The following is a 72,089-nucleotide window of genomic DNA, read 5'->3' as shown; positions in this document are numbered from 1 at the left end:
TTCTTTCTAGTTTAGTGTTTAAATAGAACAAATTTTGGATTCTAAAACCAATGTTATATTCAAACACAAATAAATTGTTCATTATATTAACAAATGTACCAAGAACAATTTTTGGAACTTATTTATAAGTCAAATATCTAATTGATCCTCAAAATTACATTATTACCATTCTAATCGTCTAACTAAAATACTTTTATTTTATTTTATTTTTATAAAATTCAAATTTCAAAAACAAAATTAATTATAGTATTTTTTTTTTTTAAAAGGCTCAAAAACCGACCTCTCCAATATAATCGGATAAATAATTGGGTGGGATTCAAATTCCAGCTTTATGGCCTTGTTTGATGGGATTAATCAAATTTGGCATATATGCAACGTAAATCTTTTTTAAATCAAATTATCGATAAAATTAAAATAAAAACAAAACATGAAAAAAAAAAGTTCAAAATAAAAAAATTAATAAAACAAAATAAATTTGGATGACTCAAGAGTCCAAAAGTCCTTTAGAAGAACCGATCATCATGTTTTTTGGATCTTAACGGCTTTTTTTATTATCTGCAGTAAATAAAACAGAATGTTTTTGTAAAAATATTTATGATAAAGAATTTGAATTAACATTAATAAACATTACCTATATTCATAACAGATTCTTCATGTTTTTTATATAGAGCTTGTATTTTCTATCTTAAAATTACTCTCCTTATGCTAGCTCCACTTTTCTTGTCTTTTCTCTCCATCCAACTCACAATTAGCTAAAATCTAAGAAAGTAAAGAGGAAGATTAGATTTTTATTAACATAAAAACTTTAAACAATATAATTATAAAAAACAAAGGATTGGATACATACCACAAATGAATTATAAAGTTTGATCGAATCAAGTCAAGTCGGCACCACTATCATCATTATTTCTCTTCCTCCTCCGTTTTGGGAGGTGGTTCATTTAGATCAAACCTAGGAGGATGTATGATCCCGGTCGGATTGGACTGGGTCTGGCTAGTCTCACCACGGGTCAAGTGGACCCTAATGTGACCTTCAAGGGCCTGACCACTTTGGAATGTCTTTTTACATTTTCTGCATTGATGAAGTCGACGAGGAGAAGGAGAAGGAGAAGGGCTAGATTTGTTTGTGAATGTATCTGTAAGCATCAGCAGAGCTTCAACAGCGTCATGTATATCTGGATCATAAACCTCCACCTCCTCCGGCCCAGCCCTCAAATCAGAATGAAGATTATTATTGAAACTGACCTTCTTTTTCTTGTTCATGTCATCTTCTTTGGATGTTGTGTTTTCACAGTTGTGGATTCTTATGTGACTGTAAAGAGCTTTTGGAGAGTGGAATTGTTTCAAGCATAAATGACATATATATTTCTCTTGAAATTTCTCTTGCTCATCATCCATGGTAACTTAGCTCAGATAAATTCTATCTCTCTGGATTTTGAATTTGATAGAGGGAGGGAGAAAGAGAGGGAGAGAAGAAATTTAAAATATGTGAACTATTTATAATTATTTGTAGAGTAATGGTAGGGAGCAACAATTTTTGTAGCTAAAGTGTAATTAGAATAGATAACTAACCTAATCTAAAATATTTATTATTTATTTTATTTTTATTAATAATTTCTCTCTTCTCTTAATTTATATTTTTTTTATTTTTATCTATTTATTTGTAATTATATATTTATATATTTTAATTAATTAATTAATTTACATATTTTTAAGAATAATAATGGGAAAAATTAATAAATCAATAAATATATATTACATTTAATAAATATATATAAGAGAGAATAAGAAATTAAATATAAATTTACTTTTTTTTTAATCTAACTAATTTTTTTTGTGTGTATTTTGAAAATAAGTAATAATAATGTGAATGAATAAAATATATAAATGTTTATTTTTAATATATATATATATTGTTGTTATTAATTTCTCTTTTTTATTTTTCCTTAAAAGTCTACATTTGAACGAATAAAAATATATACAAAATATTATTTATCTATAAATATTTTAAATAAAATTAATATAATTCAAATTTAATTTTATTATTTAAAATTAAGTTTAATATAAACTTAATGTTAACATATATTTTATTTTCTCGCCACTTATTTAACTTTTATCTTGTGACTTACACTTTTTAATATGCTTATTTTATCTCTTAGACAAACCATCAACTAGTTTACCTCAATTGATGACACACATCTTATCACTCATCAAACTCAACCGCTAACTCATAATTGACCATTATCTTGTGACTCATACTTTTTTCATATACCTCTTTATCCTCTTGTCAAACCATTAACTAACCATAATCTTGTGACTCACATTTTTTCATATGACTCTTTATTCCTTGACAAACCACTCACTAATCTTAGTCAACCTCTCTTTTACTCTCACTTCAAAAAATTAACAACCAATCTCAATTGATCACACACCTCTTATCCATCGCCAAAACACAACCACTAACCCCTTAACTAGCCACCATTTTGTGACTCACTTTTTCATGTCTTTTTATCCCTTCATATGTTTTTTATTCATTCGTCAAACCACCCACTAACACTAATCTTGTGACCCACTAACCCTAATCTTGTGACTCACACTTTTTCATATGCATCTTTATTCCTCGACAAACATAAAAAGTTGGGCCACTAAAAATGACTTCTTGAAAATCTAAATTTGCATATTTTAGTGTTCCATAGGTAGTCTTAAACATAAAATGTGAACACTTTAACAGTTTAAACCATTTGAGATTTTAAAATAATTTTATTATTTTGTGTATATATATTTTATATTACTTATTAGTTAATTTTTATGTTAATAAAAAATTATATACGATGAGATATAAAAATGTATAATTAAAGATAAAATATATTTATATTAAATTAATCATTAAAAATAATATAATATATATATATAAAGTAACTACATTTAATATATATATATATATATATATATATTATTAATAAAAAATATATTATATATATATATATATGAGAAAATAATTAGGAAAAAAAATATTTATTATTATTTACTATTTTAAAAAAAAAATTTATATATATAATTAATAAGAGAAAAAAATTAAGAAAAAAAATTAATTGTTATTATTTATCATTTATAATATATATAATATAATATATATATATATATATATATATATATATATATATTATAGTGCTATTATATAATAAGACATTACATATTATATTTTATTTTATATGATTTATAAGAGAAAAAAATATAAGATAAATTTTTTTTATATTTTTATTAATTTCTCTATTATCCTGTATAAATATATATTATATGTATTTTTTATTATAAAATTAATTACAATAAGAGAGTAAATAATTAAAAAAAATTTAATTTCTCTATCAACATATGTAAATATATATTATATATAATTTTTTATTATATAATTAATTAAAATAAGAGAATAAATAATTAAAAAAGGAAATTAGTTATTATTATTTAAAATTTATATATATATATATTATTTAAATATAATTAATTATTAATTAACTATTTTAATATACAACATATATGTCATTTACTTTTGTTTTTTATTTATATTAAGATGCTAGCTTTGACTCCTTCACATTTTAATGTATTAAATATATATATATATATATATATATATATATATATATATAAAAGTACTGTATTTTAATTAAATAGTTTTATTTCAAATTAACTTATTAAAAATATATACAACTTCTTACACATTCATACAAATTTACTAAAAGTATTGTTTTCATAAGCAGTTGAATAATATTCATAGTTAACTCATGATTGTAAAACAAATTGTTTAAACATTACAAATTGACATATTTATTTTCTTACAAATTTACAGTTATTAAACATGTTAATGTTTTTATATATTGTTTACAAAAATAAATATTAAATCAAAAAATCAAGATATACTAGCTATATTTATATTTATGCTTCTTTTCTCCTCTTTTATTTCATCTTTTCTTCATTCTACATCTTTTTTTATAAATAATTAATTCTCATTAAATCAAACTCTATTTAATTCTTAACAAATAATAACTCATCTTCTAAACATGAATTTGAGTCTTCACACTTATACAATTTATTTATTTTAAGTTTTATTTATAATTTTTTTGTTTTATATATATATATATATATATATATATATATATTATTTTTTTTAAAAAAAAAAACATGTCCTTAATTCATTCCTCAGAAGTAACACAATTTCTTAGCCTTTCTTACAATAATTTCAACAGTTTTCTTCTGAGTTAAAATTTCTCTTCAACAAACCCTAGATACGCACAAGGAAAACATATCCACCAAAATGGTTTCTTCTTCTTTATTACACGGGAAAGTTTACTTTGATGAGATGTAATCGTCAAAACTTTTAAAAGTATGCATTCACTCTAAGTTAGACAAAATTCTTTCTATTATATATATATATATATATATATATATATATATATATATATATATATGTATATATATATATATATATATATATATTATGTATATATATATATATCACAAGACTTTTATTTTAAAAATGGTGAGACAATATAACTATGTTTTAACACAAAAGGGAATTTGGCTGTTGAAAATTATTAAAAAAATGTCTGGTCCAATTTGCAATTATATATTTTGTAATGCAAGTTTAATATATTTTTAAAAAAAATAAAATTTTAAAAATATTTATTGTAAACTATATCACTAAAAGTTGAAAATTTTAAAAAATTTAATATTTTTTTAAATTTTTTATAAATATAATTTTGCATCTATTGCGATAATATCACTACGATTTTATAACGCGAATGTTTACAAATTATTTAATAAAAAATATATTTCTATTATATATTGTAACATATAATATATAAATAAAAATGTCAAAGCTGCAAAATTAATTTTGAAGTAATTAGTTTTTGATAATTAATTTTTTAATAACACAAATGAATAATCTCTTCGTAACCATTGCGGTAATAATGTGATAAAATATTGTAACCCTGGAAAAATCTTTTAGTTCCGCGGCAAGCTCGAGATTCGAGAATTTCAACATCGATTTGCGTATTAAGATTTTTTTTTTAAACAATATATTATTTAAAAATATTTTTAAAAAATTCTAACAACTTTTTAAAATTAATTAAAAATAATTAATTTGGGTTCAAGTTTGAATAATCCAAGGATTTGTGGTAATCAAATTATAATTTAATTTTTAGAAATTCTTTGTTTAAATTTATTAAAAACAATAAATTAAAAAATTATTTATTTAAAACAAACTCGCCAATTTATTTTGAAAATCAATAAAAAAAAATGACATACGTGTACAAACGTATTAGCCAGAGTATATTTTTAGTTCGTAGTTTGGTGATACTATGGAAAGGGCTTCGCACTTCATCCTCCATACCTATTTTAAAAACGGTATCAACTTATAAATTTGACTTTTGAAAATTGGTTGTATAACATTTTATTTTAACCGGTAATTTTTCTGGTCTTAGGTATGCATAGGTTTTAACGTTGTTAAAATAATTGTAACAACAATTATTGAAATACTGGTACATGTTGTGAATGGCGTTGACTAAGGGAAAATACCTGAAAAAACAATAGTTTAAAATGCATTAGGTTTAAAAATAAATCATATATAAGCCTTTGTCAAATTATTTTTTGTGAAAATATAACAAAAATATTTTGAAATTATTTTTTAATTTTTCGAGAGTTTTAGAAAATGATTTTGGGTTCCAAAATTACAAAAATAATTTTGGAGTTTTAAAATAGGAACCAAACAGACCTTATGACTAGTGTCCTAGGTCCTAGATCATTTTACTAGTCGAATGCTAAAAGCCTTCGATCCTAGATCAAAGATCTCTCGGTCCGGGTTCGGGATCCTCGGTCGGGGTGCGGGAGTCCCTCGGTCGGGATGTTAAGGCCTCTCGGTCCTCGACTAGAATTCTCGGTCGGGTTCTCAATCAGACGCCTCGGTCTTGGGTGGAATCCATCAGTCTTGGGTTCAAGAGTTCTCGGTCCGGTGCGAGACTCCTCGGTCCTAAGTCTGACTTCTCGGTTGGACCTCTCGGTACTGGGTGGAAGTCATCGGTCATAGGTGTAGGAGTTTTCGATTGGGTGCGAGACTCCTCGGTCCTAGGTTTGACTTCTAGTTCAGACCTTTCGGTCCTCAAGAAAATCAAAATTGCAGGTTTTGCAATTTTGATGGAGGTTTGAATACTTTGATCCAAGAGTCTGTGTAGCTTCACAAAGCTCTCGGGAACATTTAGAACATCATCCCAATGTATCAATCAACTTGGGTGATGATCAACTTACTCAAAACAGTTTGTCGCCAAAAATCGGGTTTTTGATTTTAAATTTGGTTTGAAGTGTAAGGAGCTATCCAATAACTTCCTTATACTTCATATACTTGATTGATATCAAAACATGAACTCATATTTGTTCATTTGAACCAATTCAAGAACCCTAAATTTTCATTTATTTTGAAAATTTTGATTTTGATTAAACATGATCGTTATGGAATAAACATGATTCAAATAGTTGTCCAACATCATTAGAAACATATTGGGAAGCTTTTTGAGTTGTTGTTCTCGAGGAATAACCCAATAACAACAAACCCGATTTTTGAATTTTTAAAATTCAAATTTGAGTTTTTTTATTTAAGGTTGATTCAAGAATCATAAATAGAAAGCTTAGTAATTATCCTATAATTTTTTTCCAATCCTAAAATTCAATAACCAGACAATATACACATGCACTTAGGAAAACTGAAATATAAAAACTTCAATTTCAAGCTATAAGTATGAATTAAAAGATAATTGGAAGCATACCAAGGATTGAAGAACACTCTTTAGACCTTAAGAATGTTTTTTGGATGCCTAGATCAAAGTTTTAGAGCCTTACACAGAAATTTTAAATAATCTAAAACTTTGAGCTTCAATGACGGATCTTTGATTTCTTTCGATTTGAGGGTTAAGATGTTATCTCTTGGCTTCAGAATTATTGAGGGAGGCTATTTATAGCATCTTGAAGTCGGTTAGAGCTTCAAGTGGATCGAATCAGCCAAAAGCCATTAATGACATTTTAGTTGTTTTCATCCAACTTATTGATATAAGTCATGATTATGATCATTTATGTAGGGAAATGATCACCGTGGTATGGTGATCATTTTCACCTTTATAACGGAATCAATCCATTCAGAACGACAAAATTCCATCTTTGAAAATCAAAGATGGATGCGGATGGTTATCCTTTCAGCGTCGCGATGAAGAAGGTGATCGGAGGATGAAATGACGGCGTTTTGAGTGAGAACGCGGATGGTATATCATGTCTAATGATTGCACAAATCATTAAAATCAGTAAATGATTGCACAAATCACAAATAAGTCACGAATCACAAATAAGTCAATAACATAATTAAATTTTTTTAAATAAAATTATGATTTACATACTTCATCCAGACTCTAATACCAGAATACTCAACAAATACAAATGGTAAATCATGTCTAATGATTGCACAAATCAGTAGCTCAAGCGAAACTTTTTGTCTATTTTCTTAGACTTCATCTTTCCATCTTGATTAAAAACCATTTGTCATACGTCGTGAAACTTTAATTTGTTTCAAGTTTTAACATGACCCCACAATGTAAAAGTCTCATAATGTTTACCCTCACATTTATACTGTTTTTTGCATCCATTTTTAACATGACCCCACAATGTAGAAGTCTCATAATGTTACCCTCACATTTATATTGTTTTTTGCATCCATTACATTCAGCTTTTTCTATTATCAGTACCTTTCAATTTCTTAAAATACATCCAAATATCAAAATATTCCCTAGACTTTTTAGATAACCCTTCATCATGCTTAGCACTTTCAAATTCATCAACATCCAAATTAATGCCTTAATTTTGAGAAGAGTCCATTTTGAAAATGAATGTTATTTAACAGAACATTAAGTTTCAGACTTTCAGTGTGAAATTTTTAGAATTGGAACTAAGTTTGAATCCACGAACCTTTGAAGGCGAGAACGAAGAGAAGAAATAAGTAGTCGGCGACTGATGGAATAGACGAAGTATTAAGTATTGACTGTTGCAGTGCTACATGGGAGAGAAAAAAAACTAGGGCCATGTGGCAAAAGCCTATAAGGCTATAAATCAGATTAGATTTTTTTTGTCAACATGTGGCCAACCCAAGCCCAACCGCCTAGGCCCTCGACCCGAGCGGCTGGCCCGTGTAGGCCCACTTCCAAATGAGTTGCTAATATTTTAACTCAACCCGTCTAAATTGTTTGGCGGGGTAGATCAATCTAACGGGCCTAACCCAAATTGACGGCTCTATTTGGCGGGTAGGGTACTGATGATATCCCTAAAAAAGAGTAATTTATTAAAGAATTTAAATCATATACATATTTTAAAATTATTATATATTTTTTTATAATCCTGCTCTTTAATACATTATTGGTACTTTAATTTTGAATATTTATTTGTTTTACTTTTAAATTTATTTTTTATAAAAAAATCTTTTCTCATTTTAGTTTACAATTTTATATAAAATGAGTGTAATCAAACATTTAAACATATTATTTTTCAAAACACCAATAAGAATGACCATAACTTTTCATTTACATTTTTACAAGTACACTAAATTCAGTAAATTTGACATATTAAACAAGAGTAAAATCATTAAAAAAAAATGCTTGAAGAACACATTTAACTAATTTAATTTTATTCATTAGGTGACAATTACATTGATCAATATTACACAATTTCTCGCTAAAATCTTATTTCATCTTAATTTAACCGTACATTATTTGAAAAACAAAAAAAAATTACTGCCTTGAGGTCCATAGGCATGTTATTGTATTCATGGAAATATTGCAGAAGCTCCGGATTTCCCATGCCTATCCACTTCTCATCCCGTCCCATGCATCATCTATTCCTTTGTCTTTCATCCAGACCTTCATCATCATCTATTCCTTTGTCTTTCATCCAGACCTTCATCGTCGTCATCCCCCTCTATGAGCTTGAAATTAGTATCTGTGGAGACGATGCACACTTCATTTGTCCATAGGAACAAGCAAAGGTTGAAGATCTGATGGTAGATTCTCCTGAGTTCTGCTTTCCCTAGCAGCTACTGTTCCATCAAATCAACAATCAGTAAAGAACAAGGAAAAAATAAATTAATCAAGCAGAAAATGATGAAAAAATATGAACATAAAATCTGAAATAGATTTAAGATAGGGCTGCTGAATACCTCATCCACCAAAGTTGGAAGTTCTTATATAAACCATCATAGACGTAAACTTCTTTAGAAGAAGTTACGCTTACATGGTATTTGAATCTTTGCATAACGAAAAGAAGAAGATGGTGAGAGATCAAAATTGGTTCAGTACAAATTATGATGAAACAGAATAAGAATAAATAGGAGAAGAAGGAGGCAGTCGGCGGAAAAAACAAGAAAAACATAACTAGGGTTATTGTGAACCTTCATTTTGGGCCTTCTTTTTTGGCCTATTTGTGTTTTAATAAATAAATAAATCAGTAAGTATAAAATATATTTTATCTAATACCTTTTTTTTAATTTTACAATTTTATCAATAATTTATTAAAGAGTTAATATTAAACTCAATCTTATAAATAAATACAAATTTTATACTTCATAACTTCAAATTAAATTTGTCAACAAAATCCTAAAATAAATATATTTTATTTAAAAAGTAAAATATTTTCTATAACAAACTTTTTATAAGAATTGAGTCAAAATAAATAGTTCAAATAAGATTTATTCAAGTAGCTAAAGGGTTAAGAGTTGTTCATAAGGATTATATTGTACTAGTTCGATTTTCAAAATATATTTAACTAAAAATCATAGTTGAATAATTCATACATTCATATTCTCATATGTGAAAATTGTAGAATATTTAAATATTTTAAAGTTAAAAATAAAAACAGAAAAATTAATTTAATTACTGTTGTATTAACTAGTAAACACACTTAAAATATCATTTTCATAAGTAAGATATCATTTTCATCATTATGAAATTTTGGGAATATCATTAAATATTCTTCTTAATTCCTAGGGAATATTTAGATTGTCACCTTATTGTGAAAAATCCCCTTGACTATGTAGATCCATTAGGAAAGTTGATGCTTTAGGTTTCACTTTTCATGTGGAGGTGTCAAAAGGTTAGCAAAAATACTTAGTTTTTGATTTAGGATGGTAATTGTTGACATGCTACATTTTACATGTAACTAACTGGCTAGAGCTTGTGAAGAATATAAAGTCTAAATGTATGAAGCCTGGTGTGAAATACTGAAATTAAAGCCTGGAACTCCTGTTGAAGAAGTATATCAACTGGTTATATCAAAATTTCAGACAATCTTTTTCAGTTACTAAGGATTGAACAACTTGATGGTGAGAGTCTTGTGGAGATATTGGTTCTTGTACTGATGGGTAAACTTGGATTTGGTGGGCAAACATTAATGGTGGAAACTATGGATAAGGTACGCTTCTTGGTGATATGAAACAAACTGATATTTTAGTAACTAGCTAATATGAGTTAGTATAGGTGAGTACATTGAGGAAGAAGTATCCATCTTTTGACATAGAGGTTAGCATCTTTACTAAGATCATGTTAGAAGTAGGGATTTTTCTAATATTCTTTAATATTTATTGTTGATGATGTGATGATAATGCAATTCTTTCTTACCTGTTTTGCACATGGATGGAAGATTAGGACCTTCAACCATTGGTGTTGCAGCTGGAACTTAACTATATTGTAACTGGAAGATCGCTGATGCGCCTGACCAAGTTATATCTCTTTTGAGAAAGCATGTTCAGGAAATCCAGTGAACTAAAACACAGATAAATTATGGTATTTTACTTCAATTTTGTGATTTTTGAGAGTACTAGCTACCCGTTAAAATAAGGAAAATATAGAAAGATACATGAATCACAGGAAATAGCTGGAGTATATATGAGAATGATGGCCATGTATATGAAGTTTTCCACATGGTACATTTATATTGTGAGTTTTTTTTGTCCTTGAAACTTATTGTGTATTGTTCTTATATAATGGATGTATGTTTTGTGGATTGGAATAAAAATTATTTATGAAGGTACGACACGTTCATTGAAATTTATGGATTGGCTATGTATCGAGTTCTCTATCGTCCCTTTTTTGGAGCCTGGTAAGATTTGATCCAATTTAATTGTGTGTTTTTCACTATGTGAATAATATTGCTTTATTGTTGTTTTAAAAAATGAGCAAGTCAAAGATTTTCATGGTTTTGGTAGTTGATTTTTTATGACATTCATACAAAGGTACAACACATTATTTCTTGAAGTTGTTAGATCTGAAAGATGAGTTGACGATTCATATTATATGAATCTGCTAGGTTCTACAACTAAGGCCTCGGTCCTAGAATAATTCCAGCAGCTTTTCTCGGCACCCGTTCTCGGTCCTAGTGTGCACAAGGGGATTTCTGTTATGTTGTTTTATTATTTTGTTTTGTTTTCCTTTTCTATTTTACAAACCGAATTCTGTTATTTTCTAGTAGTTGTTGTAACCGAATATTCTGGGACAAGACATCACCTATATAAGGATGATCTTTCTTCCCTAAGGACTCATGAATAGAATAATGAAGATATGAACTTTGACCATATTCGTCTATTATTACTTATTATGGACTGTTTGACATAGACAAACAGTATTTCTCTTCGCACCCTTGGTTCTTCTATCCCTTCCCTCCAAATTCTCTATCAAAACCTTCCGTTGCCTTTTGATTATAGAATTTCCACCGGTCCTAAAGATCAATAACTTGATTCTTGAACCCATAAACACATCTTACGAAACAAGTCGTAACAGAATTCTTTCTTCTTTTCAGAATTTAGGAAATGGTAGCTTCTACGTAATTATTTTTTCTGTTTTGGTTTAAGGTTTGGGAGCTACAAACAACACTCAATAGTGAACAGAGGAATAACGAATTTTGCCAGCAAGAGTTTGAAAAACTAGAAAATGTGAGTCCTAGAAATGGGCAATTTTTTAAAACTCGTTATTCTTATGTATATATATCCATGAGAAATCACAATGATTATGTATTTAATTTGTAAAATAAAGGCTACACATTGTTGGATTAAATTAATAATCTTTAAATTCTGATTTATCTTTTAAATTGAGACTTGAGACTAAATATTTTAGAATAGTGATCGATTTAATAAATATAATTTAGTATTTGTATAAATATATTAGATATCACATTTATAATAAGGAAATTCCATTAAATTTGAAATAGATTGAGACAAGGTACTCTTTGGCGACGGTAAGAGTGGTCGGCATAGAGTTCTCTATGACGACAATGAGGGTAGTCAACATAGAGTTCTCTATAACGACGGTGAGGGTGGTCGGCATAGATTTCTCATGACGACGGTGAGGATGGTCGGCATAGACTACTCTATGACGACAGTAAGATTCGTCGGCATATAAACCCTATGGCGACGGTACTAAAGTGGCTGTTGTTTGTGTTTTGAGAAAAAACGATAAGGGCAATACCGACAACCCACGACCGCTCTTCCCATTGTCATTAAGTAACTTATCCCGACGGTTCACAGCCAATAACGACAGAGACTTACCGTCGACATTAGTCATTTTACTAGTGAGTGCAACATATGAATCTATTGAGGGAAAGTTAGAGTTCTGTCGCCTTCAGGTACCAGAGTTTCAAGAAAGGTTTTGAATGAAATATCCACATTGAGATGGGACGACGCAACATTCATTTTGGGATATTGCCTAGATTTCCTAGACCGCCTGGTCCATCTAGTTCCACATTTCTAATTCCCGGTTGCTAGAATATATGCAGTGATTTGATAATTTACTTGAAACAAATTCATTGGTCTGTTTTTGTAGCAATTTTATAAAATAATGTTTCCTTTGTCTTCTTCATAAAAGATAGTTATGATTAGTTGGGTGTTAATTTATAGCATCTTCATTAATGTGAGCCTCTTTTTATTACTTTTAAAATCGATCTATATATTCGGGACGGATTTAAGATTTAGAGTTTGGGTAGACTTCAAAATAATTTGGGTGCGCTTAAAAAAAATAACGATTTTTTATAAAATAAGGGAATAAAATGTAAGTTTTACCATTTTTGTAATAATTAAATAAATAGTAATGAATTATATTAAAAAAATTAACTTAAAATTTTATTTTATTTTACGGGGTGGATTTCAGCCCACGAGCCCCTACATAGATCTGACTCTGATATCTACTAATAGTGTTTTCAAACCATTGATGATATTTTCCCTATTATTTTAAGATATTTATTAAAAAATAATTATATTTTTAATAAAATTTAGTGACTATAATTTTCTTATAAATTGCCGAATGAATTTGTATGGTCAAATTATATAACATTAAAATTATTGGTAAGTAAGTACGAACCCATGTTTATAACTATTATAAAAAATAATAAGAATGGTTGTATTAAGTAAAAAAAAAAATTACATTTTAAAATTGTGTCATACTTGTTGACAAACCAAAGGCAAGAGCAATACCTTTACATTGGTAGGTCATAAACCTAGTTTGGTCCAATATATCTATAGTTATGGCTAAGGAAAGTGGAGCCTACTTTTACTTTTAGTTAGCTCATTGGCTTAAAATGAGTTAATGCATCGGTTTGTGTTGACTTGGAAGGTCTCTTAACCTTCTAAACACACCATGAGACCAATTTTATTCGAAGCGGAATACTTCTTGCTTGATGCACAAGGTCGAAATTCCAATTTGGGGTACTTCGTATGATTTTTTTAGTTGGACTTAGAAGTGATGACCAGACCTTCCATCGATATTTCTGAAAAATCTATGATTGGATTTTGAATTCAGTTTGAACAGAATTTTGATTATTCTCTCATCTTTCCAACCTAACTAGAATATCAATTTTAGTAAAATATTATTCTCTAACCTTTTCAACCCAACTCGAATATCAATTTTAGTAAGACATTAATCTCAAGGCAATTTTTTAAAGAAGTGCATTTGGTTTTTCCATGTGTTAATAAAGGGAGCAGCCAAATGAAGAACACCCTTCAAAGTGTTATTCGGAAGAAGATTCCAGTTGATGTTTCTGACCTTCAGGCGCCTTTTGGTGGTTTGTGGAGAAAATGACGCTTGGGCAGTTCGGGCGTTCTTCGTGTTCTTGAAAGGTGCAGTTGAGAAAGATGAATACTCATCTTCCTCAAATGCTAACAGACCCTAAAGAGTGCTCCTTTTGGTTTTTCTAACTGGCCAGACATTCTCAGCCAACGGATCCTCCTGGAGATGTAGTGACCCTCGGATGGCTCCGTTATAGTGCTTCTTTCCAATTTCTGCCAATGAAACTTTAATTCTTGTTTCCTTTCTTTCAGTTTTTGTGATCTCTTTTAACTCCATATTTTTATTTTCTGAAATGAACACCATATTAAAACTTAATAGAATATAAATTATTATTATTTTACTTGTTACCTTATTTTCATTATCTCCATTTGTTTATTTTTGTTATTTGTTTCTTATTATCTCAAATCTTTCTTATTATCAATTATTTATTTATACCATATTTTATCCACTTCAATAGTTACATATATATCAGGTTTTTACATCTCATGAACAAAGAATATTCATTGATTCCATAAATCTTCTATGAAGATTTTGTGAAATCTTTTATTTATAGATAATTATTTTAAATTCATTAAATTTTATTGGAGGTTTATGTAATTCTTATGACATTTATTTATTTATTTTTGTTTTTTTATAGGAAAGTATTTTTCATTAAATAAATTGGGAGTTACATATTATACAAAATCAATTAGTAATTAATATAAAACAAAATTAACAATCATCCAATTTGTTATGTTTATGTTGTATCCACTTCAATAGTTAAAATTGTGATATATATCAGGTTTTTCATAGTTCCCTAAATCTTCTATGGAAGATTTTGTGAAATCTTTCTTTTATAGAGAATATTTTTAAATTTACTACAATTTTATTGGAGATTTATTTGATTCTTATGGCATTTATTCACTCTTCAAATTCATATATATATATATATATATATAAAGTATCCACTTCAATAGTTAAAATTGTGACATATATCAAGTTCTTTCATCCCATGAACATGAATATTGTCAAATTTGTACTAGTAATTGTGCTCGTTAGTACACTATATGAATCAATTGAGGGTAGAGATTACTACAATGAAGTGAAACAAAGAAAGATTTTATTCGAGATGGAAACCAATATTCATTTTGGGATGTTGCCTAAGGAGATTCATGTACCGCCTTCCGGTCCATCTGATAGAATACATCCGGGTACACCTTATGGAAAGCAACCCATGTTGTCTTACAGTCAAAGTCTTAACCACGATATTCATTTTGGGATGTTGCCTAAGGGGATTCTTACACCGCCTTCCGGTCCATCTGATAGAATACATCCGGGTTCACCTTATGGAAAGCTACCCATGTTTTCTAAAAGTCAAAGTCTTGACCACGATATTCATTTTGGAATGTTGCCTAAGGGGATTCTTACACCGCCTTCCGGTCCATCTGATAGAATACATCCGGGTTCACCTTATGGTAAACTACCCATGTTGTCTAACAGTCAAAGTCTTGACCACGATATTCATTTTGGGATGTTGCCTAAGGGGATTCTTACACCGCCTTCCGGTCCATCTGATAGAGTGCATCCGGGTTCACCTTATGGAAAGCTACCCCATGTTGTCTAACCGTCAAAGTCTTTGACCATGTATCAGATCAGACCCTATCTCTCATTTAACACTACAAGATATGTAATGATTTTATTATGTATTCTTGTTTAAAATACAATCATGATTCTATATAGCATTTTAATAAAATAGTTTTCACTATTGATGATTTGGATGTTTATACTTTTTTTCATGAATGTGACTTTTTTATTCCCATTCCAAGTTTAGAATTCCTCATCTCTAACATTTCTTTTACCACCCAAAATAAAGTTGATCTTAGAATCAAACCACGATAAACGATAATAAATGTGAAAAGGAAAAACGAACACCAAAAATTACGTGGAAAACTCCTACGGGTGAAAAATCACAAACAGAAGAGAAGGTTTCACTATATCGAAGATTGTATAAATTTTGGTGGACAACGTAAAACTAAATAAGAGAAAAGACGGTTGTATTCTCTATATATTGTCTAACCCTAAAATGCAATGTAAATTAAAAGGGGTCAAACCCATTAAGTCTACAGGTCCATAAAGTGCATGCAAAACCCGCTGGCCTAACAAGAATTCGGGCCACAAACTCTAACAATCTCTACTTTGAAACAAATTACAATCTTTGATAGCATAACCACAAAATCAAACCTCTTCCACCAAAGCCCTAAGAGCATAACTCAACAATGAAGTCCAACCAAGTTCAAACAATGCTCAACTTGCTAGTAGGAAGTGACTTGGTCATCATATCTACAGGATTATTGTGTGTACTCACCTTGCTCACAACAATATCACCACGAGCAATCACATCACGCACAAAATGATATTGTACATCAATGTGCTTAGTCTTCTCGTGAAACACTTGATCCTTTGTCAGAAAAATAGCACTCTAGCTATCACAAAAGATTGTAGAAATCTGCAAATCATCACTAAGTTCGCCAAACAAGCCTTTCATCCAAATCGCTTCTTTGCAAACTTTTGTAATCGTCATGTACTCAGTCTATGTAGTAGACAAAGAAACTGTAGTCTGCAACATAGTCTTCCAACTAATAGCGCAACCACCAACACAAAAAATGTAACCAGACAACAATCTTCTTTTATCAAGATCTCTAACGTAATCTGAATCAACGTAACCGACAACTCCATCTCTACTTTCCCCAAATTGTAAAAAAACATCAGTAGAAACACATAAGTATCTGAGAATTCAGTGAACTGTTTTCCAATGTTCCTTACCAGGGTATGCCATATATCTACTAACAACACTAATTGCATATGCTAAGGCAGGTCGTGAATAAACCATAGCACACATAAGGGAGCCAACGACACTAGAGTATGGCACTCGCGACATATAATCATCATCACTATCTGACTCTAGTGACAAAGAAGACGAATATTTAAAATGAGCAGCTAGTGGAGTACTTACCGGCTTGGCACTTTGCATGTTAAACTTACTAAGGACTTTCTCAATGTATCTCTTTTGACTTATGTACAATTTATCAGTCGGTCGATCTCTAAGAATCTCCATTCTAAGCATCTTCTTTGTTGCACCTAAATCTTTCATCTCAAACTCGCTACTCAACTGTGCTTTCACCTTTCTGACCTTTCTCTAATCTTTAGTGACAATAAGCATATCGTCAACATACAACAATAGGTAAACGAACGATCCATCATCACATACTTTAAAATAGACACAACTATCGTAACTGCTCCTCTTGAAATCATGAGTGGTCATAAATGTATCAAACCTCTTATACCACTGTCTCAGTGACTGTTTCAAACCATAAAGAGACTTTTCAACTGACATACGTAGTCCTCCTTTCCTAAGGCTACGAATATCTCTAGTTGCTGCATGTAGATGTCTTTCTCAAGTTCTCCGTATAAAATGCAGTTTTTACATCTAACTGCTCAAGCTCAAAATCGTGGAATGCCACAATACCTAGTAAAGCCCGAATAGAACTGTGTGTTTCACAACTGGAGAAAATATATCAGTAAAATCAATACCTAGAGTTTGACTATATCTTTTTGCAACAAGTCTGGCTTTATAGGCCTTTTTAACTTCCATCGTACCTTCCTTTCTCTTATACACCCATTTGCAGCGAACAACCTTTTTGCTCTTTAGTAGCTTCACTAGATCCCATGTAGCATTCTTGTGAAGCGATTCCATCTCTTTCTGCATAGCGATCATCCACATACCAGAGTTTTCACAAGTAACCTCTTCTGAATACGTTGCAGGTTCTTCTTCTGAATCAATCTTTTTAGCCGCATTTAATGCATACACAACTAAATCAGCCTCTACATATCTCTAAGGGCTTTTAATTTCTCTACGAGGCCTATTTTTAGCAATTGAATGTTGTGGAGGTGCTTCTGAGGAGTTATCACCATCCATAGAAACTAGAATAGGCCCTGGAGTTTGTTCTGATGTAGGTTTCAACCCAATCTCAAGCTTCACCTGAATACTTGACTTCTGTTGATTTCTCTCGGAGGGAGTTGAAGACGGAGACCCCTGAAGCATGTTAGTCTCATTAAAAACAACATCTCTACTAATGACGACTTTACTAGTCTCAAGACACCACAACTTGTATCCCTTCACACCTTGCTTGAATCCTATGAACACACACTTCACTAAACAAGGCTCTAACTTCCCATTATCCACATGAGCATATGTAGGACATTCGAAAAAATTTTAATCAGAATAAATATCAGGAGAACAAGTCCATACCTCTTGTGGAGTTTTCTTATCAATAGAAGTCGAAAGGAGAGCGATTAACGAGATGACATGCATACGCAGCGGTTTCATCCCAAAATGACATCGGTAGCCCAGCATTAAGGCGCATACAACGCACCTTCTCCATCAAAGTCCTATTCATCCTCTCTGCAACTCCATTTTGTTGAGGATTATGTCAAACTATATGATGTCTCACAATACATTCAGTTCTACATAAAGTATTAAACTCATTAGAATAAAACTCCAAACCGTTATCAGTTCGGAGATGCTTCACTTGCCTCCCTGTTTTCTTCTCAATCATTAACTTCCACTCTTTAAAAGTAGAAAATACGTCACTCTTTTGTTTCAAAAAAATGTCCAAACCTTCCTAGAGAAATTATCTATAATAGTCAACATATAGAACGCACCACCTTTAGATGGTACTCTAGAAGGCCTCCACAAATCAGAATGAATGTAGTCTAACGTCCCCTTCGTATTATGAATATCAGCCGAGAACCTAACTCTTTTCTGCTTACCAAAAACGCAATGTTCACAAAACTTCAGCTTCGTAATACCCTGCACATCAAGAAGCCCTCTCTTGTTCAATTCGACCATGTCATTCTCACTCATGTGACCTAGACGCATGTTCCATAATCTTGTAGCTCCGGAATCAAACATAGACGAACTAGAAACAACAACATCACTTGTAATCGTAGATCCTTGCTAAACATATAAACTGACAGTTTTCCTGAGTCCCTTCATCACATAAAGAGACCCATTGATGGCCTTCATAACTCCACCTTTACCAGTGTATTTGTACCCTTTAGAATTAAAAATACTCAATGAGATCAGATTTCTCTTCATGTTAGGAACGTTCCTTATATCACAAAGTGTTCGAATAGTGCCATCAAACATTTTAACTCTAAATGTACCAATACCAGAAATTCTGCAAGATGTATTGGTACCCTTTACAATCAAGAATACTCAATGAGATCAGATTTCTCTTCATGTCAGGAATGTGCCTTACATCACCAAGTGTTCGAATAGTGCCATCAAACATTTTAACTCTAAACGTACCAATACCAGCAATTCTGCAAGATGTATTATTGCCCATCACAACGGTACTTCTAGAAACCACTTCATATGTAGAGAACCAGTCCCGATTAGGACATATATGAAACGTGCATCCAGAATCAAGAATTCATTCATCGCTCTGTTTCGAATCAATATTAGACGTAACGAGAAGTTCTCCATCATTGTACTTTTCAGCAACATCAGCTTCACCATATTTCTCTGGTTGATTGCTCTTATGATACTCACCAGCCCTCTTATTCTTATTCTGTAACTTATAACACTCAACAACAATATGGAATTTCTTCTTGTAGTACCTACACGTCTTATCCTTGTTCTTGGATTTTGACCTACCACGATTATTGCTACTATAATATCTCTCCTGATGTCTGTCTCGTGCAACAAGGCCTTCAGCCATGTTATCTGAATCAATGAGTTTATGCATCATCTCTTTCGAGAAGAGTGCATCATAAACCTCATCCAGAGTCAAAGTCTCACGACTATAGAGAATGGTATCTTTAAAATTAGCATACTAAGGAGGTAGTGAACACAATAATATCAAAATTAAATCTTCTTCATCGTACTTGACCTCCATAGATTCCAAATCAGAGACTATTTCATTAAAAACAATTAAGTGATTTTCTAAAGACGTATCGTCAGACATACGTTGAGAATACAAGCGTTGCTTTAAGTGTAGCTTGTTAGTCATAGTTTTCGTCGTATGCAATTGCTCCAATCTCAGCTAGAGCGCAGCAACAGATTTTTCCTTCAAACAGTCTTGAAGAATCTGATTCGATAGATGTAAATGAATCTACGATAGAGCCTTACGATCCACTTGTTTCTTTTCTTCATCAGTCCACAAAGACGGTATCTTGTCAGTGCCAAATAGCGCATCTTCTAGATCCATCTGTGCCAAAATAGCTCGCATCTTCACTTTCTATAACGAAAATCTGGTGTACGATTCAGCAGCGGAATATCGTATTTCATAGTGGTCATGACCAAAAATAAAACAAACAAATTTAGCTTTGATACCAATTTATTAGAATCAAACCATAATAAACGATAATAAAAGTGAAAAGGAAAAATAAACACCAAGAATTACATGGAAAACCCTTACGGGGTGAAAACCACGGGCAGAAAAGAAAGTTTCACTATATCGAAGATTATACAAATTTTTGTGGACAATGTAAAACTGAATAAGAGAAAAGACGATCGTATTCTCTATATATTATCTAACTCTAAAATGTAATGTAAATTAAAAATGGTCAGACCCATTAAGTCTACAGGTCTATACAGTGCGGGCAAAGGCGCTGGCCCAACAAGGATTCGAGCCACTAACTCTAACATATATCAACAATCTTTTATAGATTGCTTTCAACAAAAAAAAAGAATTGCTGGTATTTTGATCTCTATAAATTTTCCAAGGTATTTACCTGTATATGTTTTTAATAAAATTTAGTGACTATATATATTTTTATTATAAATTAAGTAATGAACTTATGTTAAGAATAACTTAATAAATTTAATATATTTAAGTGATTATAATGGATATAAATATCCATGCATTGACTGGCCCTACTTATCTCATTCTTGAAAAAAGATAGAGGGTTGAAAAGTCACAATCCATGTGTCTTAATTCTATTTTCACCGCTTAAATTTGAGGTTGTACTATGTTTTATTTGGTACGGTTTTCTATTTAGCCGGATCGGATTTGTTGTATCGGATTTGTGTAATCCAAATAATACTCACAATTTTTAGAATGTGAACTCGGGTTCACATTGTATATTTTGGGTTTTATACCCTCCAATAAGGTTTTTATGTATAAATGTCATGTTTAAAATTGGTCAAATTTTTTGTTTCAATATAAGCATCACATATCCTCAGCAAAGTTGTCAATTTCTATACGCCTATTTTTTCGCTCCGTTTAAAGTTTCAAACATTTGACTCTGTCTTTAATGGCGGTTCATACCTCGTAATTGGTTTGAGCTCTATGCCTTACATTCTACTCAAATTTTCCTGTGGTAAGAGACGCGGGTTTTAGTGGTAAGCTCAACCCAAGTACTTTTTAGAAAAATATCTTATCGATTAGACTTTGTTGAGTCCCTTAGCTTACATTTCTTTCAAATCTCGTAAAATGAGGTGAGGAAATGACTTACTTGAGAGCCGCCACCAAAATTGAGATGAGGAGCTTAAATAGAACTTGACAAAGTTGACATTTTTTTTTGCACTGTTTTAAGAGTCACCACTTAGCTTACCTCTCAAGAAACTAAGAAAGAAAGAAAAAATTAAATTTTTTTGGCTTAATACTTGGTTACGTATGGGAAAGGGTATCGACGCTATGGCCCATACGCACGTCCAAAGGACGATCTCTACCCCAAAACAAATTTGACATTTCGAATTTTGACATGATATGCTCCATAATTTTTATAAATTTAAATCCCAAACCTAACATCATTCCTCTCTAAAGGATTTTACTTATGCTCTAGTCCAAGGTCTAAAGAAACATGTTCTTTTCATTCCTAAAATGCATTAGACTCTGACATTCGGTCGATAAAAAAATTATTTTAGTTTAGCCAAATACATGTTGTATAGGTGGCAAATATGGAAAAAAAAACGATAAGCGTATTTAGGTCAAAAATGACTTAAACCTACTTTGTGTCCAAATATTGAGATTAGTATACCAAAACTTTAGAATAATGTAAGAATAATTCTGGTCTATAGCACAAATTATATACATTACAAATTAAATTAAGCTAAACGAGGTAAAAATGTAAAATGACCAAACAACTCATAAATAGAATTTTTGAGTTCCATACAATGAAGAAAATTATGTTAAACAGTTTTCTAATTTTTCAGATTTTTTAATAATGTTTTAAGGCACCTTAGATGTCAAAACTGCCAAGCAAATAGGCCCTTAGCTTGAACCGGACTGGTCTGTTGGCTTATGGATCGCGGCTCGCGATGAACCGGACCGGTCAAACTTGAAAAGTCAACAAAATCAAATTCCAAAACCTGTATTCGTCCTCTTTGACCGATTTACACCATTCATAAAAAAAAATTACATCATCAATTTGTCTCCAATTCGTATTAAATCTGAGGTCAAACAACTCTTTAAATGATACCAAATCAAGAACGACTAAACGGAGTATCAATCGAGGATCATAGATAAATCACGATTTTTGAATTTTAACTAAAAAAAATCTGCCAAATCCCCAAAATCAGTTAGGCTTGATTAAATAAAAATTCAAACTCGCGGATGAACTCATGATTTAGGATTCATCTAAACCAACCACAAGATCCGAGACTCATCCAAAAGTGAATGGACATTCGTTGTTTCAACAAATTAAGAAGACTATTGGAGTTTTCATGATTCTCTCAATCGCGATCACAACAAGTTAAAACAAGTCATAATTGTCATGAAATCATCCTAAAAATCTAATAGTGGCCTTAGATCGACGTGAGATCGATCAGTTAGCTCTGGCCAACAAATAAGAATTTCATAACCGTTTTTTTGGAAAATTTTGTGCAAGTGTTAAAACTTCACCAGACACTTCTAAATCGATCATAAGATTAATTATAGATCATCTCCTTCAAGCTTACGCTTAAATTTTAGAATAATTTCAAAATTAAAAATATTTGTATTAGGTTGATTCGTTCAATTCCAATATAACAAATAGTTTCTAGATTATCTATGCTAGATCAAACAAAATAGAGAAATGAGGTCATTCTGAACTTAAATGCTAACAGACCCTAAAGATGGCTCCGTTATAGGGCTTCTTTCCAATTTCTGCCAATGAAACTTTAATTATTGTTTCCTTTCTTTCAGTTTTTGTGATCTCTTTTAACTCCATATTTTTATTTTCTGAAATGAACACCATATTAAAACTTAATAGAATATAAATTATTATTATTATTTTATTTTATTTGTTACCTTATTATCATTATCTCCATTTGTTTATTTTTGTTATTTGTTCCTTATTATCTCAAATCTCTATTATTATCAATTATTTATTTATACCATATTTTATCCACTTCAATAGTTACATATATATCAGGTTTTTACATCTCATGAACAAAGAATATTCATTGATTCCATAAATCTTCTATAAGGATTTTGTGAAATCTTTTATTTATAGATAATTATTGTAAATTCACTTAATTGTTATTGGAGTTTATGTGATTCTTATACTATTTATTTATGTATTTTTGTTTTCTATAGAAAAATAATTTTCATTAAACAAATTGGGAGTTACATATACAAAATCATTTAGTAATTAATATAAAACAAAATTAACAATCATCCAATTTGTTATGTTTATATTGTATACACTTTGATAGTTAAAATTGTGATATATATCAGGTTTTTCATAGTTACCTAAATCTTCTATGGAAGACTTTGTGAAATCTTTCTTTTATAGAAAATATTTTTAAATTTACTAAATTTTTATTGGAGATTTATTTGATTCTTATGGCATTTATTCACTCTTCAAATTCATATATATATATAAAGTATCCACTTCAATAGTTAAAATTGTGACATATATCAAGTTCTTTCATCCCATGAATATGAATATTGTCAAATTTGTACTAGTAATTGTGCTCGTTAGTACACTATATGAATCAATTGAGGGTAGAGATTACTACAATGAAGTGAAACAAAGAAAGATTTTATTCGAGATGGAAACCAATATTCATTTTGGGATGTTGCCCAAGGAGATTCATGTACCGCCTTCCGGTCCATCTGATAGAATACATCCGGGTTCACCTTATGCAAAGCTACCCATGTTGTCTAACAGTCAAAGTCTTGACCACGATATTCATTTTGGGATGTTGCCTAAGGGGATTCTTACACCGCCTTCCGGTCCATCTGATAGAATACATCCGGGTTCACCTTATGCAAAGCTACCCATGTTGTCTAACAGTCAAAGTCTTCACCACGATATTCATTTTGGGATGTTGCCTAAGGGGATTCTTACACCGCCTTCCGGTCCATCTGATAGAATACATCCGGGTTCACCTTATGCAAAGCTACCCATGTTGTCTAACAGTCAAAGTCTTGACCACGATATTCATTTTGGGATGTTGCCTAAGGGGATTCCTCCACCGCCTTCCGGTCCATCCGGTCCATCCGATAGAATGCATCCGGGTTCACCTTATGGAAAGCTAGCCATGTTGTTTAACAGTCAAAGTCTTTGAACATGTATCAGATCAGACCCTATCTCTCATTTAATACTACAAGATATGTAATGATTTTATTACATATTCTTGTTTAAAATACAATCATGATTCTATATAGCATTTTAATAAAATAGTTTTTACTATGATGATTTGGATGTTTATACTTTTTTTCATGAATGTGACTTTTTTATTCCCATTCCAAGTTTAGAATTCCTCATCTCTAACATTTCTTTTACCAACCAAAATAAAGTTGATCTATAACAACAATCTATTATATATTGCTTTCAACAAAAAAGAATTGCTGGTATTTTGATCTCTATAATTTTTCCAAGGTATTTACCAAAAGACAGTATATGTTTTTAATAAAATTTAGTAACCATATTTTTATTATAAATTAAATAATGAATTTGTGTTAAGAATAACTTAATAAAATTAAATATAAATATATATATATATATAATATAGTGAATTTAATATATTTAAGTGATTATAATGGAAATGGTGATCCATTGACCGGCCCTCTTATCTCACGAAAAAAAGATGGAAGAGTTAGAAATTTCATAATTGATGTGTCTTATTTCTCTTTTCACCACTTAAATTTGAGTTTGTGTCGTGTTTTATATAGTACGGTATTCTATTTAGTCGGATCGGATTTCATGTCTCGAATTTGGGTAATCCGAATAATATTCACAATCTTTGGTGAGTCGTATGCTGCTTAAACCATCCAATTGTGTTGATGATCATTTATCAAATTCGTGTCTTTCTTTTTGATGCAAAATAGATGGTGTTATCGGACTTGAAATTATTTTTTATTCTTTTACTAAAAAAAATTAGAATTTATCTTTATCTAGTGGCTCTTTTACATGTATCATTTAATATATATTTTTTTTATGTTTTTCTCTTTTTTACCATATTTGTATATAGTCATTTATTATTTGACATTACTTTTTTCAGCGTTACTTACCAATCATGGGCAAAGAAAAAATCCATTACCGATAGAATTTTAGATACACATTTCTATCACAAAATTAAATTTGATACAATTATACTATCACAAAATGTTTTTACCAACATAAAACAAAACGTTTCTGCTATATATGATTTTATTTTTAGGACACAACCACTTAATTTTATTATAAAATTCTTACTTTAATTTATCATAAATAAAAGTCATTTAATGGTTTAATTCCAACATAATTTATAAGAAAGTTATAAAATGTATTTCTAATTATAAACATTATTTAGAAATAATTAAGTAGTATATGTTAATTACATCAAACTTTTCACATAACTGTCTTAATATATATAGATCTATTACAACAAATGATTCATACATTCATTCACTAGTTACACATAATTTTTTAGAGATCATATGTTAAAGACTTTGTTTAGACATTATTGATATTATTGTAATCATTTAAATGATTTATTGATTTTAAATTTTGATTAGTGCAGATATATACCTCATAGAAAAAGTACAATATCATATACAAGTTTTCTCTTTCTGGTCATTTTTGTTATTGCTAGCTTTTGATATAATGCAATTTGACGCCTTTAATTATTTGAAATAATCTCCTAATCCTCATTAAAACTACAATAATGAACCATTCTAGTTGACTTCAAATTCCATCTTTGACAATTGATTTTTATTTTGCAAACTCTTGAACATTGTCATATTGAGAATTTAACGGTAATTATTATAGCTAAAAAAATAAGTTTGGGGGAGAAAATTTATATCATTGTTTCTCTTCGGTGCTGACATCCTCGGTCGGACTCCCTCGGTCGAGGTTCGAAGATTCTCGGTCGGATGTTAAAATTTCTCAGTCGGACCTCTCGGTTGAGGTTAAACCTGGACTAGGTTTCTCGGTCCTCAAGAATACCAAACTGCAGGTTTGGTGATTTCGTTTGAGGTTCAGATCCTTTGATCCAGGGTCATGGGAAGCTTCACAAAGTTCTCAAGATCATTTTGAACATCATCCCGATGTGTTATTCAATCGTGGAGAGGTTTCATTTAAACCAAACTGTTTTATGGCCAAAAAATGGGTTTCTGATTTAAAGGCTTTAATGAAGCGTAAAGAGCTTGTCAATAGTTTCTTTATGCTTCATATGGTTGAATGAAACTAAAACATAAACAATGACGGTTCATTTTGACCAATTCAAAAATTGAATTTTTATTTTTTATAAAAAAATTAGTTTTTGGTCAAACATGATCGAGGTGGATTAGAACTAGTCCAAATAGGTTCTTAACATCATTAAAAACATGTTGGGAAACTTTATGGGTTACTTTTTTCTTGAACAATAACTCAAAAACATAAAACCCGGTTTTGAATTTTTTTAATTCAAATTTAGGGGTTTCTGATTTAGGTTGATTGATCGGTTTTACTTCAATAGGATGATTATAAATGATCCTAAGCTCGTTTTTCAATCAAAAAAATCGAAGAACCAGACAATATTCAAAACTGTTAAAATTGAAATGTAAAAAATTTCATTTCGAAATATAGGGTGATTGAAAGTTTACTAAGAGTTGGAGAACACTCATTAGCTCTTAGGGAAGCTTCGTGGATGCCTGGATTGGAGCCTTAAGGTCTTACACGAAAATTCTAAAAATCTAGAAAGTTTGAAACTTTAATGGCAGATTTTTTTCAAAGCTTTGATTGAGGGTTTGATAGTGGATCTATTGCCTTCGGTTTACTCTAAGGGTTATTTAATAACCTCCTGATGTCGGTTTGTGAAGCAAGTGAATCAAATTAAGTCAAAAATCATCAATGGTGTTTTGTCTGTTCTTCATCCTACTTGCCCGATCAATCCATGATGAAGCCTATGATCGTAGGAGAAATGATCACCGTGGTAGGCTTTCGAATCAGCCATTTTGGCGGACTATCGATAGATTTCCATCTTTGACAAATCAAGGATGGGATTTGTTCTTATCATGTTCGTCATCGCGAGGAAGAAGACAAAACAGGCATGAAACGACGTTGTTTTGGGAGCAAATTCGAACGATGGACGCTCTGTCTTGGTCTACTATTGAAGATGAGGACATGATTCATCGACGGTTCTTGCAAGATTCTTAAGGATCTGAAAAGAAAAAACAACGCTTTGGAAGATAGTTGATGCAACAATAAGGACTTTGAATAATGAACACAGTCGTCAAAAAGAATAAGGTTCACTTTCAAAGTACTATAACTTCACATGAATTATGAGATGATATTAAAGCTCGGTACGAAGGCAACAACAACCCAACACAATGTCAATTGAGGAAGAATGCCTACACTATACAACCAATACTTCATTTCTAGATGATAAAGATGCACCAATGGAGATAATCAAAAGATATTATAAAACAATTCAAAAGTTGTTCAAAAGAATGATGGAATAGAGAGACAAAAACTATAAAAAGTTATTTGGAACAAGGAACTTGGAAAGAACATCGACTTCGAATCAGATATTTTTTTAAAATTTGAGATTTTCCAGCATTTGAACATTTTCGATCCAAACTTTTCTTCAAGATGTTCATCTTGAGGAGGATACTGAGACATTATCTATTTAGTTTTATACTTTTACTAATTAAGGTTGTTTCCTAAATTCATGTATATAAATTGATTGGGTCATTAATTCTCAAACACACATATCAATAATAACATAAATCATTATTTCGCTTTTTACTATCTACTATTTTTCTTAAGTCTACTTTATCTTCATTTGTGATCGATCTTCAACTAAGGTACGTTTATTTTTTCACATAAGATCTTAACACTAATAATTAAAATACATTTAATTATTGAAAAGCATATACAATGATATTGTAGCCAACCACATAACCAATTGACAATGTGGTCAAATATCGTCGCTATTGACTTTTAGCTGCCGTCAATTATTCCTTAGCGACAATATTTTCCGTCAACATTCGGTGTTTACTCGATTTCTTTCCCATTTATTGGATTATTTGGAGCTCGATTATGAGATTCTAGTCAAAACCTTGGGATTTCAATCAAATTTTAGATATATTCGAATTTTGATTTAGTACTGCAAAATATTTAATTTTATTACACCACATAATTAAAATTTAATTCTACATATATTTGAAAAATTTTAATCTATTGATGGAAAAATCAACTTTGCATAAGCAATGCTTTCCTATATCCAATTCTCTGAAAAGAAAAGGAATTTGAAACTTTGCATAAGCATGCCTACAAGTTAAATTTGTTTTTAGAATAACTAAATTACAGAATTCTAAACCATGTGACCTTTTCAATTCCTATACATATTTTTAGAATAATTAATATTACATAACTCTATAACCATGTGACATTTTCAATTCTTATATATAGTCTGTTCATTTAAATAAAAATTTGCCCTCTCTAGCTTTTCCTCTTAAAAATGAGTTTTAACTTTGTGCTAACTTTTCTCTTTGTTTTCATTGCAATCTCGGTTGAATGTTCGTTCGAAGGTAGAAAAGTATTATACAAAAACATTCATTTTGGGATGTTAACTAAGGGCATTCATGTGCCACCCTTTGATCCATCTATGAGAATTAATTTTGGGACGTTGTTTAAGGGCATTCACGTGCCGCCCTCTGGTCCATCTAGGCGAATTATTTTTGGGATGTTGTCTAAGGGCATTCATGAGCCGCCCCTGGTCCATCTATGAGAATTAATTTTGGGATATTGTTTAAGGGCATTCATGTGTCGCACTCTAGTCCATCTATTAGACATCATTTTGGGATGTTGCCTAAAGGCATTTCTGTGACGCCCTCTAGTCCATTATTTTGGGATGTTGGCTAGGGGCATGTGCCGCCCTTTGATCCATCTAAGAGACAGACAACGTTTTCGAATGTTGTCTAAAGGCATTCCTCTACTGGCCCGTGGCCGTGGTCCATCTAGGAGACACAATCCTCACTTTAGAATGCCCAATCTCCCCTTAAAATTTATTTGAGGATTTTATCATATATATATATATATATAAAAGCATATGGTTCTATAGTGTAATAAAAATATTTACTGTGGCTGCTCCATAAACTATATAAAGATAGTTAGGGCTTTTTATGGGTCAATTTTGTATATCATCTTCATTCTTGTTTGTGTTGAGTGTTTTTTTTTACTACATTTCCGTCATCCCAAATGCATTTTACCCGTCTTTCAACGAAAAAATGCTAGTATTTTGATATTATTTTTCAACATGTTAAAGAACTTATTTATTTTTAACATTTAAGCTGAGTAATGAATCTATGCTAAATTAATTTATTAGAAATAGATAACATGAAAAAAAATTAAATAATATAATATTATAAAATTATATTATTATTTGACTATTTACCTTATTAATAATATATATATATATATATCAAATATCTAAGGGCTAACGTTAAAATATTATATATCAATATATTATTTTTTAAAAGATACAAAAATTATAAAAAAAAAAAGGTATAAACTCAAACTATTTAGGGTTGTTGTTTAGACTTTTATCTCCTTTATTTATTATTTTTTTAATTTAATTGTTTGGTCTAACTGTCATTTAAATTGGGGTAAGGATCTACTGTCCCAAAATATGTTCCACTTGCTGTCTCATTCATCAAAACAACATAATTTTGATAAATTAGACAAATAAAAAATTATATATATATGAAATAAACCCTAAATCCTAAACTCTAAACCCTAAATTCTAAACCCTAAATCTTAAATCCTAAATTCTAAACCCTAAAAAATTATATACATATGACATTTTATTTTAATATTTAATTTTCTTTTTCCTCTTTCCACACTCTTCTCTCTCCTATGAAACAGCAAGTGGAACATTATTTTGGGACAGCAGATCCGAAACCTTTAAATTGTATATATAAAATAAATAAATATTTGGGGTGAAGTTGAAACTAGCTATAAGTTTGAACGTGAAGAGAATGAAATTATATTCTGAGAGTATACTTGAATATTTAGTAATAGTTTGAGGGCAATTATATACATTTTGGCCAAGAGCAAACCCTAAGTTCGGCCTGGTACTGGATTGTCTCTAATGTCACTCTAATCCCTTCTCTTCTGTAATCGACCTAATTTTCTACTGTCATATTACTTCTCTTAGCTTTGTCGTGTTTTTCCGAGCTGTTTCAAAAATGTCGGACGAGGAAAGAGAGGAGAAAGAGCTGGATCTATCTTCTTCGGAAGTTGTCACCAAGTACAAAAGCGCTGCAGAAATCACGAACAGTAAGGCACCGGACACTCACTTTCTATTTAAGCAAAGAAGAGTTGTATCTAGTTATATGCATTATTCTGATTCATTGATGAAAAGCTCTCTTCTTTGTGATCGAAGTTGAATAAGAACAAGACTAACAATATACCCTTTTCACTTCTTTGTCGATATACCTACTTATTTAAACTGTTGCTCCAGTGGGTTGTAAAAAAGGCTTAAACTTTGTTGTCTTATTTAGAATTGATCAAATCTTGCAGAGGCTTTGCAGCTAGTTTTGTCAGAATGTAAACCAAAGGCTAAAATTGTTGAAATTTGTGAGAAAGGTGATGCATTCATCAGAGAGTAAGTGCTATCCTTCTTAAGCATTTGTCTTAGGACTTGTTAGAAAAGATAAAATCACAGCTCTTATGTCATTTTATGTCTATATCGATTTTGGACAGGCAAACAGGAAATATGTACAAAAATGTGAAGAAGAAGATTGAGAGGGGGGTTGCATTTCCAACTTGTATTTCTGTAAACAATACTGTTTGTCATTTTTCGCCACTTGCAAGTGATGAAACAGTGTTGGAAGAAGGCGATATGTTGAAGATGTAAGCTTCCTTGAATATTCAATTTGTATATAGTTCAATTAAATGTATCTTTGTTCTTTTGAGGGAAAGATCATTGCATTGTTATGGATACTAAGCTGCTCTTGTTTCAATCTCAGTGATATGGGTTGTCATATAGATGGTTTTATTGCTGTGGTTGCTCACACTCATATGCTCAGTGATGGGCCAGTGACGGGTAGACAAGCTGATGTTATTGCTGCAGCAAATACTGCAGCTGAGGTTGCTTTGAGGCTTATTAGGCCAGGGAGAAAGGTAAAAATGGAAACAAAAGTGGAAAATTGTCTCCATAAGTATATCTAGCCCAAAAGTTTCACTTATTGTGAACTTGAAATCCGATAATTCGAAAAGATTAATTTCAGTATCAAGTTATCATAGCATTTGATGATTGGTTGTTTGATTTGATATTTGTGGTAATGAAACTGAATAGTGTTGCAAGCTTCAACAAGTACCTGACTTTGACTTATTAAGAGCCTGATCTATGTAGTAGGGTTATTTGAAAAAAAAAATTGTGTTTGTTGAAATTATTTGGGTTAAATGATTAAAGTGTAACCATGTTTAATATTTTTTAAATGTTACAAAAAGTAAAGTTAGGGTATTTCAATATTTTAGTTCATAATTTGAATGTTTTGATTGATGAAGGGATAATGTGTTATTTGGATCCTAATAACCATTCATCAAAAAAGGCCTAAGATTATTTTCAAATTAAATATTATGTAGTCATGTAGAGGAACAAATCACAATAGATTATTTTGACCTGATGTTCTTGTTACTCTGGCAGTCCGGTGAATCCATTATGTGAATGTTGTTTGGAATTCTTTAAATTGATGAATTTTCTATATTTGTTTTTTCAGAACAAAGATGTGACAGAGGCTATTCAGAAGGTTGCAAGTGCTTATGACTGCAAAATTGTTGAGGGGGTCCTCAGTCATCAGCTGAAACAATTTGTCATTGATGGAAACAAAGTTGTACTAAGTATTACAAACCCTGAAACAAAAGTGGACGATGTAGAGTTTGAGGAGAATGAAGTCTACGCCATTGATATTGTCACAAGCACAGGTGAAGGCAAGGTAATAATCTTCTTGTCCATTCAGATAAAAACATATTCTTTTATTCTTCATCCCCTCTCATTCCAGTCCTGTTTGAAACTTGACAGCCAAAATTGTTGGATGAGAAGCAAACTACCATCTATAAAAGGGCTGTTGATAAGAGCTATCACTTGAAGATGAAAGCCTCTAGGTTTATATTCAGCGAAATTAGCCAAAAGTTTCCAATCATGCCTTTTAGTGCAAGGTATTTTTTTATAATTGCATATTACTTTTGTTTATTTCCGAACTTGCTAATGTGCTGAATACACATAATTTAAGGGTCCTGGAGGAAAAACGTGCTCGCCTGGGACTTGTAGAATGCATCAATCATGATCTTTTGCAACCATATCCTGTACTCCATGAGAAACCTGGTAATTATTTCTTTTTTAGGATAATAAAAAGAGGATAATTATGACAAATCACTTTTTTTTACTTAAGAATGTTTGGAAGAATGCAATTTTCAGCCAAATGTAGATTTTTAATTTATTTTTCCACATTGGCAAATTCCCATAACAAAAACAGCCCAATAGTTTAAAATGTTGCCTCTCAATTTTGGTTTGGATGATTTAAAATTACAGGTGATTATGTTGCCCATATTAAATTCACTGTTCTTCTAATGCCTAATGGGTCGGATAGAGTGACATCCCACTCTATACAAGAGCTACAGCCTACTAAGACAATAGACGACCCAGAAATCAAAGCCTGGCTAGCATTGGGAACAAAGTCGAAGAAGAAAGGTGGTGGGAAAAAGAAGAAAGGTAAAAAAGAATGTAGTTTCTTAGTAATGGTTTTCTAGTTGGTTGAAACTTGGATCTCTTGTAGTTACTCTATCTATGCCTACTTTGAACAGGTAAGAAAGGTGACAAAGTTGAGGAATCAACTGAAGCTGTACCAATGGATGCATCCAATGGCATTGAATCTCAAGAATGAGTGTTTCTCAGCCTCTTAACTCAATATTATGTTCAATTTTGTTTTCTTTCTTATCTGTTTAGTTTATGAATCCATTACTTCTCATGGGTCAGTTGAGTGTAAACAGTTAATTTTCTTTCCTTTGATTGTTTTTTTTAAGTTATATGATGAATTGATTTTTAGTGCAAGAATTATTATTTTTATTTGTTTGGTGGAAGATCAATATTAGCCTATCTATCCCCCTATTCCTTCTCCAAAGCATGCAAGAAATGCTTCCTAAAGAACACAGTTTTTGGTTTAGTTGAATGTGTGACTGTCAAAGGTATACCAGAAGTAATGAAATTATTGCATTATCTAACAAAATAAGAAGAATTTTTTTTTGGCTGAGTTGAATGCGTTAATTTTGGAAACTAGGATTTCATTCTAATAGATTTATTTCTTGAATAATAGAAGGGTGACCCTCCCTTGTAATTGGGAGTTTGGGACCTTATTTGAGACAATTTATTCCTTTCTTTTATTGATATTTCCTGTATAGTAAAAGGGTGACCCTCCCTTAGAATTGGGATCTCATTTGAGATAATGAGGTTCTTTGAAAATTTAACTTTTTGGTTGGTGTGTTTTTTAAATGGGAATTTTATGGATGATGTGTGAATAAATAGTTTTGAATATTTTTGCTTTTAGCCCTTTCCCCAACTGATCATTCCCATTTAGGGGCACAAAGATGGGTTTTTTTTTTCTTATAAAGAAAACTGCATACAAGACAATGAATAAACCACGTAACAAACATGCAAACATTAATTAATTTAGTGCGCCTTGATAAATCATTGAAATTTGCGTGACTTCTTCAAAGTTGATAGATCAATTTTGATATCTCTCAATTTTTCGGATTCATGGGTATTATCCTTCACGTGTGAACAAGGGGCATGACTATCAATAACAAATTCACACCACATTTGATCATCATATCTCCTTGTTCTTGAAAATATCCTTGCGTTTCATTCCGTTTACATTTGATACACAATCACACCAAAGCAACATTCATAACATTTGCATAGATCGGTGAGCTTTGGGCCTTTCCAAGCACCACTTCCTTGATACGATTCCAATCCATAGGAAAATTCTGCCGTCTCATGGATTTAGCAAAATTCACCCACAAATAGTAAATCGGCATTTTCCAAGAATATGTGCAATTGTCTCCTCCTCATCCAAACATGTACTTACCTAACTCGTGTTTTTATAGTATTTTGAGATGGTATTTCTGTTAAACAAAAAAAGAGAATGTGTATAAAAATATAATTGCTTTTGTTGAGAGTCGAACTCAAGCACCACTTCCTTGATACGATTCCAATCCATAGGAAAATTCTGCCGTCTCATGGATTTAGCAAAATTCACCCACAAATAGTAAATCGGCATTCTCAAAGAATATGTGCAATTGTCTCCTCCTCATCCGAACATGTACTTACTTATTCTAACTCGTGCTTTTATAGTATTTTGAGATGGTATTTCTGTTAAACAAAAAAAGAATTTGTATGAGATGGTATTTCTGTTAAACAAAAAAAGAATTTGTATGAAAATTTAATTGTGCTCTTGTTGAGAGTCGAACTCAAGACCTCCCCCGCTTACTAAACGGGTGCTCTAACCAACTGAGCTACAAGAGCAATTTAAGAAAAAATTGATGATTTTTATTAATGACTTTTAATTGAGACTTTTAGACAAATAGATTATTTGAAGTTTGTTTTTCAATGATTTGTTTTGAAAAGATTTACGAATGATAAATGTATATTAAAATCTTTTTTAATTGGTTTACATTGAAACGATGATCTTTACTGTTGATAAATATTGTATATCATCTCCCAGTCTAAAAACAACAAGAGGTGGATATCTCAGCCTCCCTAAAGTTCTAGGTTCGAGTCCGTCAGGCAGCAAGTTGTGCACCAAGTTGTGCACCTGGTTAAATAATTAAGTGTGTTTGCGGACAATGTATTTAACCCGCGGGAATTAATCGCACTCCATAAAAAGAGCGAAACCGAGCGTTCTCAAAAAAAAATATTGTAAATTAAAAGGGTTATATAGAATGTCGAGTTGTTGTGGTCTCATAAATAGAAATCAATATCTCACATGTTTCTTCGCTATTGTTGTCTGAAAATGTGGTTATACATTATCATCTGTTGGATTACTTACTTGTTTTATTGATTCAAAATTTTATCCTAATAATTTTAGTCGAAATCTGGATTGGGTCCATGTTTATGGGGGAGAATTAGCAATATCTTTAAAGATTTCATGGCTTGGCTTGTAAGATGATAATCTCACTTGATGGTCTAGTCTTTCCCATTTCGACCGTTATGATGTCATTTGGGATAGTCTTTCCGCTTTGGGATCATTCTTTTTTGTTTTCCATTATTTGGTTATTGCAGTTACATGCTCAATATTTTAATTATATGATCAAAAAGAGAAATTTATTGAATATTTTCGATGCACTTGTGCTAAACCTATTTGGACACATAATCTTAAGCTATCGAATTTTAATATTGATGTTCATATATATATGAACATTATAAATTGGTTTTTCAATATATCATTTGAAAATTGTTTACTCTCAATATTTTATGTTATATTTTTTTGTCCTCTAAAATATATAAATCTAACTAAATAAGTCAATTCACAAATATATAAAAAAGTGTTCGACAATTTGTAATATTCCAAAATCAATGAAGGAATTGGCATGTAGTTAATCCACCAACAAAAATGTCTTTACAGCATACAAGAAATATGTCATTACAATTAAAAACCTCTTGACATCCATGTATTGAGATGTCAAGATTTTACAATAAACTCAGCTAGCAAACAAGTTGTGGACTCTATAATTTCTAGAAATCAGTTTGGACAAATAATTCTTATGAAGTGGACACTTTGTCCATTTGCATAACTTATTATTGGGGAAGCATATGCAATTCATTGGTCTATGTTTGAAGTTATGTTTCTCAGATAAATGTCTTTTTTTAATTGGATTGTGTCAAATGTGGTTGAGTGTTATATTAGAGATAAACAATATTGAGCAATATTAGAATTTTTTAAACTATTTTGTTGCCAAATTACTTGTCATTCTATAACCTGGTTGATATTTGTGATTCAATGAGAACTTAATAAACTATCTTATTGATAAAAAGAAATTGAAAAAAAAAAAATGTCATTTTTTATAATGAAATAAACTTCTTTTAAAAAATTATAAAAATCTAAAAAGACTTTCTTGAATGCAATCATGACAAACCATTTAAGTTTGACACTTATGTATTTAGCACTTAAAACTATTCATTTAGTTTTATGTCAAGTTAACAAGAAGATTTGATCTGTGAGTTATTTTAAATAAAGAAAAATAATGTAAAAGTAGATGATTTAGATTAAATGACAAACATTTTTAATATTTAGTTATGATGTGACATTTATTTAAATTTACATAAGTGTTATAATTTAGAGTTAGAACTCAACAACTCTTATTTCCTACTTAGTGCTGTAATAAGACTAGTTAAATGCCTACCTGTGAACAAACAGTCATTCATTAATCTGGTCTTACCAAACAAGATTTAATTTTCAATAAAAACATCAAAATTTCTAGTTCTGTCTTGAACTAAAACTTAGTTTAGTTTTCAAAATGTATCTATGCTGATTCTGAATATAGAAAGGAATATATATAAGTGTTTATAAATGAGACCATAACCATGTAATTACAAACTTGTCATATTTCAATTATTCTAGAAGTACTATCTTTCTTCAGATTCATAGTTGAAAAACAACCATAAGCCAACATCAAACACAGACAACAAAAAGAAACATCACTTAATGACACTGAAATTTAGTTTAGGAAATCCTTCATCGGGTCATCGTGATGGAGCCTCTTCATCCGATAAGCTTCCATATCCTCGTTCGTAACCTGCACACATCCATTTGGTATTATTATTATTAATCCAAGAAAATGATTGCTTTAGATTCATTCCTTCAAGGCAATTAAAGAAACAAACCTGGTCATTCCATTTGACATTGTATTTCCTCTTCCTCTCATTTTTCTCTTCCGTCTTCCTTTCTTCCTCCTGGCCACGAAGAACATCAAATGATAATCAAATGTCTGGAGGAGATGCAAACTAATCTCCTACTTATACAAACATATATTTTAACCTAGTTTTCTTTTGTACAATATATATATATATATATATATATATATATATATATATATATATATTTTTCAACTCCCACAAACAAAAACAATTAGTATTATACTCGAATATCTGTACTATCTACTAAAATAGAGAAATGGGTCAAGCCAGTCACATCAACACAACCGAACTTAAGAGCTTTTTAATGTGGGTTATTTCGGATTATTTCTAAATAGCCAATTATCCAACAAACAATTTAATCATTTAAATCATCTACCAAAATCTCCTATATTTTGAAAAACAAATATATATTTATAACACTAATGTCTTTTTACTCAAATAACCAATGGGGTTACTTTAATAACCCCGGATCAAACAAGGCCTTGTAGAATGAAATTTCTTCAATAGAAAACTTCAAAACAATATTTGGGCCATCCTTGTCATCATCATAAGCCTAATAGATGTTATTGTCCAAAATGGTTCAATCTGAAACATCAATTCAGCAACCTTCCAAAGCAAAGTAATATTTCAGACACCACTTACTACAAGTTCAAGGCAGTTTATGTTTTAGTCAAAATAGACAGTTTGGCAGTCTTAACATGGAATACAGGTTGAGCTTTATTGGTGACCAAGCTTTTAGAAAGCAAATAATAGCATAAACAAAATGGAATCTCCACACATTGGATTCCCTATAGTGAGCAACTTAGAGATAGTTAAACTAAGTTAATTGTAAACTATTAGCATAATTGACTACCATATTCATCTACAACTAACGAGATTTTTCACCAAATAATTGTTGTTACAGGCTAAACAAAAGGATGTCAAAAGAGAGAGAAATCAACAACTCACCTTAAGTAGTGCTTCCTTTAGTAATTTCTCATCCAGAACCAGATCATCAGGGACATCAGTGCCCCAAGTGACCATCTTCTTATTCTCAGATACTAAAGGAGTTTCTGCCATACAGTTATAAAGTAAATCCAATCAGAAATTAAACAGTAAAATTACAGCAGCAAACAAAGTGAGGTAGAAGGTAGATGACACCAAACCTTCAGCAGCTTCTTTACGGGCAATGTTAGCCTTCATGAGATCAACTGCAGCCTCAGCTGCTTCAATGCCAGCAGCACCAGTGCAATAACTGTTTCTAATTATCTGCTTACAGCATTTATAACCCCAATGGTAGTCCTTCCACCAAGAACCCCAAACACTTGTATGGTTGTTAATATAAATATCTTCGTCGTACTTGCTTCTTGGAATTGCCATCTCCTGCACATGAAAGCAATTAAGGTTACCACCATTTACATAGTCAAACCATGGGAAAATAGAGAAAGAGAAAGAATAAAAGGGAATGTACCTGGCCCTTTACAATCCTTCCAGCACGGTCATATTCAACTTCTCTTTCACTCTGTCCCAATAGAAGTTCTCTTGGGAGGGATTCCTCGGATGCTGCATTCCCATACTTCTCCATGATTGTCTCCTTCACTTGGCTTTTCAGTTTCTCCTTATTGATTTTATAATTTTTGAAAAGCAATTCAGCTTGTGATGGGGCTGCTTGCATGTGGACATCGTGTCCCTTATCAAATGCTTCCCAAGCATGGATGTTCAACTGCTTGAATTCCAAAGCTTGTCCGCTCAATCTGTTCTGGTTATCCCCAACATAGAATTTCTCGTTTGGATCCATATCTGGAAGAGGATCTTCACGCATGGAACGGGTCTTAGGATCGTAATGGGCAGAATTCACATCAAGATTGAGAAGATATTTTGCTGTATCTTCTCGAATACGCAAGTTCCTGACAGTTCCCGTACTACCTCCCCCAGTTGTACGCACACGCTTCTCAACCTTAGCAAAATCCATCTGCTTGCTTTCATCAACCTTGGCTTCATCAACCTTTAGAGAATCTTCATTGTCTTCATCATCACTGCTTGCATCTTCAGCATCACCATCACCACCTTCACCTTCTTGATTATTATTCTTCTCCAATTTCTTCAACTGTTTCTCCTTCAAAAAAGTCTTTCTAGCTTCATCTCTTGCTTCATATCTCTCAATGATATATGCATAACTGGCAGCATCATAACCGTTCCAGCGATCCCTCTTGCCATCATAATCCAACTCAAAACTTTCAACTTTCTCATCAGGTGCTATGTTTTTATCGGTCCATTTTGCACCCATTTTCCGAGGCCTCTCCATACACGCTTTCTTATCATGGGTGATGGCACCACAACTGTAGAGATATGAATGTCTCACTTAGTAACAAGTTCATCAATGACAGTTTCTTAGTAAATACAACTACAGAAATTGAAAGCCATCTAAGACAAAAAAAATTCTTATTCAATCAGATATAATAATAAAAACTAAGAAAAAGGCATCAAAATATGTCTTTTGGCATGCCAGGTTTTGTCAGCGAGCATAAAATAATAGAATAAGAATCATAATTAACCAAAATAGCTATAACAAGATTCCCTTATTGTACCCAATGTTAATCTATAACATTAGATATTATAGAAAAGATAACAGACAGTAAATCATTCAAAATTTTCAGATATAAAAGTTATCACTTACTTTTCACAAGCGCCTTTCCTGAACTTTTCAGCCTGAAATACCTTTGCACCTCTATCATACCACGATTTGGAATAATTCGGATCTGATTTCCACTTCCTTTGATGTTTCAAACTCTGCCAAAGAGGAAAAACACATATTATCTCTGTTACAAAACCCTACAGAATACATCAGTAATCAAAACCCACCAAAATATGGAACTTACAGGTCTCTCAGCATTAAGATACCAAGGTGCAGATGACATATACTGAGGAATATGAGGATTAATTTCCTTTCCATCTTCATCAACCTCTGCCGGAGCAAGCCCAGCCTTACGAGCTTCCTCCAACTCCAATTGCTTCCTATGGTCCTCTCGGGATTTGAATGCCACTGTAAGAGAGAAAATTGATAAATAAAAAGTATGAAATAGAAGGAGAACAAACCAACAACAGAGATGAGAAGAAAGATATAACAAACCTGATGCAGTTGCCATGTCGAATCTTATCTAGATGCAGCTACCTATGGACGAGAGGAAGAAAATATTAGGGATTCAGATTTGAGACGGTGGGTAGACGGGGAAAAGCTAATTTATACATGAAAATCATACATATGAAACAAATTATCACTTTCAGACCAGACTAGAATAGGTTAATATCAGATCTATCTATCCGGAAATTTTCAAATAAGATCAATAAATGACGGCAACGATTACTGCATATCCGATAAAAATAAATCTTTGACACAAACCTCTGTTACGAGGGATTTAGGGTTCGAGAGCTTCCAATAATAAGCTTTGTGATAAAAGAAAACAAGATATTAGGGTTTGACCCAAAAAAATACTCCCCTCCCTTTTGGATCTGATCCTCTACAGATGAAAATAAGGAGAATTCATACCTCGCAATTCTTAGATTCGAAATTTGAAGTATTTTTGCAGGAATTGATTGAACTTGATCTTTGATGAGGCCGTGGAGTTATGGAGATTAAAGAGATATGGATGGAAGGTTAGAGAACGGCTGCAAAATTTGGGTAAATGATAATTTATATTGGATTTTTCATATAACTTTTCGGGTCGGTTTGCATCTGTCGCAGACGACAGTGCATCTGTCGCAGACGACAGTGCATCTGTCGCAGACGACAGTGCATCTGTCGCAGACGACAGTGCATCTGTCGCAGACGACAGATGCATCTGTCGCAGGAAGAATACACTATTCGCCTGCGATAGATGCATCTGTCGTCTGCGACAGATGCACTGTCGTCTGCGACAGATGCACTGTCGTCTGCGAAAAATGTCATATTTCCTTTAAATTAGTGGTATTTACTTTCATTATTCTGACTTATTGATTTTTTGCAGATGGCACCAACCAAATGCAAAAACAAAACTGTAATTGAGAACTTTCCTGGACGTGTTTCATGGAAATCTACTTGCACCTGCTTGTTAAAGACCAAGGACAAGTTTAATCACTTTGGTCTTATGGAAAGGGCTATGAAGAGTCAAGTTTAATTATTCTGACTTGAATGTAAACCTTATGTATTTATTTTTGAATGTAAACCTTATGTATTTATTTTGAATGTAATGTAGTTTGCTATTTTGAATTCAAATATAATATAGTATATATATATATATAATTAAGCACAAAACATAAATGAAATGCATCTGTCGCATGCGACGGTGCATCTGTCGCAGGCGGGAAATGCATCTGGTGCATGCGCCAGATGCATTTCCCGCCTGCGACAGATGCACCGTCGCCTGCGACAGATGCACCGTCGCATGCGATAAATGCATCCCTGCTACTTCTATTTGTCCTGCGACAGATGCATTCCTGCATTCCTGAAATCAATCCTGCTATTTCTCTTTGACAACACAATAGATGACAACACTTAAACAGATGAAATATGAAGATGATCAAAACCCTACCCAAAAAACAGTTTGATCAACACCCTACCCCAAAAACAGATGATCAAAACCCTACCCAAAAAACAGTTTGATCAACACCCTACCCAAAAAACAGTTTGATCAACACCCTACCCAAAAAACAGTTTGATCAACACCCTACCCAAAAAACAGTTTGATGTACATACAAAAACGGTTTGATCAAAACTTTAAAACAGTTTCATGCCAAAGATTGGGCACTTGATTGTGAAGGTTGTGTAGATTGGGCACTTGATTGTGAAGGTCTTGCAGTAGATGGTGCAGGCATCACTGCTGAGCATGTTGCTCTGTTATGACCTAGACCGCCACATGAGCCGCACCGTCTCCGTTCTTTACGAACCTCACCTTGTGATGATCTACGTTTTGTTGTTGGTCGTCCTTTCTTAATCTTCACGGGGGGTTTTAGGCAGACTCGTTTCTTGATATGTTCGGGAATGTCCCAAGCTTCATTATGTTGAAAAACTGGATAACATGTCTCCGCATAAGCCATGCACCACGATTCAGTTGAGTAAAACCTGCAAAATTATACAGTGATAACATAAATTCAACATAACATATATTCAACACAACATAAATTGAACATAACTTATGGAACAAAAATTCTCTAACCTTGCGCACAACTCATATGGAACCGATTTCCGGAAACGGGCAGCAGCTAGGGCATGCGTACAAGGAAGACCGGATACATCAAATACCCTACAAGTACATGTTCGACCCTTGAAGTCAACTTGAAAATCAAATTCACCGTCATGCACATGGAACTGAAATCGATTAAGTGGATAAACACTGTAGAATCTAGCATTTTCACCTTCCTCACGTAATAACTTTTCATAATATGGAGATAAATGTTCGTTGTGGTTGGATGATTTTTCTCTTCTATGATAAAACCAATCTTGTATTGTGAATCTTAAATAGTCAGCTAATGTTGTTATGGGATATTTCCTAGCTTCTCTGCACTGACTATTAAAACTCTCAGCGTAATTACTTGTCATTTGATTGTATCGCGAACCGGGGAAAAAAGCACGACTCCATCTCTCCACTCCAATTTGTTCCAAATATTGAGCAATCCTAGGGTCTTTAGTTCTGATCTTGTCAAAATGCTTCTGAAACGTGGTCTCGGTGTATGCACGAGAAGCCAAATCAAACTCAACATGACAGTTATCAGTTTTAAATTTGGCCATTATATTCATTTTGATGTGGTATGTGCATGCCCCGTGATGTGCTTCTGGAAAAACCGCGGACAAGGCGTTGGCAATACTTGGGTGTCTATCGGATATGAAGACGAGATCCGGGACTGATCCAATTGCCAACCTTAGTTGTTGCATGAAATATGTCCAAGAGTTATTATTCTCTGAATCAACGACACCAAAAGCAACGGGATATAGTTGCTCGTTCGCATCCAATGCTATCGCAACCAGTAGTTGACCTCCAACTTTATGCTTAAGGAAGCTGGCATCGATGCACAATACAGGACGACAACATCCTATGAAACCCCTAATTGAAACCCCTAAAGACATGAACATATACCTGAAGTGTCCTTCCTCATCCGTCTGGATGTCAGTTATGGTACCTGGGTTCTTCTTCTGCAACATGAACAGGTAGGATGGCAATTCACCATAGGAATCCTCCACAGTTCCTCGCACCGCCATTAAGGCCTTTTCCCTTGACCTCCAAGCCTTATTATATGTCAAAGTTAACCCATAACTTGTATGCATGTCTTCCATTATTTTTTTAGGCATGTGGTCATGGTGATGGTCCATGTATTTACGTTTGATACACTCCGCAATTACCCATGATGGTGCTTGCCTCACATTGTCTTGTCTCGTCAAAATTGAGCATGTGTGTTCTTTTACAAATTTTCTGATCTCAAACATCTCCGAGAATTTTCCTTTCATAGCACGCAATTTCCACTTGCAGTTCTCAGCCATGCATTTTACAAACCAAAGATTTTTTGTTGACTTCACCACTTTAAGGACAAAGTGATTAGACATCGCATGTCTATGCAACCTCAATTGTATTTCTTTTTTGTTATCAAAGAACGTACCCACTTCCAATGAATTTTCAATTAATGGAACAGGAGTTTCGATCTCGAGTGGTTCATATGAGAAGTAGTGCTTGGTTCCCTCAGTATGGCTGAATGTATTCCTAACATGGGAAGTGCTTGGTTGACTTGAGAAGACATTTTCCGGCTCAAAAACATTTTGCTCCTCACATACATCTCTCTGCTCAAAAACATCTTGCTGCTCAAATATATCTCGCTGCTCAAACACATCCTGCTGCTCAAACACATGCTCAGATACATCTTGTTGCCTTAGGAATACATCTTGTTGACTTGGGAATACATCTTGCTGCTCAAACACATCCTGCTGCTCAGATACATCTTGTTGTCTTGGGAATACATCTTGTTGACTTGGGAATACATCTTGCTGCTCAAACACATCTCGATGCCTTGGTAAGATATCTTGCTGCTCAAATATGTCATTTTCTGGTCTTTCACTTTGTTGAGTTGAAGGTATTGACTTCTCTACTAAGGAGACACATAGCGGGGCGCGATGATTGGGCAGTGAAGACGAGAGTTCTTGTAAATAGAACGCCACATCGCTATCTCCAATGATTGTTGCAGGAGGAGAATTGATCATTAGCATATTATACTTTACCTTGAACACTAAGTCATATCTTAGTTTGTCCACACCAATAGAATTATAGACAATTGAAGCTAACTCTTCATATGTAGCATTTCGGGGTACATTCACACCACGACACGAACTTGAGACAAAAGAACTAACCCCACAATCATCAGTTTTCCAGTCTCCATCAAAGAGTAGAAAAACACCAACATTCATGTGATCTGCAATTGAAAAAAATTCAAAGAAGTCAGTGACAGTGACCAGGTAAAGGAGGAAAATGCAAGGAGGAAAATGCAAGGAGGAAAATGCAAGGAGAAAAATGCATCTGTCGCATGCGACAGTGCATCTGTCGCAGGCGGGAAATGCATCTGTCGCAGACGACAGTGCATCTGTCGCAGACGACAGTGCATCTGTCGCAGGCGGGAAATGCATCTGTCGCAGGCGGGAAATGCATCTGTCGCAGGCGGGAAATGCATCTTTCGCATGCGACAGATGAACTGTCGCATGCGACAGATGCATTTCCCGCCTGCGACAGATGCATTTCCCGCCTGCGACAGATGCACTGTCGCCTTCGTCACCTTCTTCGGATGTATATTTCACTGTAAAACATATCAGCCAAGCTCTAAAACCATTATTCCATGACCTAACCTACATCCTAGACTCTAAACAACAAAACCCTAAAAGGACGAACGTCTAACCTGAATGTTGAAGACGATCGTCGATGATGAAGGAAGGAGCCGTAGGTGATGAAGGAAGCTTGATGATGAAGGAAGCTTGATGATGAAGAACCTTGATGAAGGAAGCTTGATGATGAAGAACCTTGATGATGGAAGGACGGGGAAAGGACGGTTGGTGGAGAGGAGGGAAATGGAGAAGAAAGTGGCATTTCATAACTGAAATGCGCACTCACTTTACTGATTTTTTTTTTTTTTTTTTTTTTTTTTTAATAAAGGGTAAAACTGAGGCAAAAGGTCAAAAATGAAAAATTTATTAATGACCTGTTAATAGTGGAAATTCCCCTCTTATGAGGGTTATTCCATCAAATTTCCCCTGTATTATAACTTAAAATAAATATAAAGGGAAAATCTACCATAAATTAAATATATAAGCAATAAGCCTTTCCTTTCTAATAAATAAATTTTTATCTTTTTCAAAATTAAATTTATAAAAGCAAGAAGAATCTGTAATACAAAATAGCAAATTAAGACAAAAAAAGGAGATACACCAGTATAATCTCGCATCACTGGCATACATCCAGGTTTTACAAGGAAGAAACCAAACATATGATTAGATGCATTCCATCATTGGCAACTCTTCCATTGTCCATACAGAAATCGAGATCGCTTTCTAATGCCTTATCGATTCAACTCATCTTTTCTTGCAGCAATCTTTAGCCGATTGAGTAGAGCAGGAGGAAATGGCGCTTGACAGTTTGCAATATGGGTTTTCAAACGAGGAATGTTAGGATGCACGCTTCTACATCTGTGGCAACGTAGCTCCATTGATAAGAGCTTCTCGACATCTTTCAATGTGGTCTGCCCATGTTCTTCGATTTCAGCTATTACATCAACAGAGTCCAAGAAGAAATCAGAGTTGAAGGAATTCCAATGCTTCTTATTCTTCAAATGCTTCGAGTCGAAGTCCTGACTGATCACGTGAAGGTGCAGTTGTCGCATTGAAGGAGTCTGCAAAGATAGAATTACTTCGTTTTTTAGATTCAACTCAAATTAAACCAAAAAAAAATCGAGCTTAATTCAGTAGCTTAAGAATGACTTAACCCTGTAATCTAGCAATAGCATACAAAGACAACTTTAACCCTGTACTTAAACACAAGGGAAAAAAATAGTTTTTAAATACTTTTCAACATTTTATCAAATTAACTTGCATACAAAAGGACTGGAATTTAAATATTTTCATTTACTTTTTTAACATTGTGCCTTAACATATTCAATACATAAAATTCGGTATTCAACAGTTAACTTTTAGTTTTATCAAAATCCCCCTAAAACTCTCATAATGATACATCAATATACAAACACAATCATATGACGGGCTACAAACAGCAGGTAGGAGAGGAATAAATAAGGAAGACATACCGAATGGTACCCAAGACGGAAAGTTAAAGAATTGTCTTCATTTAAGTATTTTTCAGCCCACTTTATGCCCATTTCATGCATTGAGTTCAATAACTGAATGTGATCTTTATGTACATCTGCGAGACTATCAAGGCCTTTTACTCTAGCCAAAATCAAAATATGCACCTTTGCCTGCAAAAACAAAAGAATGAAAAGAGAAACCTTTGAAAGATTCAACAGATTTTGAGGTAAAACAAGCTTGTATAGGAACTTTTATAGGGGTTCCTTCAGGGTATATTCCAGATAGACTTACTGTGATTATTTGTGATGACTATATATATATATATATATATTCCTTTTGCAAAAAAATAAAATAATAATTCTAATTTCCTCTACATCCAAAGTTTATAATGAAAAAAGCATGATATGATTGAGATGGATTTCCACCTTTTTATTTTTGTTACCTTTGGATAGACATCATTCAGGACAACTGTATTATCAGATATCTCCAACACATCATTCTTATGTTCCTCGGGATGCATGGCAATATTGTAAAGTGCTTGAGCCCAAGAGCCCCATTTCTTTCTTTCCTTACCGGAATACATTGTGTCCATTTCATCACCTGGCCGACCAAAAACTTCTTCAGTTCCCTTGTGCTTCTTATTATTCATATCGGATTCAAACACACCTTCTCTCTTGACTTTCTGATCATGAGTCTTTGGACTGATCTTGAGGTCAGATGGCTGAACTTTTGAAGTGCTATGTGATTTCTCTTGGGACTTAACCAGACCTACGAAACTTTGGAACAGAGATGCATAAGCCTTGCGAAGGACATTGCAGCCCTCAACATAATTATCCTTGAGGCAGTTTGGTCTTTGTGGGTTCATATTTGGTCCAAGAACATGAATGACATGAGTTACACCTTCCCTGATAAATAGAGGAGAAGTTGAAGGAAGATGGACAGTAACAACATTTCCCGGGCTCATGGATTCAGCTTGTTCTTTGGTGGCCTTCTCCAATGAAGGACCTGCTGCGTTAAATACCGCAGCATTAACACCCCCACCTCCCGGTTTTAATCGCCTGTTACAACATTTACCAATTCATTGAAATACAAATACAGTTTAATACTGAAATTAAGTGCCAAAATTAGTTAAGTGTTTGTAAAGAAATGTCGAATAAACCAAATTAAAATATTTGTATTTTACACACCTGACGTGTTAATTAATTTGATAAATGTGGAACTAATCTCGGAAACATGTACCATTATAGTAACGTAATTTGATTAATTTGCGAGGGTTAAAGTTGTGTTTTCTATGCTTTTACTATATTACTTAATATTTGAGCTTGATTTGAGCTGAATCTAAATAATTAAATTATTTAAATACTAGTTATTTACATTAAGTGATAAGTTGTGTTGTCAAACAACACTAGCTAGGGTGTAAGCTTATGTATTGGTTCTCTTGTAAGAAGTGCTTCACAAGCTACAATATATAATGAATTGTGAGTCAAAATCTTACCAGTTAGCAGCATTAGCGATCACGCTGCATTGAATTCCTCCTTTTGATTTCAGGAGAGTTATATCTCCAACGACGGTTAAGAACTTATTGGGATCGATGTTCTTTTTAACAGCTTTAGCCCGTACCAAAGACAGAATCTTTGAAGAGTGTGACAAGTCCACCAAAGCAAGCCTAGCATTCTCAAGTTCAGAGACAAATTCTGCAACTTGCTCCACAATAATATCAGACGCCTTCTCAAGGTCAAACTGGAAATCTGCAGTAGAGATGGATGGAAATGCCAGAGTCGGAATGTCATTTGAACATGAAGTTCCATGAGAAGAAGATCCTAATTCAGCTTTGTCATCTGCCTTTACTTCCAAACTGGCTTTGTTTCCCTTAGTAATTGCTTTATCACCAGAGTCCTTCTGTCCCAATTCCTTATCAACAGAGGCATCGGCTTTTTTAAGAAATTTCATAATACCGAGTTGGATTTTGGCATCTTGGCTCTTTTGACCATAATAGCCAGGTGGAAGGGTATCCAGTGGACCAAGAGTGCTGTATGCAACAACAGCTGCCTGAACATCAGTTTCAGTTTGGCAAACTGTGATCCTAGAATACCCTTCGGTCAGTTTCGGCAGCTCTTTCTTTTGCAACATCCGGTTTACAACTGCTGCGGCCTTTCCACCCTGCAAGTTTCCCTCGTGCTCGGTTCTCTTAACAGACCTAGAGATGCACAATTTGGCAGGAAGATCAAGTACTATAGCATGAACATCAATTTCAGGGCTGCCAAGCTTCACAAATTCAGCTCGTTGTTCTCTTTCGAGATTACATCTGTCAATAAACGCATTTTTACCATCCTGTAATGCTTTACTAGCACCCATTATGCATTGAGCTTTTGTTCCTGCCTTACCTTTCCCTATGGTATCCTGCACTAAGAAACAAAGAGAAATCCAAAGTAAGAAGAAGGACAGACTAGAACCAAAAGATCTCACAAAATGAGCACCAGAAGCAGGTCAAACAGTTGAGAGAATTGGAAGTTAAGTATTTGATCGAATAAGTTGAATTCAAGAGAAGGAACCTGACAAATGCGAACCCAATGCAAGGAAGAAGCTTGCATAACGTGTTCACAAAAGGTGGACTTGCCGCTTCCAGGCGCACCGACCAGGATCACTAAAATGGGTTTCTTTTTCTCTTCCGCGCCTGTATCATCAAATTAATAATAATCGATAAAACTAACATATTCATATGATGATAAACAGTTGTGTAGTTCTGAGCAATTAAAGACCTAAAATATAATATGATTTAGAGAATGAGAACATAGTTCCTTTATCGATTCAACTTACTCATTGTTCTTCGATTTCAGAGGTTGATGGACTGTAGTGATTCCTATGATATATGCAGGATTACTGCCTTGAGAAGAAGTTCAGGCTTGAGGAAGACAAGAAGCCGTTGTTGTTTAGCGATTGCGTTTGATTATGCGATTGGGATATGGACCAACAGCCGATTTTCAAGCTTTAGCTTAGCCCAACGCACGTTTAAGGGTTTCCAATTTTATTTTAGGTATATATATTTCACAATTATTCTATTAATCACTATTTTTATCACTTAGAAACTTTATTATTGTATTAAAATGACTTTCAACTACAAAATCGAAACAAAACAAGAAGAAAGTGATAAAAAAAATACATTAACGAGCACGAAAGATTAAAAAAAATATAACTTGATTCGGTTTTCTACGTTGGCATGTTTTGTAGTTGTAAATACGAGTGAGTGAATGTTGTAATCGAATTAACCCATAATAAAAACAAAAAAATAATATACACAATTGCAAGGTGGTAAACCAAGTGGCCCGAAAGTGAAGTTCAACTTTCCTATTGTCAAGCGGAAGTCATATGATTCGTTGTACCTTTTATTGTCAAATATCGACAATCTAACCAACTCATCTTATATGTATTTATTTAAGTAATTTAAAACATAATGAACCCTTAACACTATTTATGTAGTGCCTACTGATATAATTTTAGGTAATAGGTTTGAAACCAAAGTAACAAATGAGAAGAGAGAGTAAGAGAACATTTTCTCATACCAAAATTGCAAAATGAATTTTAACTTGGAGAGTTTTATAAGGCCAATGGCACCTGCCTAATAAATTGTCAACTATAAAAACATTTTTTTTTTTTCTCGTACACATGAAATGTTCATGTTCATGAATTCTTGAAGGAGAAGATTGACGATTTGATATATATAGATGAACCTATTGTATCATACGATTCTAATGAAACTAATCCACTAATCACGTGATTTCGTCTGGGTAACTCTGAGTGACAATAAAATTTATCTTTACTCAATAGTTGTTACAAAAATTTCTACCAAATAATATTTGATCATATAAAATAGAGTTAAAATAATGATAAACTTATCGAAATCATTAAAAGATACTTATAAAAGTGTATTCAAATTAAAATTTAATTTTAAAAACTCCTAAAAATAATAAAATTAAAATTTAATTTTAAAAACTAAAAATAATTACCAACACAATTGGAGGATATGAAAACAAACCACTCATAAAAAATTCATAAAAAATAGAGTATATTATTCCTATTACAAAAATTTAAGTGATAAAAAAAAGAAAGAAGACATCTCCAATATTAGAAAACACTGTCTAAAAACTTTTCAATTATCTCCGAGTTTTTTTTAGAGTGAGAAAATTTATCTTAAATAAATTGATTTATTTTTTATACTTCAAACTGAAAAAATAAAAAAAAATTCAAAAACCTAATCTTGTATAGCGAGATAGATGGCTCTTTGAGCCGTCAGCGATTTGAGTGGAAAATATCAAGTAAGATTGCTTCATTCACATAGAGCTCCGGTGACCGGCGAATTCCTCTATGTTCAGTCGGAAACATCGACGTCCGACGATTGTTTCCGTATAAGCTTTCACAGAAGTCGGGAGTTCTAGCGTTTGATTCTCAGTGTAAAATAGGAAGACGGTGCAGAACAGAAATCACAAGTTTCGGGTAAGTTATCTTTGAAGACGAAGAACATTATTATTTTTATTATATAAGCAATTCTTCCCAATTCATTGCGTTTCTTCTGTACCAATTCCTTTTGAAACTCTGTATTGATTTCTTCTCTGTATTGATTCGCTACAATTGAAGAAGAAATCAATTCAATTTTACTGACATTTTCTGTTTTGCTATAATATGAATGCAGTATCAATGGCATCAATAAACTTTGGCCCATTTGGTGAAAACTGGTTCAAGAAACCCCCAAATCCTTTTGCACCTTTAAACCTTCTTTCATTAACCCAATCACTGAATATCTCAAAACCATCAAAATCATCAAGCTTTTTCGCATCGATCAGTAATTCAAACACCTCCTCAAATGGACCAAAAGATGAACCTGAAAAACTTGGCGTGTATAGGCAAATGCTTGAACAATTCTATATGGAATGTGAGGAGCTTCCAGATCTCCGTCATGCCCCTGAGGTTGATAAAATCCTGGAGGAGCAGGATTCTATATTTGAGAAGAAAGAAAATCCAACTAAAGAAGAAGTGGAGGAAAACGAGAAATGGTGGAATGATTTTCGGAGCAATCCAGTTATTAAATTCCTGGAAAGGGCTGAATATATTACTGATAAGATCAATGAAATGGAGTTGAAGGAGAATGAGAAACCATATAGAAGAGAGGATGCTAAGCTGTGGAAGGATTTACCGCATGTGATTGGACTAGATGGCAGGCCAATGCCAAGAAAGGCAATAAAAACGAGGAAGGAATCGAATGATAAATTCTGGGATTTCACTAAACAGTTCTTCTTTGGCCTTTGGGGATTCCGGCAACGCCCTTATCCTCCTGGCAGGCCCATTGATGTCACCCAAGCTATTGGATACAAGAGGCTTGAGAATAGATACTATGATTGTAAGTAAATTTATAACTTCACTTTTTCTTTCTAGCATATTTTCTTCTTTCTTTTCCATGTTTGTTGGATTATGTCTCTAAACTAAAATGCACTTTCATTTTAAACTTTTGACCATTACGCGGCTTTTGATCACTTAATTTGGAAGTGCCATTTCATCCAAATGAGATTTGGCCGAAATCTAGATACGCTTACAAAAAGGTGTCGACCATAGGTCAATGTGATGGGGCTAAAAAACCATTCTTGCTGATTTCAAACCATACAAATTATTTGGTTTTCTTATTGTTGAATCCTATACATGAGGCGTTTGAAGGTTGCGCGATTTCAGGTGTATCCCAGCCAATCACACAAATAATTGTGCCACCTTCAAATGCCTCCAACTGATGATCCACCTACGACATTACTATGAAATTTTGATAGATTATAGAACATTTCAAGATAAACTATTTGATCCCTCACTCTAAAGGGAAATTCTATTGCGAACACCTGCCTTTAGATGTATTTGATAATTTAAGTTATATGAAGCTCATATACAGTACATAATGTTTGATAACACCACTTATCACTTAATCTGAATAATTAGTGTTACTTAATATGAATAAGTTCGTTTGATAACTGTCATCTAAAATTACTTAATTTTTTAATTCAGCTCAAACTAAAGTTAAAAAGAATTTGACTTGTTCGGTAATATTGTAATAACTTACTAAAGACAACATTAACCCCTATAAATCAGTCAAATTGCGTTACTATAAAGGTAAAATGGTTTTTAAATACTTTCCCAACATTAGTTCTACGTTCTATCAATATATAACGTACCTATCAAATATTTAAAATTCAGATATTTTCATTTTCATTTGGTTTATTAAGCATTTATTTTCCAGACACTTAATTCGGCACTTACAATTAACATTAGCACTTGATTTTTTGTTTGATCAAAACGCACCCTAAATATGATTGATGTCATTAGTTTTACTTGAAATTTGGCGATGATTGTATCCTTGTTGTGATATATAGTTGCCATGAAACCCGGATCATGGTTCTATAAGGATCGGATTGGCAGGACAAGAGGACCGATGGAGCTAATACAACTAAAGACTGCTTTTGGTGCTGGGATAATTGATGAACACACATTTGTTTGGGGTGAGGACATGGACGAATGGGCACCGATCGGTATGATTTATGGCTTAGACCGTGCAATTATCACTTGGGAAGGTTAGCACGATCAACTTCGATTTATCTTACATGTTGTTCTTGTTGTTTGATGAAAATGGTGTCGTTTGTGCAGTTAAGCTAGCTGCTAAGGCCACTGCTTTCCTTCACAAACTGCAAAAAGGAATACCCCCATGGGTCCCGCTCAAGGGACAAGAGAAAAAAACCTACAAGCAAATGCAAGATGAAGCTATAGAAAGTAAGAGGCGTGATTTGGCAGTGTTGGATGCGAATGATGGTTATTGGCCGGGTGTAAGAACTCCGAGCCATGCCTTGTTTCTATGGGCTAGTGGCACCGAGCTAACATCGGTTTTGGAAGCTGATCATATGCCAAACAAATATATACCCAAACATCTTAGGTACTATTCTTGCAACCTTAAAACACAAGGCCTTGTTCGATCATCAATCTCTTCATCGTATATTATTTTATTATTTTCATTTAACACTTTATGAACCTGGATCTGGTCAGATTAATTTTCATGGAAACACTTTTTTTTTTTCCCAATTATGTCACCCGGACAATGATTAAGATGAGATAATATTCTGGAACATAACTTAAGTATACATATATTCATAAATTTGTTAACATTTTTTCGTCCAAACCCAAACTCAGATTCAGCTCCAGGAAATATTTCCAAAACACCAATGTCCTTTTACCTAAATATTCCCAAAAAAACCCAATTTTTAATACTCTACATGGCTGTTATTTTGAAATAATCTATTTATTATCCAAATAACCTAAGATTAGAGATGTCTTTGTTTGTAAATGAACAGGCAGGAGTTGATTAAAATGATTCCTGGACTGAGACCATGGGAGGTGTTAAGTGTTGAACAAGCTATGGATCAGCTAACTTATGGAGGTCAATGGTTTCGCGAACCTCTTGGAACATTTACAACTGGTCCTCCCTACATCGAAGAATGGAATGCCGATGTTATGGTACTACTTTCTATCTCATTCTTAACATCATCTTAATTCCTCTTCTTATGATGTTTTTTCCCAATGTAAATTGCTGCAGGCATTATTCAACATATATTACGATTTGAGTGTGAAAGTATACAACCACCTTGAGAAGAGAATACCAGGTTTCAATGTTGTAATGGATAAAGTCAATGCTGATACTGAAGCTAGGAATGCCAGAAGAAGGAGACGGAGAGAAAAAGATCAAGCGTGGCGGGCTGGAGGAAAAAATGACGATGACAACGAATGAATCCTTTCGTGTTGTTTATTGTGATATGACAATCCATTTTGTCGAATCAATGAAATTTAGCTGGATATAAACTATGGTTGTCATGAATCCTTTCGTGTTGTTTATTGGGATATAACAATCCATTTTGTGGAATCAATGAAATTTAGCTGGATACAAACTAGATTGTATGTTTCTTCGTTTTTCTACATTTTTTTACAGGAAGAATGGTCATTTTGATATGTTGTTTTAGACAACAAAAAAAAAAGGTTAATAGGAAAGTAAAATCTAAAATGTGTATTGTTAGAGTTTTGTGAGAAATGAAATCCATACTTTAATCAAGATTGGAGATCTACCCTAGTGATCAAAACGGATCATTTATTAAATGGTCAAATTCCAACCTATTCTAAACATTTTTTTTTAAATCATTGAACTATAATATATAATGTAATTTGTTTTTCAAAACTAATTTCCATAGTACATATAAGTTTTTTAAAAACAAATTTAATATATAACGTGACACATTATTTGTCAGAAAAAAAAGGTTCGTATAGAGTGATATTATTTTTTTTCCAGTCAATTAGATTGCGCTAAATTAAACTTGTCGAACCAATTATATCGGACCGAAGGGTTTGATATCAATGATTTTGTTATAACCAAACCATTGCTAATTCTGACTCTTAATAGGATCAAACATTTGTTAGGGTTTATTGTTATTTTCATTTCTCTTTAATTCAAAAAATAAATAAAATAAATAAATAGGTATTGAAATTTTTCTCTCTTTATATTATATTCAAAACCATAGTTAAGATTAATGATGCAAAAGTAGAATTAATAAAATAAATAAATGGTGTTCATCTTATTATTGCATTACTAATTAAAAGAATACATGAAATAAATTATGATTAAAATAAAAAAATAAAATATGGAGATCATCTATATATGAATAAAAAAACAAATTTAATATTTTGAATAATCTCTTCAATAATCAAACACCACCTTCTTCATCATCATCTTCATCATCTCCAGAGATTGCAGCAGCAGCAGCAGTTGAAGCTGAACCGGCAGCCATCTCAGGCTTAATTTGCTCAAGCTGTTGCAGCACCTGTTGAGCTTCCGGTCTAGCAACAGGAGAAGGATCCACACAATGAAGAGCCAATTTCAAAGTATTCAACAACTCATCTCCACATTCAGAAGCTTCCTTCATAATCTCAACATCAAAAACTTCATTAGTCCACTCTTCCTTCACAATAGATGCAACCCATTGAGGAAGATCAGATCCATCAGTTGCCTCAGCAGGCGATTTCCCAGTTAGAAGCTCCAACATTATAACTCCGAGACTGTATATATCAGTCTTCGTGCTGGCGTTCTTGATCTTCGATAATTCAGGTGCACGGTAGCCCATTGTACCCGCTGTCGCGATAACGTTGGTATTGGCTGCTGCTGTCATTAACCTCGAGAGTGCAACGTCTCCAATCTTGGGTGTGTTTTCTTCATCCAAGGCTATATTACTTGATGTTAAGTTTCCATGAACTATATTCTCTGTTTTGTGAAGAAAACAGAGTCCTCTTGTAATACCCATTGCAATCTTCATCCTTGTTGTCCATGTCACTATTGTTTCAGGCCCTCGTGCTTCATAAACAGAAATGAAGTCAGATTCATTCAAAATATTATTACATAATAATTGGAAGTAAAAATTGGTGAAGATGAAGAGTGAAGACTGACCATGAAGAAATGAAGCAAGGCTTCCATTAGACATGTAATCATAGACAAGAAGCTTCTCTCCTTTAGGTCCGATGTAATATGATCTAAGAGCAAGAATGTTCTGATGTCGAATCCGACCAAGAATTGAAACCTCCGATTCAAACTCCTTATGTCCTTTAGCAACCTTCTCCCTCAACCGTTTAACCGCCACTTGATTCCCGTCCTCCAAGGTCGCCTTGTAAACAGTCCCATAACTGCTCTTTCCGATGATCTCAGCGGTTGCACAAAGAAGATCATCTGCGGTGAATACAAATGGGCCATCGAAATGTACAAGCTTTCCTCCTGTTTCGCCTCCCTGTTGTACCTCTGCCGGAATATCCTTCTCCCCTAATCCAGCAACAGGGGAAGTAGATTTCTTCTTCAAGTTCTTTGCTTTGGTTGATAATACCCTTCTCCTTACCAAACAACAAATCAAGAAACAACATAATAGAAGTAAAACTAAAAGGAAAGCACCGGATGCTATTAGAATGATATCCTTAGTGCTTAACCGCCGGCGGCGGTGGTCACGGTCGTGTTTCAAACCGTCGACCGATGGAGACGGGGGAATTTGAGGAGAGGGGGAAATAGACGGGCATGGAGTAGATGAACTATAACCGCATAATTGAATGTTACCCACGAATGAGCTTGAATTGAACTTTTTAGAAAGAACAGAAGGAACGCTGCCGGAAAGATTGTTATACGAAACATTGAAAGAAGTCAGATTTAGCAATTTGGAAATTGAAGATGGAATTTCTCCACTGACATTATTATTAGACAAATTCAAAGATTGAATCTTTGAAAGATTCCCCAGTTCATCAGGTATGGTGCCAGTAATTAGGTTATAATCCAAAGAAAGTGATTCAAGAAGGTTCAATTTGCTTAAAGAAGATGGGATTTCTCCAGTAAGACGATTATGATCAAGGGTCAAGGTTTTGAGTTGATAGACACCATTTCCACCCCAAGAATCAGGAACAGAACCAGATAGATTGTTATTATGAAGAGAAAGAAAAACCAGAGATGAGATTTGAGTTAAAGAAGAAGGAATAGAACCAGATAAACCATTATAGCTTAAATTGAGTCTGTATAATCCAGTAGAGTTTCCAAGATTGATGTTTCCTGTAAGCTTATTATTACTCAAATCAATAGCTTGAAGAGAAGTGGATTGAGCTAATGACATAGGAATAGAACCTGAAAAACGGTTATTGAAGAGATAAAGTCCTCTGAGATTTGGTAGGAAACCGAGAGACAATGGAACAGAACCGGAAAGTGCATTGTCGTGAAGACTGATTTTCCGGAGAGATAATAGCCGTCCTATCTTGTCGGAAATTCTTCCTCCCAAGCTCTTCCATGGAAGCTGTATGGCAATGACTTGTCCATTGACACACTTGATTCCAATCCACCATGAACAAGCACCTAACCCAGTGTCATTCCAGCTCTTTAATACACCTTTTGGATCAATTATTTCATATTTGATGGATTGAAGAGCTTGGAAATCTGATTGGGTCACGATTACTCCATCGTACTCTTGGCCTGATGAGAATTGCAGCAGTATTAAGAGAAACGCAAATGACAGTAATTTACTCATCAGGGAGAGAGAAGAGTGTGTCTGTAATGGGACTCAATGCTGAAGATTTTATGGGTACTCTGAGAGAGAGGTTTGGAAAGGGAAAGAGAACAAGTGAGAATGGTGTAGCAAAAGTCAGGAGAGAAGGTATGGAAGAAGAGGAAGAAGAGTCGTTGATTTTCTTGGTCTATTCTACAACGGCTAGTTCGTGAAGAGTCGTTGATATGTTTTCTGTCACTGAGCTCCAACGGCTATACGGATTAACGGCACTGTCTGTGCTCCGTCAATTATTTATTTATTAGCTTTGCTTAGATCAGAGTTTCTTTTTTATTTCTATTTTTGCTCAGCGTAAATTAAGCTGATGTTTATATATTTTTTTCTTATTTGAATATTTTATTTAGTTTAGTTTGAATTTTGAAATATATATTAAAATAATTTGTATTTAATATTTTTTTATTATAAAAATATATTATTATTGTGCTTATATTTATTGAGTTAATTAAAAATAACAACTTTTGTTAATTTTATTTTATTATATATATATATATATTATATATATATATATATTAATAGAGAAATAATAAGATAAAATTTGAAGGTGACATATTATCTAATAATTTAAATCTAATACTAAGGCATATAAACTTTTAATAAATTTTAATTTTATTCTAAAAATAATTAATATTTTTAATATATATATTATAATTCAAATTAATAATAATTATAAATTTTAATTTATATAAACTTATATTTATAAAATATTTGATTTTGAATAGTTACAAAAAAAAAAATTTTTTAATAAATTAAATAATAATAATTTTAATCAAATATTTTAATACAATTATTTTATTTTGAAATCTTCTAATATATATATATATATGAATAATTATAATATATGATTAAAATATAAAATATATTATATATTAAGAATTTATTTTAAATTTTTTTAAAAACAAATACTAATTAAAAAATAAATCATAATATTAAATAAAATAATTCAATTTTAATAATATATAAATAATTATTAACCGTTTTAATATATATATATATATATTAAAATATTCCAATATTTTATTTATTTATTATTATATATTTTATAATTAAATAAAAATATTTAATATATATTATTACAATTAATTAAAAAATATATGTTTAAATAAATAAATTATTATATATTATCATTTATTTTTATTTTAAATATTAAAACTATCATAATGTTTATTTTAAAGTTTATTATATATCATTAATATATATATATATTATATTTTTTATAATATTTTTTAAAATTAAACTTATTTTATTTAATAAAAATATATTTTTTATAATATTAAGTAAAATTATTTCATTGTTTTGAATACATGTATCATAATTATATATATATATATATATATATATATATATATATATATATATATATATATATATATATATTATTAATTTCTCAATAAATTAAATTTTATTTTACTAATACTGATTAAAATTTTATTTTTAAATATTTTATTTATAATATATTGTTATTTAAAAAATATATAATTATTTTTTATTATTAATATATAATATAAAAAGTTATTACATAATGTATTATAAATATATAATAATTATTAATGTTATTATTATTTTTATAAAATAATTAAGTTTAAATTATTAATTTCTAATTATTTCTTATTTATTATATTTGTAAAGATTAAAATATTTTATTTATTTATTATTAATTAATTTATATAAATTAATTAAATTAAAATTTTAAGTAACATTTTAAATATGTTAAATAATTTTGAAATAAAAATTATAATTATGTATAAAGATAACATTACAAATGTAAAACTATCAAGAAAACCACCAGATTTATACAAAATTTTAATTTTATTATAAAAATAATAATTTTTTAAATATATATAATTTATAATGATTTAAATTAATAAAAATTTAAATAAAATATTTATATATAATAATTTTAATTTTTAACTTTTAATTTATATAAAATTATATTTGTAATACATTTGATTTGATTTTGAATAACGGCTAAAAAATAAATAATAATAATTTAAAATTAAATAGTTAAGAAAATAATTTTATTTTGAATTTTTTAATAAATATGAATAACTATAATATATTTTTATTTATTATATATATTAAAATATATAATATATATTTAATATTATGAATTTATTATAATTAATCTAAAAAATTAATTATTATTTTATAAAATAATTTCATAATATTAAATAAAAAACTATATTTTTTTAATATTATTTAATATTAGTATACTAATATTTGTAATTATGTATATTAAATTTTATAAATGATTCATATATTAATTATTATTATATTTCAAATGATACCAATTATTATTTATTTTATAATTAAAGAATTAAATTAAAATATTAAATATATATTATGAAAATATATTATAATAAAAAAGTATATTCTAATCATTAAAATTAATAAATTATCACAGCGTTGAATTATGTTATGTTTTAAATTATAAATAATAATAACTCTATTAATTCTTTATTAGTTAAATTGTAAAATTTTAAAAGGGTTGAAGTCTTATTTTCTATGTCCGAGCATATACATGAGAGAAAAAACAAAATTTTTAATAATATAAATTAATGAATAAATTAAAATTATGTTAGATATTTTTTTTTTTTTTAATAAATGAAAGCTAGAATGACATTCCTATTCCTATAACTATGATCCTCTTTAAACTCAAAGCATTTTAAGATGAAATCAATCCGGTTAAACATTAATATTGTTATTAATGGATTTATAATCTTATTATTATGAAAAAAAAATGAAGTTTCCATAATAAATTTTTTAATTTTTTAATCTGTTTAATTGTTTAATGACTTGAAAATTGATTTAAAATAATAATAATAATTTTGGTCAATTTTAATTCTTTAATCTGTTTAATTGTTTAATGACTTGAAAATTGATTTAAAATAATAATAATAATTTTGGTCAATTTTTTATTACAGAGAAAATCAAATTAACATTTTATTTTTTTAATAGAAACTTTGAGAATCATTAACCCCACAAAAATACTATATTATGACATTTTGCGCTAACAAAAAATAAGAAGAAAAAAAATTTATCCTACATAGACTCAACCCACGCTTAAGATTAGTCCTTACATGTACATATGATATATTATGAAAAGAAAAAACAGAGAAACTCTATATAAATTTGAAATAGTCATTAATGAAAACAAATATTTTAAATTTAATAGCGTAGCTAAAGATATTTATATATACCAACATAAGTAAATAAAATGTAAATAAAATGTGAATATATAAATATATAGTGACATATTTTGACTATTAATTACAAACACCTTATAGAAACACAAAAATAATAAAAGAATAAAGTTTAAGAGATGCAATAAGACTTTATAAATAAATTAATTTTAAAGATGTATTAATAGCTAATAGAACTATAAATATTGACTTCATTATAAAATTAACATCAAATCTAATAAAACTAACAAATTATAAGACGACCATGTTAATATTCAAAATAATGGAAAAAAATAAGCAATAAGAATAAGGAAGTCAGATAATTTGTGATGGAAAGTTTAAGGGAGTTAGCTGAAAAAGAAATTGATAAAATTGCTGAAGATATTATCTATAAAAAACAGGAATGCAACAAAGGTAAAGAACCTATTACTGATATAAATTTTGAAGAAAATGCAGCGGGAAAACAGGGGAAAAATGAAGGAATATGGAAGGTTGGGTATAATGAAAGAGAAAACCTCTTTGGACTTAAAAATCAAATCACAAAGCTATTGATGCATGCAAAGAAAGGAGAGATTGTGCTCAACAAAGAGAAAAAAACCATCCAATTGAATATACATTATCTTCAAGATTGGAACCTAATGAAGAAGGAAGAATACGAAAAGATAGTAAATTGGTCAGTGGAAACAACGAGGGAGCTAATGAAGTCCCCAAAATTAAAGACCTATACTATCAGGAGCAATTCCAACTGGAAGGTAAATGAAGTCTGGAAAAAGAATGCAGAAAAGAAAGCAGAAGATCATTCATACAAAGGTAAAATCTACTTGGGTGAGTATAAAACAAAAGTTGAGATTCTCAACTCTCCTTTTGAATTTAAATTGCCCACTAAAGTGGAGGAGAAATGCGTCAAAGAATGGGAAAATGTAGTTGTTGGGAACTACATAGAAAAGAACCGTGTATCTTTTCCAAACACTAAGGAATCACTAATGAAACAATGGGAGTAGAAAGGACTGGAGAAGGTTTTTACAAACATCCATGATCTCTATTTTCTACAATTCAAAAAGGGAACGAACTTGGATGATATTCTGAAAATTGGGCATACTTATATTGGATCCAATTGTATGAAGTTGGAGAGATGGTCTGAAGAATTGAGCCTTCTAAACAAACCAAAGGAAACAACCCAAATATGGTTCAAACTTAGAAACATCCCAGTACACATGTATAATGCAGAAGCTCTAAGTCACTTTGCTAGTCTATTGGGGAAACCATTATATATGGACCCAATTACAGAGGAAGGAGAGCACCTTAATTTTGCTAGAATAAGCATTGAAGTGCATCCTCAAAGTACACTGCCAAAAAACATGACAGTTGTTGATAGAAAATGGAAAGCCCACAGTCATAGAAATCTCATATGAATGAAGGCCAAATATGTGTTCTTTCTGCAATACTTTCCAACATGTTAGTACTAAATGTGCAAAAACAATTGAGGAAGAACATAAAATCATGAAAGCTTGTGAAGCAAAAATGCAGGACAATGAAACGGAAGAATCAAGAATGGGAGAGCATATTGTGGGAGTTAAGGATAGTGATAAAAAGACAAAAATGAGGAAAATACAAAGGAATAAAGCAAGAAGGATTCCGAGAAAAAGGAAAGTAGTGAAAGAAAACAAGTAAAGGGAATCAAGGTAAAGAGGAAAAGAAAATTTGTTGTAATGCGAAGGATCAAGATGGAAAGGGAAGATGAACCTCAAGTTGTTGTTGAGGAAACTCAAGAGAAAAACACCCAGAATTTTAAAGCTGAAATAGAGAATTCTAAAACCGATAAAGAAGATTCCAAAACCGATGTGAAGTCTGAAGCCGAAGCTGAAGATAATGAAGACAAGAATACAGAAATTTAAGTTGAAGATAACAAATGTAAAAGCCCTAAAATTTTCAGAAATAATTTTTTCTATCAAATCAGAACGGGCTCGTACAAAGAGAGAATTCAAAATGAGAATTAACAATACTTATCATCCTCTTCAATACAATCTCCTTTTATCGTTAGAGGAAGAGGAAGAGGAATGGGAAGAATGCATCTCAATGAAAATAGATGGCATACGAAAATCTCAGGCTGGGATGATTATGTTTGAATGTAATTTTTCTGTTTGTAATCTCTGTTTTTTAGAATGTATGAATGCTACTAATCAGTTTTTTAGGATCTTTTGATTGTCATCCTTAATCATAACTAGGATTTGTCTAACTTTGATTTCTGACCCTCCCACTTTTGAGATTTTAATGAAATGGTTTTAACCGTTTTTCCTCCAAAAAAATAATGTCCTTCAATGAATTTGTAACCTAATATAAGAAAAAATTGAAATCAACTTGATTTAAGAAGAAAAAAATAAACTCTAAAAATATTTTAGATCATTATAATTTTCTTAACCAGTGTTTTGCAAATTCACAAAAACAAAAAACAAAATGAAGAAGTAGATAGGATTGTTATTTATTTACTTAGAAACCAATAAACTCAATCAATTATATGGAATCCCTCCCGTAATAATTAATTTGAATGGTAAAATTTAAGTGTATTCCCTTACAATTATTACACATTGACATTATAACATTTCTTTTAATAAACTTATTACTTATATATAAATTATGTTTGCTAATTATTTAAATTAAATGAAATCTCAATTATCAAGTCAAATATTGTTCAAGATATTATCGTTTAAAAAATAGGAGGCTTTGATAATTTAATAATAGTCTATATTTATAAATAATTTTTTACACATGCTAAATACTAATCATTTGATGACATTTGTCCACCCATTATTTTTACACATGCTAAATACTAATCATTTGATGGTATTTGTCCACCCAAATTTTGGTCTCATATATTTCTACCTAATTTTTGCTCCAATTTTCATTCATAAACCATTACCACTGTACATACAAAATTATATTTGAAGTTTTGAAAAATTATTAAAGTGACGTTTATATATCGTGCAATTGCAACCATAATGCAAATCTGAATATGAGCAAATAATAAAAACTTTGAATACTAAAATCGTCTATATTATAACATTTTGTTAGAATAAAGAGAAATTGTATTGAATGTTATTTATTAAATTACATAACTTATGTCTATTATATAGACATTACATTGAGCTTATAAGGAAACTAATAATATAATATAATATATTAATGATATTATCACAATTTATAATATTGTGATAATATCTTACATTATATATTATCTTATATTCTAACATCCCTCCTCAAACTCAAGATGGAAAACGCTTGATCAACTTGAGGTTGAAGACGAGATGATGAAATGTTGATTTTGTATTCTTCAATCTTCAAAAACTTGTGAGCTCCATCCAGTTAAAGGATGGCAGTGTGTTGACGGATAAAAGGTAGAATCCCATGGGAATAGAATGCTGGGGTGAAACAACAACCGAATGAACTCCGAAGTTATTCGCGAGTCTCGAAATCCATCCAACGACGGGATGACATTGTGTTGCATTAAAGAAAGCCAGCGAAGAAGGTATGTAGAATCCCATGGGAATAGAATATTGGAGTGAAACAACACCTGTAATACTCATTCTAACGAGAGAATGGCAGTGTGTTGACTAAATAATCAGTAAAAATATGAGCATTAATACTGGAATAAAGCAACAACTGAAAACAAACTCAGAGAATATGATTGTCGAAAAAAGTAAGAACATCAACATAATTATTTAAATGAAATAAAATATTATTAAAAATTATAATAATAATAAGAAGAAGAAGGATTAGAGCCCTCCATCAATGGCTAAGGTAACCATTGATGGAGGCAGCGGAAGACTAAATTTGTAGTTCAAGAACAAAAGTTTGGCTCTGATACCATGTTAAAATAAATGGAGAAAGAAAGATTGTATTGAATGGTATATATTGAATTACATAAGTTATGTATATTATATAGACATTACATTAAACTTATAAGGAAACTAATAATATAATATAATATAATATTGATATAATATAATATACTAATGATATTATCACAATTTATAATATTGTGATAATATCTTACATTATATATTATCTTATATTCTAACATCCCTCCTCAAACTCAAGATGGAAAACGCTTGATCAACTTGAGGTTGAAGACGAGATATTGAAATGTTGATGTTGGAGGCAGCGGAAGACTATCACTTAATTGACTCAACAACGATAATAAGTCTCTGATACCATGTTAGAATAAAGACAAATTGTATTGAATGTTATTTATTAAATTACATAAGTTATGTCTATTATATAGACATTACATTGAGCTTATAAAGAAATTAATAATATAATATACTAATGATATTATCACATTTTATAATATTGTGATAATATCTTACATTATATATTATCTTATATTCTAACAGTGCAATTGCAACCATAATGCAAATCTGAATATGAGCAAATAATAAAAACTTTAAATACCAAAATCGTCTATATTATAACATTTTGTACAAAAAAATAAGATGTTAGTATTTTCTAAGTGAAATTGCACTAAAAGAGAAAACAATATTATGTAATGTGGCACGTGCTATGATAATATCCCATTTCAAGATGATAAATATTTAAACTTCATCACGAATACACGAATAATGTTAGAATTTGTATCTCCAAAATCCGACCAGCTTGAAACAATCTGTAAAAAACGCAAGAAAAAAGAACACAAGAACACACAGATTTATAGTGGTTCACTTAAATTGAGTTACATCCACTTCAGCCACCACCAGATTTCACTATGAAGAAAAAGAAGGAATACAGAGTTTTTGCATCACACTTTATATCTCTAGAATTCTATCTTCTCCATGTAAACCCTTAATAATTACATATTTATAGGGTAAACATTCAGGTAATAAACCTAAATAACTTTGGTCAGGCCCAAGCCCAAAACCAAAAAAAGAAAAACCCAATAAACTCTAATTAACAATGTAGAATTTATTATAAGTGTAGGCTCCATAACTCAACAATCTCCCATTTGGAGACTAACTTCATCATCTCTCGATCGGTAGTGGCTTTCCATTCGGTGTCTTAACGAAGAAGACCAACTGAAGTTGCACACAACTTCAGTTTCTCATTTGTCACAGCTTTCGTCAACATATCAGCTGGATTCTCACTCCCGGGAATCTTCTCAAGAGCTAATACTTCATCTTCTAAAGCTGACCGGATGAAATGATAACGAACATGTATATGCTTCATCCTGCCATGATAAACAAGATTCTTTGCCAAATGAATGGCACTCTGACTGTCGCATCGCAACACACTTCCCTCGTAGTCTTGACCCAATTCTCGCAAAAAGGGTTGTAACCACATCATCTCCTTAGCAGCTTCTGTCATAACAACATACTCTGCTTTACAACTAGAAAGAGCAACAATCTTCTGCAATTTTGATACCCAACTAATTGCAGTACCTCCCAGAGTATAAATGTACCCCGTTGTGCTCTTTCTACTATCAACATCACCACCATTGTCAGCATCAACATATCCTTTTAAACCCATATTAGACTTTCGAAAACAAAAAGCGAGACCCGTACTTCCTCTTAAGTATCGTAGTATCCACTTTACTACTTTCCAATGTTGTCTACCCGGGTTTCTCATGAATCTGCTAACAACTCCCACTACATGTGCTATGTCTGGTCTTGTGCAAACCATCGCATACATAATACAACCAATGGCAGAGGCATACGGAACAGTGGCCATGTAATTTTTCTCCTCCTCTGTTGAAGGCGACTGATCTTTAGATAGTCTGAAGTGACTAGCTAAGGGGGTAGTAACTGGTTTTGTATCATAAAAGTTGAATCTGCTAAGAACTTTCTTCACATATTCTTCTTGTGAAAGCTTGAGAACTTCTTCATCCTTGAAAATTCTCATCCCAATGATTTGTTTAGCAGCACCCAAATCCTTCATTGCAAACTTTTCTGACAACTCTTTCTTGAGATTGTTAATCTCATACAAGCTTGCTCCAGCAATCAACATGTCATCAACGTAGAGAAGAAGAATAATGTACGATTTATCAAACCTCTTGATATAGCAGCAATGATCAGTTTCACACCTCAAAAAATTGTTACTTTTCATGAAGCTATCGAACTTTTTGTACCATTGCCTTGGAGCCTGTTTCAAACCATACAGAATCTTCTGAAGCTTACACACAAGCTCATCTTTTCCTTTGATTTCAAATCCTTCTGGTTGTCGCATATAAATCTCTTCATCTAAATCACCATGAAGAAAAGCAGTTTTGACATCCATTTGTTGAAGATGAAGGTCTTCTTTCACAACCAAACTCAAAATAGTTCTGATTGTCATCAATTTAACTACTGGAGAGAAGATCTCATTGTAGTCAATACCTTCTTTCTGTTGAAATCCTTTCACAACCAACCTTGCCTTGTACCTTATAGTTTTATCATGTTCTTCTTTAATCCCGAAGATCCATTTGTTGTGAAGTGCTTTCTTTCCCTTTGGTAGCTCAGTGAGCTCCCAAGTCTGATTCAACATCAAAGAGTCCATCTCATCTTTCATAACAGACTCCCACTTAATCGATTCATCAGATTGTATTGCTTCCTCATAACATTCAGGTTCACATCTATCTGTCAACAAGATATAGTTCAGAGATAGAGACCACCTTTCAACTGGTTTTCGATTCCATGATGATCTTCTCAACTGTATAACCGATGTTTGCTAATTTACCTCTGGGGCCACGTTCTCAACGATTTTATCTTCAACAACACATTGTTCTTCTTCGACAACCGGTATATATTCAGCTGAAAATTGTCTCAAATCGACTGTACCAGTCTCTTCCAACTTGGAATCACCATCTGATGTATTCCTAACACAATCTTTGTAGAGAACCTGTTCATTGAAGATAACATTTCTGCTACGAATGATCTTCCGATTTTGATTATCCCCAAAACGATAACCAAACTCGATATCACCATAACCAATAAAAAACATTTATTAGACTTTGGATCAAGCTTGCTCCTATCACATTCATTAATATGAACATATGATAAACATCCAAACACTTTCAAATAAGAAAGGTTTACCTTTTTATTGCTCCAAGCTTCTTCAGGAATTCTGAATTCAAGAGGAACAGAGGGTCCCCTGTTTATCAAATAGGCAGCAGTATTTATAGCTTCTGCCTAGAAGGTTTTAGGCAACCCTGCATGCAATCTCATTCTTCTAGCACGCTCGTTCAATGTTCGATTCATTCTTTCAGCTACTCCATTCTCTGGAGGCGTTCGGGGAACAGTCTTCACCATACTGATCCCATTCACAGCACAATATTCTTTGAAATCTAGATTGATATATTCACCTCCATTGTCGGATCTCAAGCACTTAACTTTCTGATTTGTTTCATTTTCAACTAAAGCCTTCCACTTCTTGAAAATAACAAATACTTCAGACTTGTGCTTCATAAAGTAAACCCATACTTTTCTTGTTGAATCATCTATAAAAGTCACATAGTAGTATGATCCACCAATAGAAGAAACAGGTGCAGGTCCCCACACATCAGTGTGTACCAACTCTAGTCTTTCTTTCTTGAGCTCCTTCCCAATCTTTAAGAAACTCACCCGTTTCTGTTTTCAAAAAATGCAATTTTCACATAACTGATGTTCAACAGACTTCAGTTCTGGAATCTGTCCATTCTTCAAAAGAATTTTCATCCATTTTTCACTCATATGGCCCAACCTGCAATGCCACAACTCACTGTTCTTCGAGTCATCAACTACAACAGCAATTGTTTCTCTGCAAATTGAAGTCGTGTATAACGTTCCAGTTTTATGACCTCGTGCAACAACAATTGCTCCTTTAGTCACCTTCCACGCACCATTTCCACAATTGAAATTGTGACCTTCTTCATCAAGTTGTGTAACAGAAATCAGATTGCGCATTAAACCTGGAATGTGTCTCACCTTATTAATCTTCCAAATAGAACAATTTGCCATCTTCAATTTGATGTCACCAATGCCAACAATATCCAGTGGCTCACCATCTACGAGATAAACTTTCCCACAGTTTCTAGCCACATAATTCTCCATTAATTCTTTGTGAGCAGTGGTGTGGAAAGACGCTCCTGAGTCCAAAACTCATGAATCTATCGGGCTATCAACAGACAGAAGTAACGCATGAGTGACAGATTCTGTAACAACGTTGGCTGCATCATTTTTATCATCACCGTTTTTCTTCGGTGCTTTGCAGTTCCTCTTCAGATGACCCTGTTTACCACAATTCCAGCACTCAATGTCCTCCCAGACTTGGACTGACTCCTCCTACTCCTTGACATAGATCTGCTCTTACCTCGGTTGAAATTTCTATCATTACCTCTTCCCCTTTTTTCCACATTCAGAGCATAACCTTTGAATGTTTCACCAGAATCAATTTTACGAACCTCTTCAGCAAGAATACGATCTCTAACTTCAACAAATTTCAGTTTAGCATTTTCAACTGAATTACTAATTGCTGCCCTCATAGGTTCCCAACTATTTGGTAGAGATGCTAACAAAATCAGGGCACTAACTTCATCCTCAAAATCAATCTCAACAGATAACAATTGATTCACAATTGTATTGAATTCATTCAAATGAGTAGTGACAGAAGTACCATCAACCATTCTTAAGTAAAAGAGTCTTTTCATTAAGTGTACCTTGTTGTTAACAGATGGTTTCTCATACATATCAGAAAGAGCTTTCATCAGACCCATGTTGGTCTTCTCCTTTGCTACATTGTGAGCAACCGTCTTGGCTAGCGTCAATCGGACAACTCCCAAAACCTGTCTATCAAGGAGTTTCCATTCAGCTTTATTCATCTTCTCTGGTTTCTCACTTAAAGGAACATGAAGCTTCTTTCTATAGAGATAATCTTCAATCTGCATTCTCCAGAAGGCATAATCTGTCCCATCAAATCTTCCAATCCCATGTCCTATACTGTTCTCACTTGCCATTGTTTCCAATGCTCAGATCTAGCCTAGCTGTTCTGATACTAGTTGTTAGGATTTGTATCTCCCAAATCCGACCAGCTTGAAACAATCTGTAAAAAACACAAGAAAGAAGAACACAAGAACACACAGATTTATAGTGGTTCACTCAAATTGAGCTACATCCACTTCAGCCACCACCAGATTTCACTATGAAGAAAAAGAAGGAATACAGAGTTTTTGTCTTACACTTTATCTCTCTAGAATTCTATCTTCTCCATGTAAACCCTTAATAATTACATATTTATAGGGTAAACATTCAGGTAATAAACCTAAATAACTTTGGTCAGGCCCAAGCCCAAAACCAAAAAAAGAAAAACCCAATAAACTCTAATTAACAATGTAGAATTTATTATAAGTGTAGGCTCCATAACTCAACAAATAACACGATCGACACGAATGACACAATCAGCACGAACGACACAATCAACACAATTGACACGAACAACGCGATCGACACGATTTGCACGGTATCAAGGTCACGATTCACTTATTGTGTTCACATTGTTAGTTGTTCAGTGTCGCTTGTCAAACATGTGCACAATCGACACAATCGGCACGAACGACACGGTATCGACTCTAATTTCTAGGTTGATCATTCATCTACAAAGCTTGGTTGAAATGTTAGGATTTCTGATTTACTCTGTTTTGTATAGCTAGAGTTTCTGGTGTACCATATTCTATAACTGCTCTTCTTTTTGTTTTGTTGATTTGTTCTATTTTTCATTAAAATGGGAAAAAAAGAAAAACAATAAGTATAAGGAAGTCAAAGAATCTGTAATGGAAGGTTTAAGGGAGGTAGCTGTAAAGAAAATTTATAAGATTGTTGAAGAAATAATAAAAAAAAACAGGAATATAGCAAAGGTAAGGAACCAATTGCAGTTAAAATTTTTGAAGAAAATGTTGGGGGAAGAAAGAAGGAATTTGAAAGGTTGGTTATAATGAAAGAGCCAACCTATTTGGTCTTAAAAACCAGATTACCAAACTTATAATGCATGCTAAGAAGGGAGAAATCACAATCAGTAAAAAGAAAACTTAGCAAATAACAATCCAACTTAATATTCATTATTTCCAGTACTGGAATTTACTGAAGAAAACATAATATAAGTTAAATGGTCAGTTGATGCAATGAAGGAGTTGATGAAGACTCCCAAAACCAAGACCTACACTATCAGAAGTAATTCAACATGGAAAGTCAACGTGGTATGGAAGAATAAAGCAGAAAAGAAATTTGAAGATCATGCCTATAAAGGAAAAATCTACTTGAGAGATATCCAAACAAAGGTAGAGGTACTCAACTCTCATTTTTAATTTAAACTGCCTTCTAAAGTAGAGGAGAAATGCATTGAAACTGGGAGTTTATGGTGATTGGAAACTTCATTGGGAAAAACAGAGTATCATTCACAACTACCAAAGATGCTTTAATTAAACAATAGGGAGAAAAGGGGCTTGAAAAAGTTTCTACAAACATACATGACTTCTACTTCCTGTAGTTCAAAAAGGGCTCAGATCTGAAAAAATCTTGGAGAATGGACATACTTACATATGATCAAATTGCATGAAGCTGGAAAAGTGTTCAGAAGAGATGAATCTACAGAGCAGACCAAAGGAAACTGCCCAGATTTGGTTCAAGCTCTGGAACATTTCAGCCCACATGTATAATGCTGAAGCGATTAGTCACTTTGTAGGTACAATTAGGAAACCATTATATATGGACCTAATAACTGAAGGAGGAGAGCACTTGTCCTTTGTTAGAATTAGTATTGAAGTGCATCCTAAAAGTTTCATGTCAATGAAAATGACAGTTGTTGACAGAAAAGGAAAACACAATATCATTGAGATCTCTTATGAATGGAAACAAAAAAGGTGTGCTTTCTGTAACAATTTTCTGCACAATAAATGTGATAAAGCTAAAGAAGAAGAGCAAAAAAGTCAGGAAACAGAAAAGAAAAAGAAGGAAACAAGGGAGACTAAACTCAAAGATCAAACATTTGTAGAAAAAA

The 72,089-nt window shown here is 32.1% G+C and overlaps 5 protein-coding genes, 1 non-coding gene and 1 pseudogene across 8 annotated transcripts; 3 read left to right on the top strand and 4 right to left on the bottom strand.

The window, feature by feature from the left end:
* The first annotated feature begins 10,056 nt into the window (after window positions 1–10,056).
* On the top strand, window positions 10,057–10,756 carry LOC124909856 (annotated as a pseudogene).
* Window positions 10,757–30,660: 19,904 nt separating this feature from the next.
* On the top strand, window positions 30,661–33,659 carry LOC124945181 (ERBB-3 BINDING PROTEIN 1). The gene is made up of 9 exons (XM_047485569.1): window positions 30,661–30,848; window positions 31,092–31,176; window positions 31,275–31,424; window positions 31,541–31,694; window positions 32,294–32,509; window positions 32,596–32,732; window positions 32,807–32,898; window positions 33,106–33,285; window positions 33,378–33,659. Exons 1-9 carry the CDS (start codon window positions 30,758–30,760, stop codon window positions 33,455–33,457), a joined length of 1,185 nt encoding a protein of 394 aa, XP_047341525.1. The 5' UTR covers window positions 30,661–30,757; the 3' UTR covers window positions 33,458–33,659.
* A 1,359-nt stretch (window positions 33,660–35,018) lies between these two features.
* TRNAT-AGU lies at window positions 35,019–35,094 on the bottom strand. Its single transcript has one exon. It is a non-coding gene; the product is annotated as a tRNA-Thr (tRNA).
* A 2,031-nt stretch (window positions 35,095–37,125) lies between these two features.
* LOC124944970 (pre-mRNA-splicing factor SLU7) lies at window positions 37,126–41,124 on the bottom strand. 2 transcript variants are annotated; one of them, XM_047485320.1, is made up of 9 exons: window positions 41,012–41,124; window positions 40,595–40,636; window positions 40,344–40,507; window positions 40,142–40,254; window positions 38,936–39,803; window positions 38,631–38,847; window positions 38,434–38,537; window positions 37,453–37,521; window positions 37,126–37,364 (listed from the first exon to the last, which is right to left on the bottom strand). In XM_047485320.1, the coding sequence occupies exons 2-9, from the start codon at window positions 40,608–40,610 to the stop codon at window positions 37,287–37,289; spliced, it is 1,629 nt and encodes a 542-aa protein (XP_047341276.1). In that variant the 5' UTR covers window positions 40,611–40,636; window positions 41,012–41,124; the 3' UTR covers window positions 37,126–37,286. The 2 variants fall into 2 exon arrangements, with proteins under 2 accessions (XP_047341276.1, XP_047341277.1); XM_047485321.1 differs by lacking the exon at window positions 41,012–41,124 and adding an exon at window positions 40,865–40,882.
* A 4,701-nt stretch (window positions 41,125–45,825) lies between these two features.
* LOC124945718 (transcription factor bHLH140) lies at window positions 45,826–49,767 on the bottom strand. Of its 2 annotated transcripts, XM_047486200.1 has the most exons (6): window positions 49,589–49,767; window positions 49,324–49,445; window positions 48,267–49,171; window positions 47,214–47,829; window positions 46,771–46,941; window positions 45,826–46,359 (listed from the first exon to the last, which is right to left on the bottom strand). In XM_047486200.1, the coding sequence occupies exons 1-6, from the start codon at window positions 49,590–49,592 to the stop codon at window positions 46,030–46,032; spliced, it is 2,148 nt and encodes a 715-aa protein (XP_047342156.1). In that variant the 5' UTR covers window positions 49,593–49,767; the 3' UTR covers window positions 45,826–46,029. The 2 variants fall into 2 exon arrangements, with proteins under 2 accessions (XP_047342156.1, XP_047342157.1); XM_047486201.1 differs by lacking the exon at window positions 49,589–49,767 and having other exon boundaries at window positions 48,267–49,176; window positions 49,324–49,444.
* Window positions 49,768–51,016: 1,249 nt separating this feature from the next.
* Window positions 51,017–54,738, top strand: LOC124945077 (protein TIC 56, chloroplastic). Its single transcript, XM_047485449.1, has 6 exons — window positions 51,017–51,262; window positions 51,459–52,163; window positions 53,176–53,373; window positions 53,447–53,729; window positions 54,145–54,307; window positions 54,387–54,738. Exons 2-6 carry the CDS (start codon window positions 51,464–51,466, stop codon window positions 54,576–54,578), a joined length of 1,536 nt encoding a protein of 511 aa, XP_047341405.1. The 5' UTR covers window positions 51,017–51,262; window positions 51,459–51,463; the 3' UTR covers window positions 54,579–54,738.
* Window positions 54,739–55,384: 646 nt separating this feature from the next.
* Window positions 55,385–57,939, bottom strand: LOC124944421 (probably inactive leucine-rich repeat receptor-like protein kinase IMK2). The gene is made up of 2 exons (XM_047484670.1): window positions 56,280–57,939; window positions 55,385–56,186 (listed from the first exon to the last, which is right to left on the bottom strand). Exons 1-2 carry the CDS (start codon window positions 57,880–57,882, stop codon window positions 55,543–55,545), a joined length of 2,247 nt encoding a protein of 748 aa, XP_047340626.1. The 5' UTR covers window positions 57,883–57,939; the 3' UTR covers window positions 55,385–55,542.
* Window positions 57,940–72,089: the final 14,150 nt, after the last annotated feature.

The sequence above is a fragment of the Impatiens glandulifera genome, chromosome 7 (genome assembly GCF_907164915.1).
Source record: "Impatiens glandulifera chromosome 7, dImpGla2.1, whole genome shotgun sequence".
Lineage (NCBI taxonomy): Eukaryota > Viridiplantae > Streptophyta > Magnoliopsida > Ericales > Balsaminaceae > Impatiens > Impatiens glandulifera.
This window is presented reverse-complemented; position numbering and strand designations above follow the sequence as displayed.

Coding starts and splice junctions, on each gene's coding strand:
- LOC124944421 (XM_047484670.1), bottom strand. CDS start 57,882: ATGAGTAAATTACTGTCATTTGCGTTTCTCTTAATACTGCTGCAATTC. Junction 56,187..56,279: donor CCTTGCTTCATTTCTTCATG/GTCAGTCTTCAC, acceptor CTGTTTATGAAG/CACGAGGGCCTGAAACAATA.
- LOC124945718 (XM_047486200.1), bottom strand. Junction 46,942..47,213: donor TGAATGATGTCTATCCAAAG/GTAACAAAAATA, acceptor TTGTTTTTGCAG/GCAAAGGTGCATATTTTGAT. Junction 46,360..46,770: donor TCCGTCTTGGGTACCATTCG/GTATGTCTTCCT, acceptor CTATCTTTGCAG/ACTCCTTCAATGCGACAACT.
- LOC124945077 (XM_047485449.1), top strand. CDS start 51,464: ATGGCATCAATAAACTTTGGCCCATTTGGTGAAAACTGGTTCAAGAAA. Junction 52,164..53,175: donor TGAGAATAGATACTATGATT/GTAAGTAAATTT, acceptor TGTGATATATAG/TTGCCATGAAACCCGGATCA. Junction 53,374..53,446: donor TGCAATTATCACTTGGGAAG/GTTAGCACGATC, acceptor TCGTTTGTGCAG/TTAAGCTAGCTGCTAAGGCC.
- LOC124945181 (XM_047485569.1), top strand. CDS start 30,758: ATGTCGGACGAGGAAAGAGAGGAGAAAGAGCTGGATCTATCTTCTTCG. Junction 31,695..32,293: donor TTATTAGGCCAGGGAGAAAG/GTAAAAATGGAA, acceptor TTGTTTTTTCAG/AACAAAGATGTGACAGAGGC. Junction 33,286..33,377: donor TGGTGGGAAAAAGAAGAAAG/GTAAAAAAGAAT, acceptor TACTTTGAACAG/GTAAGAAAGGTGACAAAGTT.
- LOC124944970 (XM_047485320.1), bottom strand. Junction 38,848..38,935: donor GAAGGATTGTAAAGGGCCAG/GTACATTCCCTT, acceptor TTTCATGTGCAG/GAGATGGCAATTCCAAGAAG. Junction 37,522..38,433: donor TAAAGGAAGCACTACTTAAG/GTGAGTTGTTGA, acceptor CTTCGTGGCCAG/GAGGAAGAAAGGAAGACGGA.